The 71,875-nt window shown below is 41.0% G+C and overlaps 6 protein-coding genes across 9 annotated transcripts in view; all 6 read left to right on the top strand.

Moving 5' to 3' along the window:
- Positions 1-4,818, top strand: part of LOC139422183 (homeobox B7a) — a 5,313-nt gene extending 495 nt beyond the window's left edge. Inside the window, exon 2 of the mRNA XM_071173342.1 lies at positions 3,939-4,818. Coding sequence (XP_071029443.1) covers positions 3,939-4,198 — 260 coding nt within the window. The 3' untranslated portion in view covers positions 4,199-4,818. The remainder of the gene's footprint in view (positions 1-3,938) is intronic.
- An 8,508-nt stretch (positions 4,819-13,326) lies between these two features.
- LOC139421097 (homeobox B6a) lies at positions 13,327-15,593 on the top strand. The gene is made up of 2 exons (XM_071171635.1): positions 13,327-13,938; positions 15,306-15,593. The coding sequence occupies exons 1-2, from the start codon at positions 13,512-13,514 to the stop codon at positions 15,560-15,562; spliced, it is 684 nt and encodes a 227-aa protein (XP_071027736.1). The 5' UTR covers positions 13,327-13,511; the 3' UTR covers positions 15,563-15,593.
- Positions 15,594-18,147: 2,554 nt separating this feature from the next.
- On the top strand, positions 18,148-22,096 carry LOC139421096 (homeobox B5a). The gene is made up of 2 exons (XM_071171634.1): positions 18,148-18,910; positions 19,620-22,096. Exons 1-2 carry the CDS (start codon positions 18,328-18,330, stop codon positions 19,865-19,867), a joined length of 831 nt encoding a protein of 276 aa, XP_071027735.1. The 5' UTR covers positions 18,148-18,327; the 3' UTR covers positions 19,868-22,096.
- A 7,554-nt stretch (positions 22,097-29,650) lies between these two features.
- LOC139422182 (homeobox protein Hox-B4a-like) lies at positions 29,651-36,925 on the top strand. The gene is made up of 2 exons (XM_071173340.1): positions 29,651-34,180; positions 35,182-36,925. The coding sequence occupies exons 1-2, from the start codon at positions 33,757-33,759 to the stop codon at positions 35,508-35,510; spliced, it is 753 nt and encodes a 250-aa protein (XP_071029441.1). The 5' UTR covers positions 29,651-33,756; the 3' UTR covers positions 35,511-36,925.
- Positions 36,926-38,396: 1,471 nt separating this feature from the next.
- LOC139421095 (homeobox B3a) lies at positions 38,397-63,348 on the top strand. 4 transcript variants are annotated; one of them, XM_071171629.1, is made up of 4 exons: positions 38,397-38,595; positions 54,020-54,086; positions 59,751-60,351; positions 61,109-63,348. In XM_071171629.1, the coding sequence occupies exons 3-4, from the start codon at positions 59,859-59,861 to the stop codon at positions 61,870-61,872; spliced, it is 1,257 nt and encodes a 418-aa protein (XP_071027730.1). In that variant the 5' UTR covers positions 38,397-38,595; positions 54,020-54,086; positions 59,751-59,858; the 3' UTR covers positions 61,873-63,348. The 4 variants fall into 4 exon arrangements, with proteins under 4 accessions (XP_071027730.1, XP_071027732.1, XP_071027731.1 ...); XM_071171631.1 differs by having other exon boundaries at positions 38,460-38,595; positions 61,112-62,099; XM_071171630.1 differs by lacking the exon at positions 38,397-38,595 and adding an exon at positions 48,425-48,560 and having other exon boundaries at positions 61,109-62,099.
- A 2,900-nt stretch (positions 63,349-66,248) lies between these two features.
- LOC139422181 (homeobox B2a) lies at positions 66,249-68,782 on the top strand. Its single transcript, XM_071173339.1, has 2 exons — positions 66,249-66,669; positions 67,604-68,782. The coding sequence occupies exons 1-2, from the start codon at positions 66,249-66,251 to the stop codon at positions 68,326-68,328; spliced, it is 1,146 nt and encodes a 381-aa protein (XP_071029440.1). The 3' UTR covers positions 68,329-68,782.
- Positions 68,783-71,875: the final 3,093 nt, after the last annotated feature.

Here is a 71,875-nt window from a genome sequence, read left to right as displayed (position 1 = left end):
GTGAGCTTAAAATGTATGTTTTCAAAAGAAGAGGAAGGGAGAAAGGAATGGGGCTTTGCTCCCACCTAATAATTGCGCTAAACGGTCTTTAAACAGTGTCGTTGCGAAGTGGCCAGAGCGACTTCCTGAACTATGCTTTACACCGCTTTGCCTGCGCAGATCTTTTATTGCTATACGACCTCAATAAAACCATAATTTAAGACATCTGAATATTCATTAGGCGGTATTGTGTTAAAACAGAGAGAGGGGGCGTTGGATTATTTTACTCCGTCCTCGGGTAGAAAGAAATCACTTTCTGTTGTCACTTTCTGCATGATTTCCTGGTCCCTGCCCTGTGTTCACTGGCTTATATTAGTATCGCAGAAATGCCTCCGAATGTTGCAAACACCCTAAATAATACGATGCTAATAGTTGGTTAGCTCTTGGTTTGCGATGTTAGGTTGTGTTGTTTTGTTATAGAAACGCCATTGTCTAACATTCTGAACTGGCTTGTTGAATAGTTTCAGTGGGCCTTACAGCTGCCTACTGCCCACCCAGCAAACAAGTAAATCTAGTCTGAGAAAATGATGCTCACAAAATAGCAATTCATGTTACGCCACTGTTAGATTAAGTGTACTGTCAAATAATGTGTGTAAGTGGCTGTGTAGCTGTGGTATATGTCTGTGCGCGCGCCTGCCTGTGTTTGTGAGGTGTGCGTTTTACGCACTCAAGGAGGCTGAACAATTACACACCATCAAGGAACAACAACTTTCAGTGCGCGCGGCTCAAGTGAAAAAGTGTCTGACAACTTTTTGTCTAATGATTTTCAGTAACCTCTCAAGGCCTTGGCTACTGCTACCACAAACTTCCTATCAGTCAATTGTCAATTTAGTGCTCCCTTCTCTTGTTAGCCTCTGGCGTAAAACGTACAACATCATAAATCGTTTTGAAAATGATACGTCCTCATTAGCAGGGCTTTTGACATTTACTAGCAGGTATTCGTTGCCACACGTTTTCTCATAAATTTACAAGTTGGGTGTAAGCTATTTATGTCCTTGTGTGAAATATGCGTACTTGAAAAAAAATCCTCATGGAAGCGTGCTCATGCCTGGCATGTCTGACCCTCTTTGCCAGCCTACCGCTTGCTAATTTGGTTATAGGAGCCACCAAAACCTAATTTAGATTTTCAAGTGTCATTTAATGAGGCACCTGGTATAAAGAAATACGCTTCAATGGTGTTTGCAATAGCTAAGACTATTCATACACAAATAAATATAACAAATCAAGACATTGCTCAAGTTGACTAGTGACAGGCCGTCTCTCTCTCTCTCTCTCTCTCTCACACACACACACACACACACACACACACACACACACACACACACACACACACACACACACACACACACACACACACACACACACAGTCTTGTACAACTAACCTCGTGGGGGGACACAATTCACTCCCATTCAAAATCCTATTTTCCCTAATCCCTAGACCTAAACCTAACCCATACTCTTACCCTAACCCTAATCTTAACCTTAACCCTAACCTTAACCAAAAAAAACTCACCTTAACCCTCAACCTAACCCTAGCTTCTAACCCTAACCCTAAAACTAACCCTAGCTCCTAACCCGTAACATAATTCTAACTCTAACCCCAAACCCCCTAGAAATAGCATTTGACCTCGTGGGGACTAACAAAATGTCCCCAGTTAGTCAACTTTTTGTTTGTTTACTAATCTTGTGAGGACTTCTGGTCCTCAGACAGACAGACAGACAGACAGACAGACAGACAGACACACACACACACACACACACACACACACACACACACACACACACACACACACACACACACACACACACACACACACACACACACAAACAATCTTTCAGAGATGAGACTTGCTAAAAAAATATATTTTCCTGACATGTTCATCGGCGTGGCATGGCCTAACAATGAATTTATATAATTTAATTTAGATGAGTTGTTTAACTAGCCTATATGAGTGTGATGTTTCAGCCTAACAAAGCAAATATTTGGTCTGGAAATACACCCACTTCCCTATAACTTATCCTCAAGCAAATGTCACTTTATAAATAATACCCTTATCAAATATAGTTTATAGATAGTAACCCCCCCCCCCACACACACACACTTTCAATGTCTTATACACTGGGACGGGTGTGTAGTAGACTATGCGCGAGCGTACTAGAGGGCCTCTGAGAGCACAATGCTCGCCCTTGTTAAAACTCCTGACAAAACTGCGATTCACGGAGAAGAATTCCAACCAAGCCGTTTCTCTCTGCTGAAACACAAATCACTGAGGACACCATAGGAGAGAAAAATATAATCAATATGAACACCCCCCCCCCCCTCTCTCTCTCTCCCTCTCTCGCTCTCTCTCTTTCCCTCCCTCTCTCCTTCCTCGGCGGGCTCCCCAGACCTCCAAACCTCCTCCTGTCTCATTTCGAGCCAGTTTCACCCAGAATGTGACACGTCGCCAGAGAGGAAATGAGAACCACACCAGTGACCACGTCGTGCAATAAAACCCCACAGTGCAGCAGCTCAGCTCAGACTCCATTAGATGTCTGCCTTGAGCGGAAACGGGAGGAGACCCGTCCCATTCGCATCGTATGCGGAACTTTTGGAAGTAAAACCCCTTGTGTATGTCAACAGGGAGTGATCTTGTTTTGCTCCTCGCTCATATGCCATCGAGGTTTATTCGAGAAGGCCCTACGCCCCATTACGAGATAGGGGTTCTGTTGTGTGGTGGAGGTTATGTTGTTGAGCACATCAAAACACCCATTTCTGTTCCAAGGCAATGGAATGTTAGGTATTTTGTGCGAAAGGGAAATGCATGAATACACAGCTGAGCATTTTCAGCTGGATTTCATGGTTTTATAGCCTACTTGTATTTGAATGATACGGAATGATACTGTATATCAGTCCATATAGCATTACAGAGTTATATTAATTGCACCATGAATGTCAATGAAAAGTAAGTGGCGCTAAGTTCGTTTAGATACTTTACAAAATATAATGTATTATGCATATGATGGAATAGGAAACCTATAGATTACCTAAGATGGTAATACTAAGCATGTAAAGGCCTATAGTATCTCATTACAAATATTGCTTATAAATTACTTTTCTTTTCTTATTATTTTCATGAAACGTTGCTGGATTCCAGGGCAAAATGACACTAAGGATTTGTGGTAGGCCTATAGCTATACAGTCAACGCTATCTGACCAAGAATACTAATGGAAAAAAAACACATTTCTGATAAGTGATACTTTTTTACTAGAATTCCGTAACAAAATAACAGTTCAGGCATATACATCCGCTTCCCTCTCACTACCCCACGGTTATACCTGCGGGGATTGTAAAACTGTTTACTGTACACTCTTAAAATTAGTAGTGGGAACAGCTCGTTAAATGTAACTTTTAGGTGTTTATATTTGCTCTGCAACATAGGCCACTACTGAGGTAGCACAACAGATGCACTACATTTGGCTCAGCTAGATTCAGAAATGTAATTATTTCCAAACTATGACAAAGATTTTCCCAGTTGCCTTTTAACCTCTGAGAAGATAGTAAATAATAACAATATCCTCTCCACAACTAATCCTTCGAATCATATCATCTTCAGAAATATAACTCAATTGTTGCATTTATTCGGCAAATATCACAACATTTCCTTCCACTGCACTTATGCTTTCCATGCACGTTTATCAAAGCTTTGTTATTTAGTTTTAAAAAAAACTAACGACAAGCTATGGCCTATATGCCTACTCTTTCACAATAACAAAAAACAGATTCGATCTAGATAGAGCATTCGATTTCATTAAATTTTTTACTATTTCAGTTTGCTGAGGAAAAAATTAAATATGTTTCCGCTCAATTTCTGTCTGTTCGGTGTTCTCACGCAAGCTCTGCCTCTGTTATATACAGGTGCAGACAGGAAGCGAGGTCGACAGACGTACACGCGTTACCAGACGCTGGAGCTTGAGAAGGAGTTCCACTTCAATCGCTACCTGACCCGCCGAAGACGCATAGAGATCGCACACGCGCTGTGTCTGACGGAGAGGCAGATCAAAATCTGGTTCCAGAACCGGAGGATGAAGTGGAAGAAGGAGAACAAGACGCCTGGCCGGAGCTCCCCTGCAGCCGAACCGCCGGGGGGCGAGGAGGACGAGGATGAAGACCAGTAGCGACGGTGAATGGACGGTGAAAAGACTAATGAGCACTACATGAGACTGATATTATATTAAAACCGTAGGGGAAAACCGCGTCCCCCCTATTCTTACACTGAGTTAAACATACAATACTACCTATAAGATTAATGCTTAATGTAGCCTATAGCCACGTCTTGTGTTGTTAAAAGTACAGTGAAATTGTATAAAGAAAAAAAATACTATGATTTCTAAGCGATACTAAATAAGCTATTGTTGCTTAAATGTTGATTTAGGTAAATATTATCTAGTTCTTTGGCATAGACCGTAATATTGCAAAACTCTGGTTGGGAAAACTAGCCTGTATGCGAGAAAAGGGATCGGCTTTGTAGCAGTTTGGCAACTCTAAGGTCATCCTTGTTGTTATATTTTCATTCTCTGTCATCTTGTGATCTTCTGGATGTATATTTTATGACTTGTTGTAAGGGCTTTTACCCCTATGTCAAATGATTTTACGTATTTTCTTTTTATTCTTGAGATGTTGGCCTACAGTGGACCACGATATGTAGGAATTTGTATAATTTCGTGTTGTGAGGAACTATGTGTTATTCAATTGCACACGTGTTCTGTCAATAAAGCAAACAGTAATGAATTACAAATTATTTTAGTTTTTTATTTATCTTGGATTGGGTGTGTGCTACATTCCTAAATGCTTAGGCCCTATATGTTTGTAATACATAGGCATATGCGATGGGCGATGGCCTATCGAGGAGGCTTAGGCTATTTGTTGAATCAGAAATAATATTCTTATCGAAGATTAAAAAAGAAAAAGACAAACGTTAATATGTATGATGGTTCAATGACTAGGCCTAGGCTACATGTACAGCTGTAGGTGATATTTCTTAAATGAATTTCACCAAATGAGCCTACATTAAGCATTTTGTTTAACAAGACCTTTGAAAGCACAATCTTATCCGAATTTTGTCAACTTTTTGTTACGCCCATTATCACATTTTGTTGATAGTAGGCTAGCCTTCCACTGACAGGCTAGTCTGGTGAAATAAATAAATAGGCCTATTCATTTGTAGGCCTAATAGCAATGTGTTATCATTTTCATTTAATATTATTTTGAATCTATCTTTATAAAGACAAGGTAGCCTAACCTGTTTAATTTATAATGCAGCCCAATGTTTAATATTGATAATAATAGGGATACTGGCATTGCTATGAACAGCCTGTCAGTATCACGATTTCGATCCTGTTTAGTTTACTGATGCAAGCGTTTGAATTATTTTGAATATTTAGTTTAGTGGTATATATTTTAGGCTAACCTATGGATGTTAATTATACCCGTTTGCCCTGGAATTTTTGGCTATAGTCTCTGCCTTGGTTCTGTGCATACAACACTGACCAAGAGAAGACGTATATTGGGGGTTGTAACTAATGCGTTTATTGCATCAATGAAAGACCGGAAACCACCATAAAAGTAACCAAAAAATCAACAAAATGGGAAACAGGCGCTTACGAAAACGTCTGCTCATGTGCCAGGATTGCAGACCCTGCAACAATACCCGTCTTCAGAGTTTAGTCTTTCCATTTTCATATTAGTTAACAATCAACACATTTAATTTGCTTATAGGCAGCATCAATTTGCATCGTTTAGTTATTGTATACTAGACGAAAACGAAACCAGGATGCAAATGCGTTTCATTCTCTTTAGGACCTTCTTAGAAGATATCTTTATGATTTGGGCCTTGGCCACAATGCGGCGATTGTATGCCGCAGTGCGAAACATGTTACGCACGCCTTTTGTAGCAAAGATGTTCAGTTGAATGTTGACATTTGCACATTTCCATGGTTGTGTTGTTGCACAAGATTGTGTTGTGGCACAAGATGAAACCTTATTTATCAAAGTACCTCCTATTGGATATTTTGGCCGACTGGAATGCTTTGTTGTTTAGTTTACACGCCTTAAAGTCTGTTTTCAATGCTATATCGTAGCCGTGCAATATTTGTTGTTCTGAAAATGGTTTTGTTCTGAACATCCACCACCAATACACCGTCAATACATAAACTGGTCTCATATGCAAGCAATATTAATGCGACTAATAACCCTAACATCTGAACAAAGGCCTCGGGAATGCGTCGATAGCCTATAACTAAGGTAAATGGCTAACATTGATGTAATTTGAGGATGCAACTATTCAATGAGATATGCTGGTTCATCATTATCTCTTGTTGTAAGTAGTTCTTGTTTTTTATACAATTTAATTTTCTTTTACATTTCAACAATACAATGATAATATAACTAAACAGCTGGGAAAAGGTCAATATAAGCCTAGTCTTGTCCTCCAACGCATTGTGCGAATAGCACACAAAGATATCCTTTTTCAAATATCTTTGGAGAAAAGACTAGATATGAGCAATGTAGTTGTATTAATTGCTTATAAGAGCACAGAAACACCCTCACAAGAAACGTGTATGTCTCACCGATCGGCCTACAAAATCTTTCATGTGAAACACAAGAGAAATCCTCCCTATGCTTTTCCTATTTGAGAGAAAAAAGATGGCGATGGAGGAACCACTGCTGCTAAAGCAGTCATGAAGAAACGCAATAAATTCCTTGTTGTTTTATGAAAATTTACAACTTTGTGATAGAACTTTATGAGTGCCTGGGTCCTGGGATTGGCCGAGGATGGTCATGTGGATGGGTAACCGTGAACATGAACTTTTTATGATTTCCCAAGTGGTTATATTGCAGCAATCTTTTGGACACCGCGCCTTCTGCAGCAACACTGTGCTCCTTCAAGGTTCTAAGCGGTTTAATCGCATGTATGAAATAAAAAAAATTACCTTGTCCCCGCGCAGTGTTTACAGAGAAACTGGGAGACCTGCCTCCTCGCCCTGCGCTATGCTAATGTTGCCGACTGTGATTGGGATTTCCGCTGCGATGGAGAGAGTGACTGACTGTGAGAGATCTGGACACACCGGAGGGTCTCGTCTAATTTTTCATACCGGGATGCTTCATTCCTGTTGACTAATGTAAATGAAACGGTATGGAGGCGGCCTGCGACACTGTAAAGCCACAGTGGTGACTTCGCGCGCTAATGGCTGTACGGAGCTGGGGCAACGGGAATGCTGTACCGCGAGCTGTGCGAGACTCGCGGATGCTATCCAAGGACTTAGTGACGGATTATCAACAAAGGTAAACGCGTGCTTGTCTGTCATTACACTCACGCTGTCTCGTTTCACAGAAAGTTTGAAAACAATTATTCAAAACGCAATCATAACTGCTCTCTCCAATGAAAATATTCACATTTTAAGTGTGCATAAACCTTTAGTAAATATTACATTCTATTATGACGTTCTATGAGATGTCGTCACTCGAAAGTGCTCGGAGATGTTTACCTTCTTATGTGTGCATGACGAATTTGTATTTGGCTCGGAGGCATATTAGAGAAATACATATCGATTTCGATATGCTCATTTGTGGCTGCCTGAGGTTGTTTGTGGTATAAGGATACCCGTGTCCGGGCTGCGAGGGCGAGGTTTGATGTAGCGGCTCCTATGCAAATATAATTTCTGATGTACAGTCTTGGGTCACCTCTTAAGTGGAATCCTTAATCAAAAAACACGGAGCTATACAACATTCCTTCGCTCTCATACGCCTCCCTAAAGCGTGGAAACGAAAAAGACGAGGCACACAACTTGGCGTTTTGTAGAGATAGCAGATGATCGTTTGAGTTTAGCATTGAGACTGACCGTCTTTTTTCTAAATCCTCCATTACGCTTGGGCTTGACAAATAGTGGTGTAGCGAATCACTTCCAGATCACCGACACAACGCTTCCAGGTTACTGGACAGTTGGTACGTCTGTGCGGTGTAGAATGTTTTTGTATGTGTCTGCGGGGTGATCTCGCCCACTTTTATTGCTTTATTTCCCCTTTTATTCCCCCTTCTGTGCCATCATCCGGTATTGTTTTTACACGCTAGACCCTTTGGTGCCCATTTGTCGTATCCTCCTCATTAAAAGGTCCCCACACCCACCATAAAGGCTACTTCCACAGTGCACTTGTTATGATATCTGTTTCATTCCGTCTGTGCCTTAAACCAGACGTAGTCTACTATTTAGTTATTTCAATGTACCACCATACTACAACTACCACAAATAGCCTATACTTGCTTGCCAATCCTCATCCAAAGTAATAACATATTATTTTTCCAATGTATAATCAATGGCGGTATTATTATTATTAGTATGTAATGCTTAATTGTGTGTGATAATATTCGCTTCTAGCTGTGTATCAAGGGTCTGACAGTCTATCTGCTTATACATCGATCTGCAAGTATATCCATCTCTGTGTGTGTCTGTCTGTCTCTCTGTCTGTCTGTCTGTCTGTCTACAGCTTATCACAATATCTCTAATATCAAAATCAATTTTCTTTATCATCTCACTTCAGTATATGACATCCCAACAAACAACACAACAATTCCTTATTCAGTTTATTCAGTAGCACGCAAAATACAGACTAAAATCCAATAAGAAAAGTGACACGAACAAAACAAAGAACCACTGAATGAGATGGTATTTAATTGCAACATGTTGTAATATACATTTACTATGTCATAGCATAGTACATTTGTTATTGTATCACATATTGTCAGCAAAATACGCAGCCCACTATAGAAGTTCATCCATGCAGATACAATAACTATCAAAGAAATAAACGGTAGCAGCCTAGTGCATAAACATATATCCTATTCCACTTAACGATTATAGAGACTTTGTTTTGGATTTCATTTCCAAATGTGATAAGCTGACTTGGCAGTCTTGAAACTTGCAGTAATGCCAGTTGATTTGATCTTGCAGTGACGCAGGTCGCTGTTTGCTGCAGCTTCTGCTCCTTCCTAACTCTTTGGTGCCATCTAGCGTCCATTTTCCTTAATGGCCAACAGCCTCCAATAACATGGCCTTCTGTCTGGTGTGTGTGCGTGTGCATGTGCATTTATGTGTGTCTCTGTGTTCGAGTGTAATAGTGTACAGTTGAACCCTGCATATTGTGCTCCTATGATTGTGCAGAAATGTGTTTGTCGCTAAGTGCGTGAGCTGTTGACAAACAGCCCACATATGTGATATTTCCAGTGTTATTGGTCCCTCTTCTGAACTATATTGTGTAACAAAACGGTGAGGCCTGGCTGGGGCAGGAGATAACAGGAAATCTGTAATGGGCGGGTTGGGCTCGGTGGCAGTGAAACGTAAAAGAATGCAGAGGTTGTAAATTCTCGAGCTGCTGTTGCCGCGCTTTGATGTGTCTGCGTTTGGGGGAGATTTGTGGCACACATGCAGAAGCCCAAGCCTTAAGGCTCGATTTCGTGCATCCCCCCACTTCTCCCCTTCTAAAAAGCCCTTCACCAAGACGTAAGCGGATGACCGCTCCAAGGTTATTGCATTGTGCAGTGAGTGGAGCGTGTGTAGTGGCGGCCCCGTGTAGAGCCAACCTGGATTCATTCACTCACTCAGTGTAACTTTCACTGTTATTACCCGGCTGACTTTAGTTGGTCATTTGGTGTATTAAGTGATGTTGTGTGCTCTCTCCCCAAGAAAACAACCGTGCTATAAATGCAATCTGGCCTTATTATTTCTGAGGGTCGTGTTGAAGTGGAGACACAGTGAGATACAGGGGAGGTGTGTATGTGTGTTGGAACCACACAGGATTTGTCCTTGGTCACTGTTTTCATTTGGTTTAGTGCGGTCGCACACTCAAGGCAGTCATTTGTAAACACCTCGAGACATTTTTTCGTACCGTGTGTGTGTTACATTGAGATGGCTAATTGTTTAGTTTTAATGTCAAATTTAATTTTACAGCTCGGGGATTCGACCTTGCAACCTTTCGGTTACAAGTCCAACGCTCTAACCACTAGGCTACCTGCCGTCTAGCCTATGTTACAACAACATAATAATTTCCATTTGAAGTGTGTATTTTACAATATCAGAATACAGTAATGACTAAATATCTATATTTTGACTGACAACCGTGATTAAAAGTTTAAAAAAACATCAGAATATTAGCAATACAATGTGTTAGAAGTAACTAGGTCTACAGTAGGCCTATATGAAACTCTATGAGACTAACGCTATTAAATATTTAATGAGTAACCCGTGTCCAAAGCTTTTGGCTGAAGGCTGATCAGGTAACCGTCTAGTGACTTCACAAGAATTGAAAGTCCGTGAAGGACTAGTCACTTTCTGGAGAGCAATAACAAATATGTAAGAAACGGTCTGCCCTGTCTATCATTAACCAGTACAGTCATTCACTTGATAGAACACCGTTGTAACACCGCGACTTAAAACCACGCAATGCTGCATGGGCCTATATAGGCTACGGTAACACTATTTGCTAATATTGATACAATTAGTTTGCTACTATTTGATTATAGTTCTAAACGTTAAACTATGCATTTCCAAGCTAAACATGTGCGGAAAAGCATGGTTATAGTTACCTTTAATTCATGCATTATTCACTTAGGCTATCTACCTTCGTTTAATTCGATATTTCCACACACTGTCATGCATGTAAAGACTTGCAGAATGCTTTGTGCAGAACTGGAGTTTCTTCAGAGTTATCGAGTCGCTGTGTTTGCAATGAAAATGTATAAGACTGGTGAACCCTCGGTTTAATTGAATACAATTGACTAAAAAGTAGAATATTTCAATCACAATTATCACTTTCAATAATCAAAAAGGTTAAAAGTAGGATTACTGTTTATGACAACTGTAGCAGAATGGGGCGGAGAAGTGTCAAAAACAGAGGTTTCTTTTCGATACCGAATGAATTAGGCTACGCACGCGAGTGCGCACTAAACCTGCGAATAGAAGTCAAATGGCTCTAAATACTTCTGAATTGTTTATTGTGTTATGGTTAGGTAAGTTCACTTATATAATAAGCACTTAAAACAAATTTACAGTAAAGTAAGCGCTAAGCCAGGGGCATTTGTTATAACTTCTGCTGCCACCACTTGTTTTCAATTCCAATCGTGTCTGTGAATTTACAAGCCCCCATAAAGTCATAAAACACAAAAACCCTTTCCCCAGTGAAGTAAAACAGCAACTCCAAAACACAAGACACCACAACTCGTTTACAGTTTTCTTGTATTTTAATGAAAGGCCTACATTATCACCAAGATTACAGATAGGCCTATGAAAATCTACAATCGACAAAATTGGCCTTTTGACATTATACGCAGTTATTAACTTAGCAGAACAAACAATCGAGATGTTTAATCGTGCAAAATATACTTGTAAGACAATTATTTCCATCAAAATGCTGCGCGTAAAACCCCCTTTTATCCACAGTAGAAAATATAACATTTACAAGGAAATATAGGCCTATTACTACTTGACTTTGTTTCACACACATACTCATATACATACATGTATTAATATATTATATCTTAAACAAATATACAGGACAATGCAAGACCGTGAAAAGAGAACATACTTACATATGCATATGTCATGCGGAACTCGGGGGACTATGAGGTAGTTCCGGGAAATATGACAAAAAGTGACAGGCGAGTGTTTCCTCCCTGGTCTGTATAAACAAATCACAACTTGTTCTCCCTACAGTCAGACGCATCTTCACTTGGATTTCTGGTCATAGTCCATATATATTGTGTAATGTTCAACGAATTGGTATCCAGTGTGTTGCTTCTCATGCAATTTGTAGACAACTTTTCTGCAGTGCAGTTTTGTCCACAAAAGTTACCAAGTCAGAGTACTTCAGCTGGCTTTTACCTTGCTGTTCGTAAAGTTATAAGGAGACCTGCAACGAGACAAAAAGCAAAATGAGAATTGGTTCAGAGGAACAGACATTAAAGTTAGTTTTTTTACACAATAATAGCCCCATATCATCAGATCATTATGCTAAAATGTGCATTGTTAAGACTGAAAAAAAATGGCTGATGGTAGTTATTATTAATTAATTATTAACCGAGACTTAGACTGGCCCATTTCTCTGTGTACTTTAACAAATGGTCACACAATGGACGTTTTCCGTTCACACAAAACTAAGCCAAACCAAAGGAAGCTCTGTGTCCTGGTTTGAAAGGGAACCAAAATGAAAGTAAAAATACACAGACTGCCGGCGCTATTCTACAGACAACACTTGTATGAGGACCGGACTTATTTATGGGACTGGCTAATTTATGATTTTGTAAATGCCATTTGTAAATGAAAAACAGATCCAGACCTGACTTGACTCGTGGTAGAAAAGTCAGCGAAACATGTAAAGCTTTACAACGCGTAATGATCTTCCCAGTCAATAATTTTGAAATAAAAACCGGTGCATGAAATGTGGTCAGGGCAGCATGCATGTAAATACACACTCAGACTAGACACATGCGGTAATAAGGAACTTGTATGATACCGCAACGTAGGCCAGAGCCGTTCAACAAACAACCAATGGTAACATATCGACTAATGTACGGCAGCTAATTTGCTCTAAACGTTTATAAAAGCCAGGGCTCTCAAAATATTGTATCATATTCAACTAATATAGGAATATTGTTTAGTGAAGGCAACTGTTGCAAAACCCAAAGCAATTGTAATGCTGAATATTACAATAAATTCCAATAAATATAATAAGCACGTGCATGTTGAAATATACTTTAAGTATATTGTCAAATACCCGGATGGAAATCGCTATGGAAATAATGGTGATGATAATGTGATGTAAGAGGGGAGAGGACATATTTCATCACATATCTACTGTACTGAGCGAATAAATCAGACGACCAAAAATATAAACGCAAAATATTTCAAATGCAGAAGATAACTCAAACTCCCATTGGTGCGTCTCTATGTGATTTACGTTTTCAAGTCCTTTTTAATGTGGGGATTATTTGAAGGGTCATATTTGTTGTCTTGAGTGAGTAGGGCCTTTACCGTATATGGCTCACCAAAGACCAAAGAGAAGGGGGAGAAGTGTCTATGTATTCAATTTACCACTTTAAAATTCCAGTGTGATTCGTATTGTGCAATCTCATTGGAAGGAGAGAAAGGCGAAAGAGATGGAAGAGAAAAAATGCCTGCTCTCGGGTTTGCGCTGGGGTCCCCCGGCGCATGCAATCACAGCCCCCCCTCCTCCAGGGTGCTATTTTGCAGACACTAACGCACGCTATTGGTCAGCGCCTGGTCAGATGGTATGGTTTCCCTCTGTCCCGCACTGGCACATCGCCACCCAGCGCCCCCCCTCAACTAAAACCCAATCTCCGATAAACTACTAATAGCTAAACCAGTTGGACTATAAAACACAACAAATCATAAACCAAGGAAAAGAACCTGTACCCTCCCAATGAGTTCCTATTTTGTAAACTCAACTTTTCCAGTGACTCTGCCTGGAGGACAAGAGTCTTTCTTGGGACAGATACCGTTATACTCCTCCGGATACACTGATCCTTTAAGACACTATCCTGGTGCTGCCTATGGCGCTACCAGCGTTCAAGACAAGGCGTATCCATCCTCGTATTACCAGCAGGCGAACGGTGCCTATGGCCGGGCCAGCGCCGCCGGTGCATGCGACTACGCAGCAGCCAGCTTTTACAGGGAAAAGGACCCCGCCTGCACCCTCGCCAGCATAGAGGAACATTCGCTCGTCCTGAGCCAAGACCATCGCAAGACGGACTGCTCGGGGCAAAATAAAAGCATATTCGGGGACAGCGAGGACCAGAAGCCCTCGACGCCCGTTTATCCGTGGATGCAGAGGATGAACTCGTGTAACGGTGAGTCCACATTGTCATGTCATTTGTTTTTTCTTACGGTTTGTTTTGTTTTTTGCCTGTCTGGGCTGATACATAGAGCTTGCCTATTACATGTGACCTGCAGCAGCACTGTCGCCGGAAGAGCATACAGTGGGAAATATTGTCGCTCTGGTTGTGTCTTAACACCCAGGCTGAAAGTAAAGGAAGCAAAGCATGCTATACAAAATCAAATGTACACTTTTGATGAGTCCTCCATAAGTACAGTTTTTTTCTCCCCATAAACTGTTACGATTATGGTTCTTATCGCCTCAAGGCTGACATTATTCACGTTGTAGATTCAAATCGCACGGCACACGAGCATCCTTGACAACAATGGAGCAGCAGTTCCATCAAAGATGGGTTCTTATCACAAAATGGCTCGTATTGTTTTTTTGACAGAGTTCCAGCTATTAGTGCTTAGTTATTCACCACAAAAAGACTCTCACTATCACAAAGTTCAAAATGTATCACAAGGCAAATACACATAGTGACAGTGCTATGGGTTACAGTTATAAATTATGTCCGAGGCATGACATATGATAGGGAAGCACACTACACAACAATAGAGGAATAAATTAGCACCATAAATTACATTCGAGGAATTCCGTTTCGACACACACAAAACAAACTTAAACAACTCTTAATAGACAGTGAGCGAGAGCTACTCTTCCTTGACTGTTGGATATCCTAACATTTGAATTATGATCACTTTAAGTGCACCCTTCTGTATAGGCTTTTTATTGTTTTCTGTCTCTAAGCAGAAGCTGTGTGTGACTTGCCAGAAGCAGTGTGGGTAAATTAGTGAATGCTTAGAATTATGAAGATCAATAAAGAGCTCCTTGTTCTTTAATGTTAGGATGCGCCATGGTTTGCCCCTACTGCAGGCTAGAATGTGTTTATGAAGATAAAATACGTTGTTATTAAACTTGTCAAAACTAACACCCCTTCTCTAAATAACTTATCTTTTTGTATGTGTGGGAAAAAACAACAGGAAATAACATGATATTTCAGTTGCTTATATGTAATGTTCATTGTTTGGCGCAAAAATACACCCATGATTCAAATATCGTGCATATTATGTAAAAAATATGACATAACCCTGTGCAATATGATGTAAACAGCACTTTTACGAAATAATTTAAGGGCAGCTTCTAGGACTATGGAAATTATATCATTTTTTTGCTACTGTACACCACATGTCTACCAGTAAGGCGTAAATCTTCAGCAAAAGCTCACGAGTTCCAGTCATGGTATTCGCCACAAGCTCTTTCTCCTCGGACATAGCCTGTCTATATCAGTGGTATAAACACAAGTTAATGTTTGACTCTCTCTTCCCTTTCTTTTGACAGGGACCTTCGGTAACCCCGGTCGAAGGGGTCGTCAGACGTACACACGCTACCAGACGCTCGAGCTGGAGAAAGAGTTCCATTTTAACAGGTACCTTACCCGGAGGCGCCGTATCGAGATCGCGCACGCACTGTGCCTAACAGAACGCCAGATCAAAATTTGGTTCCAGAACAGAAGGATGAAGTGGAAAAAGGAGAATAAACTGATCAACTCCTCTCAGACCAGCGGAGAGGAGGAGGAAGAGAAGAGGTCAGAGTAAAGAAAAGAAGAAGACAAAAAAATGCATAAAATGGCTTATGGCATCATCTTCGGATATCCTACACATATGAAGATACTACCTTCATATGTCCAAAGCTCCCACCGGTAAAGTTGTGTTTGGTAAATTTGTTGTAGCATTCCAGAAGTTCACTTAACTGTCTATTTTTGTTATTGTTATTGTCATTTTATGATTCTTTTTAAAAAATCATGATTCTGGTAACTGAATGACAGTGTTTTTGTGCGCTTGCCTCTTGATTTCGGATGTGGCCCAAAAAATGATTGGTCATGTTTAACGAAACTATTTGAAATATATGTCATATTCGTGTTCATATTTAAACTGTATAGAAATAAAAGGAAATTCTCCTTGTATGGTGAATTAATGTATTTCTTTTGTAAGTTAAATACCCAGCCAGATCTAGTTGTTTTGTTGACTTGTTGTATAGTTTCATGGGGAGAACATACTTGATCTACTGATAATTCAAAAATACTAAAAGACTGGGTCAAAAGTTTATATTTTATGGATTTTATACGTGGTTTATGTTTGTGGTTTTGTCACAAATAGGTATATACTTACGAAATCATTCAATAAAATGTAATAATTATTCAACCTGTCTTGCACGGTCTGAGCGAGCATGCTTTACAGGTCTTTGAGATTTTGTCACTGCTTAGAACGCCATTTTCAGTAAGTAGACTAGAACACATTTGGCCCAGGAAGTGAAATAAGCCTAGGCCTATATAATTCAAAATTATGTCCAGAACAAAACTTGTGGATAAGGTTTTGAAACAGGAAATCATAGGAAAGCTAAATTCCTCTCTGGAAAACGTATTTTTAAAGAACTGTCTACCATTTGGCCCTGCATAAAAACAGCGAGCACCGTCCATCTGCTGCAGTTATAAAGGTATGCGCAAACACTGACTTGGTCATAAACCAAGGTTTGCTCTTTCACAGGTGTATGAAACACACGAATTTGAATTTAACCGATGGAAGTGAATACTTAAGGCTCAGTGACAGCAAACTGTGCGAGGCTGATTGAATTAATGGCTGGGAGAGAAAGTTGACCTGTCAGCCCAGACACTCACCCAAACACTCAAGTGTCCATTCCACGACCCCCATGTCTCTCAATGGTCACGTTCCCTTTCCAGGTACCATCAGTGTGACATTTCATATTCAATAGAACCCTCGGGCCTGGTATTCCCTCGTAGATAATTACACACAAATGATCTGGAAATTGTCGACCGACAACCTCCCCAGTGTACATGACACATAAAGTAGCCAAGACATCATAGTGTTGTCATTTGGAGTTTGAAGGAAAACAGCACAAATACATATGGGGGCTACTTGTGAACTACAGCAAAATCTATAGAAGTGGGCCTTGCTTGGAGTAGACTGGTATTCTCCAGGCTTCATGTTACAGAAGTAGCACACACACTTAAAATAGCCTCAAGTGTGATATGTGGATACGTAGAATGCATAAGTATCAATCTGTCTCCCCTTGGAGATAGTCTGGACTATTTCAACTATCCTTTTCCGGTCTATATGTAAGCATAAATGTGTGTTGTCTATAGAGGGGTTTTACATATCATGGTACTCATAGCCCATATGAAATAACTTGCGCCTTTCAATCAACAAACCATAAATCAATCATTACCGTATATCATGACTTTGCATTCCTCTCGTGAACAGCGACACGTTCCCAGTCAAAAACGTTGCATACGTGGTGCATTAGAAAAGAGCATAAAATACATAGACAAATGATGTGAAGTCGAAACAACACCTTTATTTCCTTTCACGGCTAGGTCTACTCACCGACGACATTTTACTTACAGGTAAGAAACATTACCAGGTGTGCCATTAGCTTAGACTGAAGGTTTACTCTTCGCTTTAGAGTCTAGACCTATTGTGTGTTATGTTCTAAACCTCAAATGAGTAACCTCAAATGAATAATACAAAAAGGGAATTATATGTTAATATGACTAATATCATAGTGTTCAATATCTATCAGATATTATTATTATTTTTTTTTAAATTTGTATTATTTTAATTATTATTATTATTATTATTATTATTATTATTATTATTATTATTATTATTATTATTATCTATGATGGAGAGCCAGTGCGACTAAACTCTTACGAGACACTTCCCCTGAGCATGGTAGAATGAACATGACTCTAAAATCGGCATCATAGCTATAAACGTTATTAGCTGTAGTGTGTGTTGGTCTACTGTATTAATATTCAGTTATTAATGGTGCATTTATTGCCACGAGCCCACTTTTTCTCCCATAGAAAAGGTTAGCAAAGACGCAAAATGATACTGCGATCACAACAACCGATAAAGAAAGTTATGGGGTAACAAATCATTTTTATTCTTTCCGAAAAGAGACCTAGATCATAACTAAAACTCCTTCTCTAAAGTCCTTCTTTACTGCATTAAATTAAATTCCCAGTAGGTGACGCTCTCTGCCAACCCGGAGCACAACCCTGCAATGGGGAGGCACACGTTGACTTGAGTCTAACGACTCCCATCTCGTCATCATTTGTAACCATAGAGCATGAATTACCTCTTGAAGTCATCAGTGAGAATTTACGACTGGTCAACAAAAGCACGTGATTCTCAAACGCACCCCCACCCCCATATTTGGCCGCATACATAGCAAAAACGAAGTACAGTGCATTGCTATAATTCATTAATACATCATAAATCGTGAAGCACAGCGTTATAACGACCAAGATCTACAAATCAAGCCCTCTAAAACAACCTAAATGAGCTCTTACTTTGTAAACTCGTTCTCAGGGCGCTACCCAAATGGCCCCGACTATCAGTTACTAAATTATGGAACTAGCAGCAGCGCTATGAACGCCTCGTACAGGGACTCCGGCACCATGCATTCGGGCTCGTACGGCTACAACTACAATGGGATGGACCTGACCGTCAATCGTTCATCCAATACGGGCCACTTTGGGGCTGTTGGGGATAACTCCCGGGGTTTCCAGTCTCCCGCTCCGGAGACGCGGTTCAGACAGCCGTCAAGCTGCTCGCTGGCGTCCCCGGAGCCGCTGCCGTGCTCCAACAGCGAGAGTCTGGGACCCAAATGCTCCTCGCCCCCTTCCGACCAGAGCGCCTGCACGACGGGCAGTAACCTCACCAACACCACACATTTCACTGAAATAGACGAGGTGAGCGCTTCCTCCGAGACCGAGGAGGGCACCCATAGAGCCAGCGCCAACCCCGCCGCCCGGACGCAGCAGAAGCAAGAGTCCACAGCAACCTCCACCACCACGGCGTCGAGCGATGGCCAAGCACCACAGATATTCCCTTGGATGCGGAAACTGCACATTAGCCATGGTATATAGCCTACGTGATGTCTATCTGTACTTGTTCTGATATCAGAAAGGTTGTGTTTTGTGTGTTCGTTTTATCCGTTAGCGTTTCCTCTTGTTGCTCTTGATGGTGCCTTTATTTGAGCAAATTCCACAAAAGCACCATAAATCTGTCAAGAGGGTAAGCCTCGCAAACCGAGGGCTAGAGAATGGAACGGGGTGAGAGAGAGAGGGCAAAACGGCAGGAAGACTTAAAAGTTGTTGTACCTTTGAAAAGTTAAGCTTTATTACGTGTGGGAACTTTATTACTGCAGGGTGGGAGTAAAACGGCAATAAAATGTGGAGAACGGAGAAAGCCAGTAGAGGGGAAAAAAGAGTGCAAGAAGTTGAGGGATGTATTATTAAGGACAGTGGCTATTCAGGAAAAGAAAATACTACTGTTGTAACCAAGCATGTTCTTTGTAATGGGGAATAAGATGCCCAGTGAAAGGAATTCATTGATAGCCTAAAAAAAACACACAAAAATAACCTAATACAGCCGGATGAGGCGTGTAAACACCATTTGGGGTAGTTTTATGTGCTGTGATAGCCGTTGCCTATATCGGTGGACTCGGTCGTGTGTTGTGTTTACAAACGTGTGCTGTTCAAAGTTATTGAGTATTTGCTTGTGTAATGCTTTTGGTGGTTCTTTCTCGTTAATGTTTATCCCCTTGCGTTTTATCCATGCTATTCAGATATGACTGGACCGGACGGCAAAAGGGCCCGAACAGCATACACTCGCTATCAGACGCTAGAGCTGGAAAAGGAGTTCCATTTCAATAGGTACCTTACCCGGAGGAGGAGAATAGAGATAGCCCACGCGCTGTGCCTCTCAGAACGGCAAATAAAGATCTGGTTCCAAAACCGAAGGATGAAATGGAAAAAGGACAATAAACTGAAGAGCATGAGTCTGGCTACTGCAGGTAACGCTTTCCAGCCATAGACGTCACGCAAGTAAATAATACACTACGAGGGGTGAAAAGAATACACACATTCAAAATAGTTTTTAAAAACACAATAACTGAGTACTGTACAGCGCGGCATCTTTTGGCATGTTGTTGATGTTTTAGGGCAACTTAACTTATACTGTGGTACTGCTTCTATAAAAACAGTTCATATTCATATTCATATGTTGTTGTCTTTTTAATACAACTGTGATTATTGTTTGGAGGGGGGGGGGGAGAAAAATAGCTATCAATGCCGCCCGTTGTTATTGTTATAAATATCGTTTATGTGTCAAGTGCTATGTTACTGCTTTCTTGAAAGTTGGCATGTGAGCTCTTAAATGTTATAACTTATTTACAAACTATAACGAACATACTTTACGAGTTTACATCTTTAGAGACTCCTCTGCCCAAACATGAAGTTAAGCTATTTTAGACAGGCCCCTGTATTGCTTTAGCAGGAGTCACGGTGTGTTATATATGATCACCTTCATGTTTTCATACCATTGTTTGAATCATTTCTTTGGATTATTGTGTCATGTGTTTAAATTACTCATTTATTTTTTGAAAAAAGGGAAACTTGTATATACAAAATCGTGACTAGAATTCCCGTATCCGTTCATACGTGTGTATAGTTATATTCCAAATGTAATTGTATATTATTGGATCATGCTTATGTTCCAGAAAGGATGTATATATTAGACATTTTTCATGTGACCAATTGGCTATTTGTATTGGGCAGAGTGAATGACAAGTGTGTGGGGGAAAATGACAATTGTCATGTCGGACTGCCTGTAAGCATTCTGCCAATAAGCTTTTTGTATTTGTTTGTAGCTTACCTTGGAGTACAAAATAAAGTTCCTCATACTCAGACCAAACCCCTCGAGCACACTGCTTGTAATTCTCTACCCCCTGCCTACCTCACAAACGACCCAGCTGGGGTCAAACACGCATCTCCCCTGTCTACCCACTGTCCAAACCTGGTGGACATGTATCCTGCTTTGTACGACATCAGCTGTCAATTCGTCTCCAAAACCTTATCAAAATACTTCGGGAATATGTCTTCCACAAATGCAGTCGGCCACATGATAGGCTGGAATTAAGTCATAAATGGAACAATCGCAGATACGCATTACGCACAAGGACATAGCCACTACTGCAGTCATTCCCATGTTTAAAATGCAACCTGAGGGACATGTGGCAATCCCAACGACAAAACAACTGAAACTCAACTAAAATACACACCGAGCACACACTCTTGGCCTATCTCTTGTTGACAAACGTTGACATCCAAAACATTAACGAATTGGGCACTTTTCTGTAATGATTTCCTCATTGTTAAACGGTGCCCCTCCTGTACAAATTAGTTTACGTCTCACTTTCAGTAAACAAGCACTGAACTTTCAAACTTACCGGTGGGTTCTCAACCGTTGTTTCTGGTCCTACGCTACTTTTTAGAGCCGAGTAAAGGTCCTGCCAAAAAGCCCCATCTGCCCGGCGCTGCCTGGCCAATTGCGTTTTGAAAATTTGCTTTCCCCTTTGGCCAAACTATACCAAAAGAAGCTATGACATTTACATGTCAAACGGATGAGGGTTTTATCTTGAAGTTAGATCGTAAAAATCGCCCAAGCCACCGACAGATACCCCTTACTGGCTCTCAAAAGTCACGTGGGGTCCATAAAGTTAGTTTTATGGTTTTGGGGAGTTGACAATATATATTTCACATTCTAGAATGCAAGTGACGGTTTAACTGCTTCCGAGGGATTCTAAAGGGTCAGTAGTTAGACAAGAGCTCTGTAGTAGGCCACTGCCATGCCCTTGTCTGGTACACACAATGTCAGCGCTCCGGTTCGAACCATTTCAATGCGGGAAATGTAGCCCGTGGACTGTATGAACGCACCAACTGCACAGTAAGTCCAGTTTTAAGGCTGATTTGGCTGGTGGTTAGGCCTAGGGACAAGGGGGGATGAAGAGGGGAGGCATCGTGTGTAATGACTGTAATTTATTTGACTCTCAACAGTGGTATTAATATGGTGCTGATTCTCTGGAACTTCATATATTTCAGGTATTTTAGTTAGGCCTATCTGCTATGTGTGGGGACATGTGATATAGGCGTCATAGATACATGTGTTTATGTGTGCTTGTGAATATGCTTTAGTTGTGTATTTGTGGATGTAACTATACAAACCTTGACCTCTGCCTCTGAGGGAATTCATGTAGACTCTACTGTTGAGGGAAGTTACTTAGACATATAGCCTGTCGTTTTTTATTGTCATTTTGCATCTATGAAATAAAATGTTGTTGTGGTATACACTTTGACATCCTGATTTGAAAGTATTGTTATTAGATATACAATTATTGAAATGTTCTTGTCAATAATCTCATAACGAATTAATTTAAAAAAAGCTAAGGCGTTAAAGTGCTTGGTAACCTGGAGTGGAGTTGCTTCAGCCACAAACAGATTACAGCATAGGCTACTCGACGGTCATGGCGATGGGTCCTTAGACAGTATAGAGCTGTGAACAGAAAATAAAAAAGTTCAAAGTGATTATTAATATGAATATGAGTGTAATATGCGTGATTATGGTTGTACATTGTTTCTACCTGTCTGACTTGAGGATCAGATATGCTATTGTGATTATCCAGTTGGCAATAGATTACTTTTACCCACACTTTTACCAACACTTTTACCCACACTTTTACCCACACTTTTACCCACACTTTTACGCACACTTTTACCCACACTTTTACGCACACTTTTACGCACACTGGTTTAGTGTGTGGAATGGATATCAATATCAGCAATCAGAAAATGTCACCAAGTCCACTATGCCCCCCCCCCCCCCCCCCTCGTACCCTGTTCGTACCCTGCCCAAGTATTTTCAAGCAGGGAGGGTGTGAATAACTGAACTGGATGCGAACATTCACATTCGAAACCTGTATCAAAATCTCCATGTAGGCAGGACTATTTCAAGGAACAAAGCCTTGAGTTAAAGTCCCTGAGATATATTCAATACCATGGAAATGGCACCTCTGTATGACGTATGATTAAATCATGTCAATTGTTTAATAGTTGTGTCAACGCGACACTTACATTTGAGACCAACTGTAGCTGAACTCATTTGTAAACTTTAAACTCTAAATCATTACATGTCCTTGTGTAAAGATCTTTATCGTGGAATCTCTGGCAGTTACTGTCGTTCAAAAAACAGAGGATACAGACGTCATTATTTTAACAATTAATAGCTATGTAGTCTACCCAAAGCAGGGGGCAACCGCAAAAGAGATAGGCTAGCGAATCAACGGCTGCTGATAGGGAGGGATTTTATTTCGGAAGTTCCTCAGAACTCGTCTACAGATCTCCAACTGTCATTAATTATTTTCTCTCAGATCTATCCCAATGTATTTTCAATCTGGGGACGATTGGCCCTCTTCCAGTATTTTCAACCGTCTGGACAGTTCTTGTTTGTAAGGACAGTTGTGCGTGCACATAATGCAAAATGTTAAGAAAAAAAACATCTTTACGCAGTGGAATATTTACCAGAAGAGTTATTCAGAATCAACAGTTTTGGTTAGCATTACTCATATTCATGACAGGCCAAAATTAATTCACAAGGATATTGGTTTTATATGTCTAATGGCAACTTTTGCATTTGATAATCGGAAAATGGAAAATCCACTATAGGCTTCTCTATGAGCCCTATTTAAACTTCTATTCATAGGACGAATAACAGCATATCGAACTATGAGCAGACCGATGTAAACACGTTATTAATGTTTAGTTTCACAAGAATACCTATATTACAATAACGATTGCCAATTAGGTTAATATCAGATTATTTTCACTGAGACTACATTTAATTGCACTTTCTCTTTTCACAAATATTGTCAAAATCAACAATCATATTTTCAGCTGTTGGGAAGCGTCCCATACGGTAGACAATTTGAGAATCCAATATTGTCCAGTGGGATCTTAGGCCTAGTTCATGTGTTTTTTAACTCTCAATCCTACAGCGTCCTATTTATATATAAAAAAATGAATATTGGGTTTCCGGTGTATTTTACTCTTGGCTCGTGGTGTGTGTGTGTATGTATATGTGTGTATGTATATGTGTGTGTATATGTGTGTGTGTGTGAGCGCGTAACAGACGGAGGAAGTTCCAGCCAGTAAACAGGAAGGCGAAACTCTGGTCGCGAGGAGAGGTTAGGGCTTCCATTTCATTTTTCATTGGCTTCCTTATTATAATGATAGCCAACAGTCGGGAGGGCTCTGGCCAGAGGCCTCAGCCGGTCACAGAAGTAGTGCGCGACTTATGCATTTTTTCCTCTTCAAAGTTGTCCAACGGGTTCACCGACCTAAACCCCCACGATGTCGACCACTTAGTTTTTTCATCATCCGTTTCCCGTTTAAGTAGGCTACATGTACTTTTTGAACAGTCAGAGGTTTAGCATGGGCATAAAAGTTTGTAGATGTGTGGGTGAGTAACTAGGCGACAGCTTTTTCATTGCAAGGTGTGTGTGCTTTTACGTGTGGGGTGTGTTTTGGTTATGTGTAGGCAGAACATGAGAGAGCAGAGAGAAGCGTATCGGTAAATGGGTATGACAAATTGTATTGTGGTTTTAACAGAAATTCTAAGATGTGTGTCACAAGCCTTGGACTTTTGCAGTGCTTTCAATTTGAGGCGTGTATATAGCCAATTTCATTTGAGTTTAAAGAGAACATGACTGACCTAAATAATCTTGAATTATGACTGAAACTTGTCTATGGAATTTGGAGAATTGCTGTTGCTTGTGAGCACGACTTTCCCTTTTGTCTGTGTCTCTACTGTTATTTGGTTTCACAAAAACCTCAAAATCATTCCGGTCTTTTCGATGGAGGACCTGGAACATTCGTGTGCCACAATTTCGAACGTTTAAATTGCCATTTGAAACCGCGTAATGTGTTTTGCATATTGATAGGGGTAATCTGGGCGCATATCTCATCCATAATACATAGGGTGTCACCGCGAGGTCAGCAGACGAGCGATGCAAAGCGAGCTCTGAGTGCGCAGGCGCAACCACATTACAGCAAGCTCATCAAGTACCATGTTTACCCACCGACAGGGGGAAAATAAATGAAGTAAGTTGTTCTTATTTACCTATTGTTTACCCGCTTCTGTATCCGCTTCTCAGGGTGTAATAGGTGTCGGGGGGGGGGGGACGAAAATATCCTAAATGTGTCTTGCACGTGGGCCATGTAGTCTCCACGTTTGAGAGAGGACTTCAACGGAAACGCGCTGAGTACTACTATAAATCTGTTTGCAATTGCAGGCTGAGCAAATCTGATATTCCTTGCGTTGAGATAAGAACTTGATAACGCCAAATCCTTGTTAATATTCGCTAAGATTTATGATAAGGGGATCACCCTCCTGCAAATATTTGAGGTTGTATATCACCTATATTGGATGTGTATTCCATGCATGTTGAAGTTTAGTGATAACTGGGGGAAAGGGAATCTGTACATCATTTCATTACTTCAACATATTCCCTTCAACGGGCTATTAATTCATCCAGAAACCGCAAGTTATATTTGTGCAACTTTTAAAATTCTTATGTAGGCCTATGTATGTGCTTTTTTTTGCATATTGCAGATGTGTAACATTTATTTCACTCCTAAACTAGTTGTTAATGGTTTGCGTCTTTCAATTCTATCTATACAATTATTATTATTATTGTTATAGTTTAACAATGAAAGTGGGCCATTATTGATCAAAATGTAATGTGTGAAAGACACGTACGATATACAGGACTGTTTCATGTGAATACATATCGAATCTCACACTTTTACCATTTGATGTCAGCATTACAAAGTATTTCCCAATAAAGTTTAGTTAACTTTGGTGATCTTATTCTTCCTCAAAAACCACTTCACCATAATCCAACCATCCACCAACAACCTCTTTTCAAAAATACTTACACAACTTAATGTGTTTCATATCTTTTTTTTATCTCAATTTTACGCATGGTGCATATCTTCATCAGGCTAAATATTTTCTGGAGTAGGCCTTAAACCACAAACACAAAAAGCTGGATGTCTTCCCCTTGTAGTTATTTTTACACAATTAGATCTGTGCCAAGGAATATTCACTTTAAATGCAACTCTCTCCCATCGCCAGCAGAGCCCGCTTTAGACCAAGTTCATAGCCACAAGAGAGAGTTGTGAGTCCGCTTATCTTCCACCCACCCAGCGCTTCGACCATTTGAAACATAACAGTCGATAACCTAAACACTGTTCTTTACTAAAATAGCCCTCTCAACTGCGTAAAATTAAACTTCGATTCTACAGTGGAGGCCACGAATCGAAACAGTCTTACTACAATACAAACAGCAATTCACGTCAGACTGTCTATCTCCCTGTTTTTCGTCGCTTTGTTAACTACACGAAGAGCTGGAAAGGCAACAAGAAAATAAACCAGCAGTGTCTGTTAAAAGCAGTTTTGACATAAGAGAGTAAGCATCGTAGTCTCCCGGTCTTTCTCTTCTCCCCTGAAGCTAATAAAGGAAGTTGAATCCAGTATTGGTAGAATGTCTGTATAGCTAGCTGCATGGGGTCAAACAGTTGAGGGGTCAAAAGTTTACGTCGTGCGTGACTCTGCAGTCGGCTGTCGACTCTGTATTATAGACCAATTGCTTGGTGTCAATGGCAAAGTGGGAGAGGAGAGGGAGGGATAGAGAGGAGGGGGCGCGAGGGAGGGGGCTATAGATTGTCTCATGCGCAAAGATGAGAGAAATGATAGAGAGAGGAGAGGGATAGGTGAAGGGCTGACCTTCGTGGTAACAAAGCAAGCCCCAGCGCGCGACGGAGAGAAAAATGGACGCTTAGATTGAGGGAAGAAACGGAAGGATTTGGTGACATTGGAGGTCCCTCACGCACAATGCAGGTGTTTGCTCTCCCCAAACGTCCTGTCACAGGGACAACGGGAAATATCCCGTTGTCCCTGTGCAAAAGTTACGTGCAATAAAATTGTATTTATTTTCAACAGAATCAAACAATATGTCTGTTGTTGTGGTGGTCTAGTTTACCTTTTGGCAAAGGATTACGTACAGAACGAGAGTAAACTACCCATACATAAAATGCATGATGAAATTTTTATAATTTTGTCTAAAATAGCTCACGTCTCTTCATCGTATTGCAATTAAATGATAGGCTAGCATGTGTGGTTCTATGTTAATTTGTGGGTGTTTTAAAAAACATCACCATATAGGCCTAGATCCAGAATTATATAGTTTCCCCCTTTCTAGCATTGGATAATCAAAATAATGATAGGCCTTTCAATTAAGCACACTTCATTGACACTAGCCTATATATTTCCGCTTGTTTTGCATTCTTTTAGTGTCAAACATTTAGCTAATTGGCCTGTATGAGGACACTTGTCAGTTGAAAAAATATGGGAAATTACAAAGTAAAATTAATTATTTGCTTTATTGTTATTAATTCTACTCTTCTAATACTACAACAACTGCAACTATTATACTTGTATTAGTCGTAGTTGTAGCAAGCAGCAGCTGGCAGTAGTGATGTGCAGTAAATCATTATGGTGTTAGTGTTACTGCCATGGTGGAGGTCAAATTATACAAGTAATAGGCTATAGTATAGGCCTAATAATACAATTTGTGTTAAACTTGAATGTAGTGAAATATCTGAAATATCTGTATACGATCTGCGGTTATGAACCCCAGAGCCCTCCCTTCCCCTCTCTGTGCTTATCAGCGTAACGCCGTCAACAAACATTTTTATCTTGCTTACCATCTTAAAAATCCCTCACCTTATCTGATTTTCCGCTCAAAAATAATGCGCACGGAGACAGAACCAACATCTTGAAAAATGAGTCTTTAGGCTGGAATCCTTATTGAGCAGGTTCATTATATTTCTAGACGCTACAATTGCATATGATGGTTTTCCCCTCACAAATGTGTTGGATTGTTTTTGTTTATGTCTATTTTAAGATAATGTATTTTGCAACCCCTGTAACAATTTAAACAAAACACAACAAAGTCTGTAGGCTACTAAAGACGTATTGCAATGTAGATGATTTCAATAATCAAAAGAAGGAAAACACCCTCTCTGTTGAAAATGTAAATGTGTCACTTCCACAAAGAACTGCAGTAAACAGTGAAAATACAAGGAAAACATCCCGTTCCCCCACCCCATTTCACTGCGAAAGCATGGGTAAAGGATAGTGGTTGGCAGAAAAGGGATGTTTAGACAACGTTTTGTCCACATGGTGACAACTTTCCCTAGTAATAATATCAAAGTTGAATACCTGGAATACGGCTATCATACAATCTGGTTGACCTTTGGAACCCTAAAACACCACCCTTCAGCAAATTCATCAACAAAAAGGCCTCCATTTTTCTTTACGTAAACCTCTTTATCTACGTCGAGAATTTGAATGGGTGACTTTGGACATATTGTTGAGGTATGCTTAATGTTGGGGGGAGAAAAGAGAGAAGGGATAAACGAGATAATTGATAATGCAGTAAGTAAATAATTACGTTATTGACAAACATTTGGCCTAATGGTAGAGTTTAGGATTATATAATTCTGGTTGGTCGGTATTTTGGCAAACAAATAAGTGCATAAGTGGTGAATAATTGTGTTAGAGAACATATCCCTATTGGAGTTCATCCGGAGTTCACTGAATTAATTTCAATTCCATTGTAGCTTGTGCGGTTGCCTAGCAGGGTATTGCCGTGAATTTTAATATCTGCAGTTTGCACACGGCTAGAGAAAGACAATAATAAATGTAGCTATCGTATCTTTACATTTTTCACTACGTCAAAATAATTAACATCGAATGATAGCAAAGATTATTTCATTTCTGGTGAGCTTAAACACGATGCGTGCTTCCCTAAAATGTCCAATGTAGGCCTATTATATATTTAGATGAAAATAAGACAAAGAGTGAGCACATATGTTAGATCCACAATACTCAATAAATCTAGTGTAAGGAAAGGGTATCGAATATCCTCAACTGCAATTACTTAATACTTTCAAGTGCATTTATGGTGAAATATAGGCTATCAACTAACAATCAATTCATAAATGTATAAAATGTTAAACAAAGCATATACATTTTAAACAAGATAGATTTCTAAATGTTAGTCTACATTAACCATATTGTATATCACGGTTTGTTAACTGCACATTTGGTTCATTGTGCACAGGAGATTTTATTTATGCAACAAAGAAAATGAAAATCACTATGCTTGAGTTGTTTTTCGGGCTTGGAAAGCCTTTTTGAATGAGCCCCCTTCCTAGTCCATTTTTCTTCAAAGTAATGACCTGGGCACAATTCTATATGACCGAGCAAGCTATGCATACATTACTATAGAAGTTGCGTGTGGGAGAGACCCAAAGAAGGGGTGAAACGCAGGTCAGCACGTCTAACAAATATTAAAATGTCCTCGGACTCTTGACACGCCTTGCTGTTTAACAAAGACTGCCAAACTGCGAGATTAATACGAAAACTTGAGTCCACAACAAAAATGCCTTAAAGCACCCGGTGGTTTGTCGCGTTCACAACAGTAGAGGGGTAATGTGCATTTTATTTTTTTAGATGTATTAGGTGGCATGCGGTGGTGTTGAGCAGGGGGAAAGACTAGCCCTCTTTAGTCGCCCACCGCAAGGTTAAAGCGACTATGTCGCATTCGTTCGACTGATGAAGTTGGTCTCCTGCTGTTTAATCGAATTATTTTCTTCCTCTTATAGTATGTCTACGCGTCGGAGATTGGCTTGCGCCCTTTGGATAGTGTAATGTCCGCCTGCCCATTGTCGCCCTATGCAACCGGAGTGAAGCTTAGGCGAACACCGCGGAAATGAGAGGGAGTTTCACGCAGAAAGGTATCACGGAGAGGTCACGGGCTAAACCTGTAGTGTTAGAGAAAGGAAAAGGGGGCTTCAGGGCTCACGGTACGGCGAAAGAGAAAGAACGACTTGGAGAATCGACAATAACCGGAGCAAGACCGCGTCCTGTGTGCAGCAAGAGAGATAGGGAAAGGAGGGAATCTAAGACGAGATGAAATGTGCCAAAGAGAGAAGTAAGTAAGAAATTGGCGCTTCATTTACATATCGCGGTGTTCTCCATAGAGCAGGTGCTTGCCTGGGCGGACCACGTGCTTTGCACTGCGGTGAGTGGCACTGTTCCCCCTCCTTTCATATTCCGAGTAGTTATGACTTTAATTCAACCCATTGAGGCGCAGGACCCTGAGCACCGTGTGGTGTTTTGGGGGTGAATATTTACCTTGGCTATAGTTTGTGGGTGCTCTCCTTGAATGCCTGTCGGTGTACACATTAACCCCCGAAGGGGCAGATGGCTCAGGGGTCCCAATGCCGTTCAGAGGGGATGGTTAAGGGGGTGAAGGCGAGGTCGTGGACTCCAGGGGGTGAAATGGCTAGAGTGGGCACAAGGGCTGGACATTCTCCCTTATGCTATGAAAACATATTGGTCCTATTTTTGTGCATTAGAATTTAGTCGCGTGACATAAGTATGATTAAGACTAGCTGGATTAATTTGTTCATATTGTCCACATTATATATGATTCATTCAGCCGCGATATAAAGAATTCCAGCTGTTTTGAAGAGTAAGAAATAATAGACTGAGACAATGCAAGAAAAGGACGATTTGAGTGTTCAGGACATTGTTAAGGCCTATTTGTGAATTAAGCAGCCCAACGAACATGTAAACGCTAGGGGTGCTAAAGATTTCGTAATCTAGATTTGGTTTGTTTTTTTCCCTCATTACAAAGTATGAAACGAACAAAGAGAATTTTGGTATAGAGAGGTTCACTTCGATTCCATCTACATTTTTTCGTTTTTCTGAATTTACGTTGGCTTTTGCGCAGTAATAGTTCCATAAGTTGAAATTGGTCCCAAATTCCATAACAAAGAGCCCTTGCGATTTCTAAACAAAGACCCATCCAAAGAATAACCTATACTCATTGATATATGAACACTTTGCGATATATATATAGACTAAAATGGACACATGGGATTATGAAATATCAATATGCCTACTTTTTTCTTGTTTTATCGCTCTAATTTATTAGTAGCCTATTAAATAATGGCACAATATAAGATATTTCAAATTATTTTAATTCTCCATCATATGAGTAGCCTACCACTGGTATCGTGTTAGATTATTAAATCATATCTCCTCATTAAATAAATAGCCTCAATAAATATATAAATATTCTCCTTAATAAATATTTGAATATGTAAAAAATATATTTTCTAAGTCAATATTGCAATTTATTTCAAAAAATGTGTATGTGAATCTAATTTGAAATGCCTCTTACAGAGGATGGTTTGAGAAACATGCTTGAGGTTGACTGGAGGTGAAGGTCTTTGTTTTAATGTGTATAAACATTATTTTATTTTTGGAAAGTAAAAGCTGTGCTCAGAGACTATTTCACATGTAGCCTGGGCCTATCATTCTCAGGGGTAGCCTATACACACATTTTATCCGAAATATTTCAACATCGTTTGATAAGCATTTTAATATAACTCTGTAAGTCATTTACAGATATAAAATGCCAACGCAACCTATTTCTATTAGGTATTGTTTACAACACATTTAACACACATTTAGCTCTCACAATGAAGTCGACATCAAATGGTATTCTCTAAATGCTGTCGTACACAGGTCTTACCTTGATAGTATTGATGATATTTTAGCCTTTTGTATATGGTCAATATGCTTGCTTCTTCGTAAGGTTTGAGTCTTGAGTAACCAGAATGAGTATATGTGTTTTTTTCCAGGACGTTTAAAATCGAAATGAGAGACTCTGAGCTTGTTGTGAGGGGGAAACTTGTTAAAAAGGTCGTAAATTCTGCTGTGCTGCTTTAAGGATGTGAGAGGAGTTGGCCACTTCTTCCTTCGTGCATATTTTATTGTTTTATATACCCTACATCCGGATATTGCCGTTTGAGTGGTGTTTGCCGGTGACTTGTAAACAAAAATGACCTGTCATAAAAAAACAAATGTTGTATTATAGCCTGGGCTCGAGCATCGGTTGACCTTTCTGAAGTTTGACTCACTTGAGCTTTCTTACTATGTGTATCGTTGCTTGTCAATATTGTGTACAGTAGTCGATAAGGAGCTGGCTATCTTATCATCCCGCACACCCTCAAGTTTATTCACTTGGCTTTTGTTCGCTCTGCATTGTCAAATAGATTACTGGCGGTTATAAACGAGCTACCCCTTCTCTTTTAATTGTAGAAGTGTGAGCTTCAGTCTCCCCTGAATATTAATATTTTTTAAACGCAATTACTTTCACTGATTTGCTCTTACTATTATTTTGTGGTTACTCAAAATCACAATGCCATTCACCTATTGTGCAATATATTTTGGTGAGTCATGATGTCTTTTTCAAAACATAAATGCATAGAAGAAACAAATGTGAATTTGTAAAGTTGGTCCCTGCACATCACGAGCTAGCTATGTTTGCGAGCAAAGCACCTTTCATTATGTAGTGCTGTAGCACATTGCTGACACACTTGAAGGAAGCCTGCTTTGGGCGTAGCACGTTGACATGACGCAGTCAAGGTGAGCAGCCCCTTTCAATACCTGTCCGGAGAATACCTGTCATCTATATATACCCTGTAGATCCGGATTTGTGTGAAAAGACTCACGGTCACAAATTCGTATCTAAGGGAGTATGTAGTTGATGTATACACTACAAGCCATCGATGGATACAGACGACTGCCAGTTGATGTTTATTTGAATTGTGTTGTACCATTAGGATATATTATCCCAATGTAGGCTAATGGGGTGAGATACTTTGTTATTGTTTTTCATTGTTGATCATTTCAGTGGAAAAGGTGAACCGAAAGTTATAATGGGTTTTATTTGCCATGTTAATCTGTCAAGTGCTGTGATTTGCTTGTCTTCCACTGAAAAGCGTATTCACGGTGCCACCATTTCGATTGAGAAACAGTCAATTTGGACAACAAAGGAGTTTTATCGCATGATCACTCACCATGCATGGAGCCTTATTCCATCGATAACATTGCATGGGTTAGGAGAATGGAGCCCTGATAAGGACCAAAACTATTATTCGGTTGGCAATGCAAGGGCGCGTGGTCTCAATTACTATGCAAGGTAGGTGTGTAAATTGGTGTGCAGGATAAACGTGGTGTTTAGGGGGGACTGGCGGTGAACTCGCTTTAATGCAAAGGTCTAGCTGTGATTTAGGAGGCTTTGTAACCTGAATTAGTTGATGAATTTTTTATCGATCTTAAACAAGCCTAGATTCATCTCTGACAGCCTTCTGCTGCACGCAGCGCACGCCAGGGCGTTCTCTCACCATTATTGGGGAGTGCATTTAAAAGCTTGGCAAGAACGAGCACACGGCATCACTTTTCCCAGCCCTTGTTTTCAAAAGCTCCAGCCAAAATAATAAAAAAATAGTGAGTGAATATGGCTTAACTATCAAGCTTGGGACGCAACTCGTTTCTTGTTTATGTACTGTATCACGAATTGGACAGGTGAGGGGGTTGGTTAGTTGATCTGCTCTGTAGACGTTTGGAAACTCCGGTGGTATGTATTTCTGGCGTGTCTGCTTCAGGTTGTTATTGTTTTGATTCGTGCTTTTCGCGAGCGTGCTAGTGTGCAAAAAAGTATGCAACATTCGGATGCCACAAACTATGCCCAGATGATATGCGGGTATGGCTAATCCTATTTCCTTATCCGGGAATCGTCAGGATCCACGCCATTGGCTCCTGCTGTCACATGGATTCTTAACTTTGTTCACTTGACAGAAAGTAGGAGGGTTCTACGAAACAGGAAAACGAGTAAAGCGATAGATATAAATTTTAGTATATTTGTGTGCAATTCAAAGAAATTAATGGCCATGAGTTCCTATTTGATCAACTCAAACTATGTGGACCCCAAGTTTCCACCCTGCGAGGAATATTCACAGAATGACTACCTACCCAGTCACTCTCCGGACTACTACAGCGCACAGAGGCGAGAGCCTGCTTTTCAGAATGAGTCGATCTACAACCAGCGGTCAGGCTGCACCGACCCGCCTTACACAACGTGCCAGGGTCCGGGGCAGCCCACGGTGGTGATATCTCCACGGGGTCACGTCCTCCCCCCAGCCGGACTCTCAACCCCTGTCCCGGAGCCTAGCCACCATTGCGACTCCGTAACTCCAAGCCCTCCACCCGCCTGTGGCCAGAATCCCCTCAACCAAAGCCCTTCCACTGCCAGCTCTCGCAAGGATCCCGTGGTTTACCCCTGGATGAAAAAAGTCCACGTAAACATCGGTAAGTGCTGCTAACTTCTCCCTAGTCTGCGTCTTTGTGAGCCTGAATCAGTTTACCTAAGGTGGGAAGCTTAGTGTTCGGTGCTAAATCTCTCTCCCCTCGTGAAGTAGCCCTTGGTCTAGATTTACGATCGGCTGTTTGCAGGGCAATATAATTACATCCACCATAAATTTTTATTGCACTTCTTCGCCAAGTACCTTTGAAGTCTATGCAACCTAGCCCTTCTAATTTCCTCCTAAAATTGGTTTTATGACGACTCGACTATCCCATAAGTTAAGTTTTATGCTTTGGTAATTTGATTTTAAGTGGTTGGATGTACAAACGTGTACTTTCCTCTGTTGCCTCTCTATTGTTCATGGAAAACTTTTATGGAAGCTAAAATATTCATATTTATGGAGACTTCAGTAAAACACTGATGGTAAAGGCAAATAGTTGAACTCTATTATGGACCCACACAACTATTCTGCAATAATTAGAGTGTGTGCTTTGAGAACTAGGGCATGCATTCAGACAACGACAAATGAGACTATTGTAAAGTCACTGTTTAAAGACTTTGCCCTGTGCATAATGCCAGCGCCATACTCCAGAAATTCAAAATTAAGGAGTTAGGGCCTTACTTTTAGATAGGTTATTAGGTTTGTATTTTATTAGGCTTTGTGTGGGTACAATCCACTGTGTTTTGTCTTGTTTTGAATTAGTTGAATCATTATCCAGCACCCATTCAGACTATAATAATACCCTCATGCGCCCCTCATTCACAGTAAACGTAAAGAAAATACAATGAGCATCCATGGACGTAGGCTTACTTGTAGAATTTTGCATAACATAATCCAGCAAGGTTATGTCTATATAGGCCTACCCTGTTGACACGTTCTGAGGCCGATTTAATATAATATAAAAAAACATTTGAGCTGTGATTTAATAATATTTGTTTCGGCCTACAAATGCGATACATGTGTGTTTTGGGGATGGACTGTAATATATAGCTCTCTGTCCCACAGTGAATCCAAATTACACAGGGGTGGGTGAGCCCAAGCGCTCGCGGACAGCCTACACGCGACAGCAAGTCCTGGAGCTGGAGAAGGAGTTCCACTACAATCGCTATCTGACCCGGAGACGCAGAGTGGAGATCGCCCACACCCTGGTTCTGTCCGAGCGCCAGATCAAAATCTGGTTCCAGAACCGGCGGATGAAATGGAAGAAAGACCACAAGCTGCCCAACACAAAGATCCGCTCCAACAATAACTCCAACAACACAAACTCGCAAAGCAGCGGGCTCGCGTTGGGGAGTTCTCAGAACCGAACCAGCGGGCCTCCACCGAGCCTATAGCCTCCACCCTCCCCTAACCATCCACCACCCACCCACCATGCACTTTGAAACCTCCGTTTCTGGAGTGGGATACATGGATTCCACCATGTTTTTACCTCCCCTCTTTAATTCAATTACAGGGATAGAACATGTGGGGGGAAAGAGAAGGGGGAGTAAAAAACGAAGAAGAGTAAATGTGTATCTCAAAAAATGTAGAAGGGGAGACGATTCAAACACAAACACTTCCAATGATGTGTTCACAACCCGATCCAGTTCCCTTTTTTATCCCGTGCCCCTCTCCTACTCTCTCTATCTCTCTCTCTCTCTCTCTCTCTCTTTCTCTCTCCCCCTCCATTAGAACAGAAGGCGGCAGATACTTTTCAGATTTGGTGAAGATGGATCCGTATTTCATCTTTAATCATGCCAAACTCGGCCCCATTTGTCATGTTTACTCTGCAGTACAAAGGATGAACCGTGGGCCTGCCCATTACCTCGACGTCCAACGTTGTGTTTAATAAATGAGCCCTCTTGTTTCGTCAAGAGCCGTTTTCTTACTCCTTTTTCTCTCCTCAATACTAAAAAATACACCGAATATGTTCTCCGAACATGAAGTTTTTTGTAAGAGAAAATATAGCTGAATCTCAGTTATATTCTATGTTTATATATTAAGACTGACAACGATTGTGAGGTCCGTTGCTAGTTCATTTTTACAGGGACTCGTTTTTCCTTCTTTGTTTCTAGCAAAGACAGGGTGCATTTGAACAAAAGATGGTAAATCACGGTATTAACAAAGGACAGTCGTCGCAGTGGAATGATGGACCTGGACTTATAGAATACTTACATATATGAACCAAAATCTGGTACAAGCCTACCTAAGCATTATAAACACAGCACTACAATGTACTACCTAGCTATTATAATTACCTCAGTTGTACTTATGTTCATTATTTTCTTGCCTTGTGTTATGAAGTGACAGGTTGAGCTCATTTGAATTTTGTGGCAAGTATCTGCAATACGAACATATTCATTTCTTGTAAGTGAAATGTAATTTAAGCAATTTTGTTGGCCAGGGTTGTAAAGAGAAAAAGGTGCGTATATTGCATGACTGAATACACATTTATTTGATATTTTATATTTTTCTGTCTGGTATCTTTTCTTGGCACAAACATGCGCACACACTCCCTCTTTCTTTCGCCCTCTCTCTCACTCTCTCTCTCTCTCTCGCTTTCTTCTCACCATGTGCCATTTTGGGTATTTTATTTGTATGTGTTCCTTTTATTTACATTCCAAAGATCAGTCCTGTCGCTGATAATGTCGAAATTTTAGTTTTTTCTTCCTCCATATTTGAATGTTGCTCTTTTTCTGCTCTTTCTCCTCCTCAGTGTCTACCTATTATTTGTAAATAGCTATAGAAATGTAATAAATGGCTGAAAAAGCATCCATCTATCCTCTTTGTGTCCTCCTTTCCCTCTGCCGCTGTTTCCCCAATGCTATGGGTCCAAAAGATAGTGAGATAAGTCGCTCTCTTCAGACCAGCTCCTTTAATAGCAAGGGATGTGTAAAAAAAAAAAAAAAATCAATTTAATTTCGTCCTCCCATGGTGGGTTTTCGTTTGCCTTTCTTTGTAGCCTGTCTTTAAAAAAAATCACTGAACATCTCCGTGGTGATTTATATCTTATGGTCATGAGTGATCCTGGTACATTATGCCTTGTAATCTCGTTTTAAATCACAAACCCCTTCGTTTCACTCTCTTCTCTCGTTAATTTAACGGTGCTCACTGGTGCTGAAAACAGCCTGAAAATATGGATCCTCGTTCTGAAAAAAATGCTAAATAGGTTCTCGGCTCGTGGGCTTTTAATGCTTTAATGAGTCTAATTTTTGCACAACAGTTTCTCGGTGTTTGCTGGCTCGCTGTGTATTTTTTTAAATTACAAAGGAGCGGGTCGGTGCCATAGCTCAAACCCTGACAACCAAATAGATAATCAAGAAGACAAATGGCTTCTTTTGTAAGGCGCGGCTCTTGTATTAATTTTCATTTTCTTCTCTTAGAGCAGGTATCGAAAATATAGAGCAGAAGAAAATAACATTCAGTTTGGGTGTTGAACTTTTAAACAAAAGTGTGGCCTCAAATTGGTCTGCTCGCATTCTGTGGAACAGAGAAGATTTTCTATTACTTGCTGGTAGATGTAAGCCCTTGTGCCATATAGCCTCCTCCAATCCCTTGATGTGATTATATTTCTCACCATATATTTATGAAATGCCTTTTCAAAACCCCCAGCGTCCTACAGGCCTATGCTATGCCTCAAGACATTGAAGCAAGTCCAGACAAAGATACACACATGGTACCATTGAAATACATTCAATGTGATAGGCCTACTATCGAATTCGTTCGTAGTATATTTGAATGCGCTCTTTTTTTAAGTTCTAAAATGTGTTTTCGCGTGAAACTGATGGTAGGCATTACAGCTCACACACATAGATGCACACCATTGATTTTCATGTGGGGCCTTAGGCAATGTCTCTATACTTCTCAGATGGCATGTGATATTATGTCCAAATGTTGTTATATTCACAACAGTTCAAACGTCGTTTATTTGAATAGATACATTGGTCCCCACGCACATGTGTCTTCACACATAAATCCCCCAAGCACTTGCATAGTGAAATAAATGAATTTGCGTGTGACATCACATACAATATGCACCTTAGAATTCTATTCTTATCGTTTATTTTTATTTCTTAACTTCTGCTTTCGGAGGGTGAATAGGAGCGAACAGATTTCTAAGGGGCCCCAAAAGTTCACCACCATTATTTGCGGACAGAGCCAAGAAAAATGTGAAAATTATACAGAAAAATCATTAATCACCTCTTCTCTTTAAACACTTCTTTTCCTCTATTGTCATTCAGCAGCACAACTGCACGGACCTTCTGCTAGGAGGGGAGAGGAGTCTTGGAAGACACTTGAAGATACCCCCCCCCCCTTCTCAACCCACCACCTTCTTTTTGACCAAGTCTTGCCACAAGAAAACTTTTTTCTTGAAGAAAATCCCCATAGAATCCCAACGCATTGAGAATCTTCGCATTACCGAGGATGGCAGCGACGAAGGTAATGACTTTTGTTTCGTTGGTATGCATTGGTTGGAGTTTTATTGCTTTATAGCCCTTGCTTTCACAGCCGGGTAACAGGCGCGCATTTGTTGTGGTCGGGGGGAAGGCTAGGTAGGTTTTATGGTCGCTTTGATATAGTGTGGGGGCTTTTGGAGCCATGCTGTTGTGTATCCATGATCGGTGTGGAGGGTAGAAATGAAGTTGCGTTTTCCTTAGAATTTGTGCAACTGTTTACTTCTCTTGGGCTCCAAGCATCACCTCTGAAATGGTATTAACATGTCAGACGTCTCTCTCGCTCACCCTCTTCCTCTCTTGCTCTCTCTATTTGTTTCTTATCTCATTAGGCCTATGGTTTTAGTACATTATATATATGGATATGGGTGCGTAGGCTTTGTAATAGGCCTACACCCTCATGCAAAATGTTGGCCTTTTGGAATGGACAGCATCCATGTCTTCAAAGCTTGACACTGCATTCTTCCAGGGTTAGGATATTTACATTATTAGAATACTGTCCTATAATTGGCCTATTTATACATTTTCGAATTGAATATACTTTTTTAGTGTTACCTGCAGTTAGATTTGAATTTGAATATTAAGGCTAAGTCCTATCGTTTGTATACAGGTGCGTAAATGCAACAGAGGCCTGGCTATGAGTAATTAGAGGATCAATTGGTCAAACCAAAAGAACGATTCATGGGGGGATACCGAGTGCTAAAAAAATTATAATTTACTTCAAAATAAACGACTTGTAGCACATCTCTGCAGCGCTATTGCATTTAGTAGTTTGCTTAGATGAGCACGAATGCCTCAGAAGTGCATTCACTGCTGGTTGACTCATTCAAATCAGTCTCTGTGGATATATATAAAAAAGTCCATAGGTTTTGCTATGGCTTCTGCTCCCTCTGCGGGCCTGTGTGTCATGATGCGTGTTAAAGTAACCGAACACACATTGTAAAAATATAGGGACCGGTATCGAATAGAGAGGCAGAGAGAAAAAAATCGATGGGTGGAATTGACAACAGAATGGCCTGGCCGAGCGCGAGTTCAACCAGGGGACAGTCACAGACTGACCCTTGGTACCCCTTGACCCCTCGCAGACTGGACACCGCTCCATGTTACATTTCCAACAAAGACCCCGGGCGAGTTAGTCATAACACCGCGGCCAGGTCACTGTAACCTCGGGGCACGGTGCTATCTCGTCTCAGACACCCACGTAAACCAAACAGGGCCTTAAGAAAACAGACAGCGGTGCCCTTTACCAGAGCTATCTAGCTGCATGGATCATTTTTTTCTTTCTCGTTCCCCTCAGATTCACAAATATATAGGCTAAGCCTCTGGTTGCTTTCGGAGACGTTTGAGTTGTGTCTCACATCTCCTTGATAGGCCTCGCTATGAGTGAGACTGTACATTTCAGCAGCTTCAGCTTTACACAGGAAGTCATGGGGCTTTATACCCCCCCTCCCTCTTCCCCCAGATACGACTACTATATGGTATGCCAACGCCTTGCATTGTATCATGCTCCCTCAGTCCCTCTCCAGCCCCGCTCCCTCTCTCCTTGGCCCTAAAACCCCTCCAAGATTTGTTGGAAGCCTCTGCCGCTTGGCCCGGAGAGCTGCGGTGGTGTGGTGCCTGTTTCAGATCACACCGCTAATTGCGAAACAAATAGCCTCCGCGCATTGCTGAATTATTATTGTGGACAGCCATGGAGCGGAGGTCAGCGCCATGTAGTCACATAGATATATAGCTAACACACGCGCACTTTGTGTGCAAAAGCTGGAAGCGTTTTTTTTAAAGGAGACATTAAGTAAAGCAAAGCACCATTGTTACTGCTGCCAGCAACGACGCCCCTTCTAACCCACTGTCCACTAATACATAGTACAGTATAACGTTTTACTGTATTATATGTGTAGGGTGTTGTTTTCTGAACACTAATGCCTCAGCTTACATTCATTGTGCACAAATGTTAACTAGCACAAGCTACCTAGAATAGTGGTTGTTCTCTTTGGAGTCTTTTCCCTTTTCATTGTGGAACCATGGGCTATTACTGAATGTGTGGCTCAATATGATGCTGTTTCATCATATAATCACCAAATGCGGAATGTGAAAATAAAAGTAAAGTTCCATGTTACTATATTAGCGAATAAGTTTTGGTTTCAAGGGTAGTAATGCATGACAATAATGGATAATGCAATGAATAATATCACTGCTCCTATCTATAGCATACTTCTAGCTGGCCTCTTTACTACTCTATTACTTAGCCTACTACTACTATTATTATTAGAGCCTGCTACTGTTACTACTAGCTGCTACTACTACTAGCTACCACTACTACTACTAGCTGTTACTACTTTAAGAATACTGATATTATTACAGCCTACTACTGCTACTACTAGCTACTACTACTACTACTAGCTGCTACTACTTTAAGAATACTGATATTATTATAGCCTACTACTGCTACTTTAATTATCCTGCTAATGTTAATAGCACAAATAATGACAGACAGACAGACAGACAGACAGACAGACAGACAGTAAATACATACAAAGGCTACAGTACATACTAACAACATCCATAATTCATCTTTATAATTATGATCGCAACGCCAATATCTTGATACCGTTCATCATGTAGGCCTACCTTCATGTTTTATCATATTTCAGACTGGCTTCCATAGATTTAGAATAGTTTTCAGAAGCATACCGTATTGATTGAAACATACCTAAAATAACTCTAGTATAATACCAGGTTATGTTACATACTGGCTGGATGCTGTCCTATGGAGTCCATGTCCTTCTCAGAATATATTTGAAAAAAGATTGTGTGTGTCCTGCCGGCTCTGACAGATTTACGATCCCCAATAAAGGCCGGGATGTTGGGCTTCGTAAATCAATCTCTGCTTCCCCATATAAACCTAGCCTTTAGCAAAACGTTGTGTTTACATAGCCAAACTTCAGCTTTGATTTTCATGGACTGCTGTTTGATATTTTTGTAGATTTATTTTGATTGACTATTTATTACTATGATGATGATGATGATGATTATTATTATGATGTCTTCTGAAAGCAATAGTAACCCACATATATGCAATTCTTTATTTACACAGTATTTCAATTGCTTTTTTTATGGACACTTCAGTTTTTATATGCAGTTTTATTCAATTCCAGAGTGATTAGGTTAATCATTTACAAGGATAAGGCTTTTGGGTGTTCCCATCGATCACGGACTTTTCTTAGACCTTTTCTTGCAATGTATCCCCCCCCCCCCCCCTATTATTAGGCTATTATTAGGCCTATATAATCATCACTATTATTCTCATTAAGCTATTGGTGTTGTTGTTGATATCAATATTATTATAACAATTAGGCTACACAATATGGTGCCATTTTTTGTTAGTAGTATTCGTTTGTTGTTCTTATTGTGGTAATCTTGGTTGCGATTGTATGGGCCTACTGTGATCAGTATAATTTATAGCCATCATTAATAGTGCTATCACCCCTGCAAATATTTGATTTAAATTATGTGTGAAATCTTTTGGAACTCCTTGAAATGTGTTGTCAGTTTTGGATTTCTATGTTTCCCAGTCGTACCGTTGTGTCTCCCCTATTCTTTTATCGAAGAGAGCAAATCTACAATAATGATATAATAACGATTGATCTGATATGCACAATTGTATTGTTCTACTCTGCCATCCGCATGTAGGCCTATATTGCGTGCATTGTTCACATTTCCCCCGACCGCAAATATTTCAAAGAACCTGCTGGGCAAAGTTATAGCTGCAAAATAGCTTATCTACACAGCGTTGATTTCTTTCCTAAATAGTTCTGGGTAATTACATTTGATATCAAACCCGTTTGTGCCGTTTTCCCTTCAAGCTGTTTAATTTCTTGTTTACGATATTCCCGGGGAAAAGGGAAGCAGCTTCAGTGTTGTGTTGTTCTCTGCTACTCGTAGGCACAGCACCAAGTCCTGCTATTGTTTGACCTTCAGGATTCTCCTTTAGACATAGCTGCATGGGTTTGTTGGACACAGCCCCAGGTCTATTGTTCTGAGTGAGTGCAATGGCAGAGCACACCAAAGGATTGGTACCATTGTTGCTAAGTGCTTGTCTCTCCCCATACAACTCTCTCCTTTCTGCCGCGTGCTACCTGTCTTTTATTCGCTCCATAATGGTCCCTGTAAAAATGAATCACCCTCGTGCCACGGGCTTCCACCAAACTTGTTAATAATTAGATGCCTGCTATTTAGAGATCTCGTTGGCGCAGCTATGTGTGCCATCACTTCACAACTCCTATCGAAGTCATTCGAAAATAAGGATACCACAAAAAGGTAGTTGTTTTCTTTGATCTTTTAGCAATTTTGCGGTATTGAATCACCATCAGTAACGATAGTGCTATTATGAAATTGACTGTGGGTGAAAGAGCGTATTCATCGATTTCATTTCTTCCAGAATGGCCAAAGATGTATTTAATTATTGTGTAAACAAAAGATTTGTGCAAACCAACAAGGGCTTCAACGAATAACATGACATCAATAAAATCAACAATAGACCAAGCAAACAAGTTATTACAACATTGGCTTTTAGTGTACGCCTTCTGTGCATACATCTATATCTAAATAAGGATGGCTTGTTTTTAATCGAAATAAAAACACCCTTATCTCGAAATACATAAACAGAGGTAAGGAATAAAGACCAAACGAACGCACCCAAGAGTTTCACTATCCCCCTCTATTCGTATCATGTCATCCCTCTCATATGGCCACTTACCACAACTTCTTTCAGTAGCCTACATAGCACACACATAGCATAAGACGTATTTCTCCCTTTTACAAAGAGCTGTAGAGTAAACGGTGCAGGCCTATAGGCTAGTCTTTATTGTATATTTCTGTAAAAGATTTAAGTTAGAACGTGGGCTCTGGAGTGTTGGGTCAGAGTGGTCCGGGGAGCGTACAAGGAGAGGTACCCCATCCCCTCCTGGTCACGTGATTCATTAAATAATTAATGCAGAGGTTGCAGAATAGATATGTATTCGTCAGGAATATCGCAGACATGGTCTCCTTGTGTCTGACGTGAAATTCAACTGTCCTTTTAAAAACAAGCCCTATAGCGGAGGAAAAAAAAGAGAGGGGAGAGACACACAGAGGCTGCAATAAAACAAATTTGGACGGGAGTCTCTCGTCGTGTGGACATTGTGAGTATAGCGGAAACGGGGACGCCACTTCCACGCAAGTGCATTGCTGCGCCGTTGGCTTACCCGAGTCAATGAATTATATGCTGTTTGTAATATTGTGGTAAATATGTCAAAAATACTAATCTTGCCGTACTTTGACATCATGCATGTGGTTGCACCCATCATCCCATCGTTTGACTTCAGCCTTGGTTACATGAACAATAGTAGCCTTTACATGTCATGGTACTGCACTGTGTTGCAATGCAATGATAGCGATGTATATATTTTAAAAGCAGCCGTATTACTATTCTCATCCGTCCCCCATCCCATCTCGGTCTTCCTCATGTCTGCATGTCTCTCTCTCCCTCTCTCTTCTTTTCAGCCAGCTACTTCGCTTGATTTATAGTGATATGTGTGTCAGCGGCAGCGGGCTGCCATTGTGTGTTTGTAAGGCAGTTGTGTTGTTTATGGCCGTCTCCACGATAAATCATTTCTCGGGGAAAATGATTGGCGAGTGATGATAAACGGGAATGAGGAAGAGATTCCTGGATCTTCGTTTCTCACTCTGGCTTTTTCGGTGCTTCTTGTCTCTCGCCGGTCGAGAAAAGCGTTTGCCTTTTTCACACTCCTCTCTCCCCCCCGCAGTTGATTATCGCGGGCGATTTACGGCAATGGATCAGCGACTAATATGAAGGCTAAGTAGCTGGAGGTCTTGAGTTACTGCATATGCGATTACCAATTAAGGGAAGATTTGTTTAAATTTGGCAAAACGGGAACGCCTCGTCGCCATGTGAATCTCATAAAAGCGCCGGAGCTCGCCAGCATAGGCCTAGTCATAGCCAGGGGTGTAATACCTGAGCTCCAGACGTTTTTCTGGACAAGATAGATAGACAACTTAATTGGAATTCAAACTTAGTAGGAGAAGAGTAGGGCTATAATTCAGCTAGATGGGATGTGTTGTATAGAGGGGTGGCATGACGAGCATAGCTAAAGGGACTGAAGGATTCATTTTTAGAATATTTTCTGACATTTTTTCGATACATTTTCTGTGGATTTTGTTCGACCATGAAATGATGCAACATTCGATAACTTATGTCAGTCAGTATGGTGGTGTTTAGCAAACAGAAGATAGTATTTTATTATTATTTAGTGTACTATTGTGTCCATTATGCCATCGAATGTCTGCAGGTTGTGAGAATAGCACAGGCATTATTTTTATTGGTTGTGGTGGCATTTTTTGGGGGGGGGGGGGGGGGGGGGGCATATGTTATTTTCTGGGCTAACAGTAGTCAATGTCGTATATGACGCGTTAACGTTATTTTGGTGTGGATATAAAATATGTGTATGCTGCATTGATGCTACTGAAAGAGAAAACTACAAAGACAGACAAAGACTGCAACAGTTTTCCATTTGAAAATGCTTTACTCACATTTTGGTTTGAAAAATGATGACATTACATATAATGACATCAGTATGTTGTCGGATAATGATAATAGGCCTGATAATAACAATCATGAAAAGAATACATATTTATAATAGAGTGCTTCCTTGTATTCATGAATACAAAAGCAGCTTATAAATGTCATTACCATGGCTGGTCTCCTTCCACAATCCTCCCCTTCGCCTCGCTAGTGTAAACCTTTGTGTAACAAAATTAGAACAACTCTGTGGCTCCCATCAAATATTAATGGGCATAGCAGCGAGGGGCAGCACTTTTCAAAATGTCTATTCCAGCGGCGCTACTTGTTGTCGGGCGCTGTGTCAAAAACAATATTCCAGCTCATTTCGGTGGATGCTCAGGGGGCGATGAGAAGGGGACATTGTGCGTGTAAGAGAAAACGGTTGCTCACTGAAACCGCCTCATGTCTGATTTAAATGACAGCCCAGCGTTGGAAAAAATTATTCCAAATGCCAGTCAGATGGGTAGCTAGGCTGGGTGCTCAGATTCTGGGTGGAAACAATTGTGCATCATCATCATCATAGTAAAAAACGAACTATTAACATTACGCACAGCTCTAATACACGTAAATAGGCTACAAATAGATTAGCAGTAACACTTGTAAGTAACATGTAATGGTAGCAACAGTGGGTTATGAGGCTTCTATAATAGCATCAGTATAATACTATTGCAAATGTTCTATATGACTCTCCCTGCCTTAACTAGAGGTTGAAAGCTGAAATTGGGCCCTTTGTTTGAATGGCTCTTCGGTTCGATTCTATAGGATAGGCTACTGCACTTCAAAACCTTTCAACAACCTGCAACTGATTCACGGCGTCCAGATTGTATATGTTTATCTTTATAGGGCTCTATGTGTGTATACAGTAAGAGTGTCGGATTATTGTTTATCATTTGTGTCCCAGACAAGGTCGTTAGAATCCAAACCCATAAGAGACGAGGCAGCAAGAGCGCATCTTCCCGCTCAACAGCGTTGGGAACAATACAAATATATGGCAGCCATATTGAGCCCTTCTCTCACAAAAATGCGCGACCCTCCAAGAATACACCATTCATAAGCATAGCATAGCATAGTTTTTATGTTTACATACTAGTGTTTTGGAGGTAGCTTAAATTCGATTGTTGCACTTTGTTTTAACAATTATAAATGGACTACCACACTGCTTACTACACTCATTGTACTATAAAAACAATAATGGAACCTGTATGTAAAATAGCATGCATGGTACATAACACTGCAGGCGATAAAAGATTCACTAGAACACGATACTTTTCCTGTGGACAAAGAACAAAAGACGTACTATTAATAATTAATTCACGCGTAAATAAGTAACACATGTATCCACCAAATAAAAGCCTGTACAAGAGGGTCCACAAAACGCCATGGGATTGTTTTAATATATCCAAACAAGAGATAATTGTTCCATCTAAAGCCTGTCCTTACCTCGATCTAACGTAGCTCTACATTTGCGATATTTTTCATTGTAAACACATATCGAAAGCATTAGGTTAACTTTTACGCAATGGAAATCTAACCATCTAACATATCTTGCTTGCACTTATCCAAATGCCTGTAAAACATAAGCGTAATATGTATCCTCTTGATTTCAGTCACATTGACCACCCTTAGCCATAATAATGAGCAGAAATGTAACATAATAGCTTACGAGTAGCCTAATACAATTTCGATATAATCTTACTGAATGACTTGCCCAAAAAGCTACACAATAATTTAGCTCCCCAAACCATCTATTAAAAACAGGTGAAAATACAGATAAAATATAAATCTAGTGGTCAGATTAGTCTTAAACTTGAGTCTTAAACTTGAAAAGAATAGCTGTTATTTCCCCCAAGTTATATTACTTCTACTATTATTATTATTATCCTTGTGAGTAGTCTATTTCAAACTCTTAATTCTGTTCAGAGGGCCAGGTATTGGTTGGCCAGGTAGGTATTTCCCCGGCCTTCAGTAAGGCAGGAATGATTACCCCTTCGGAAATAAATCAATATGAAGCCCCGCGCTAATTTATAATGATCTGCAAGAGTAGCAATTCAAAGGCGCATGAAAAATGACCGGTGAAACCGTATCCAGAGGCTGCAAGGAGAATATTCACCCGGCTGAAGAGGTTGCAGGAGAGCGATAAGAGTACTAAGCCGGAAATGTTCAGAAGAAAGGCAAGGTTTTTCATGCAGGACTAAAAATAACTCGGATACTATCGTGGCACATTTGCATCAGCATAATTGAATTTCCCACTATTCGTGTGGGTATCTCTCCCTCCCTCTCCCTACATTCTATCTCCTTCTCTCTCCCCCTTTCTTTCTATCTATTCCTCTCTCTCTCTATTTATTTCTCTCTCTCACTGTGTGCGTGTGTGTGTTTGTGTGTGTTTGTCTGTGTGTGTTTCTTTGTGTTGTCTGAGCGTAGGCAGATAACACTCAGACGCACAAAAGGATCGGCCAAGAAACAAAGCCAAGTGCATCCGACTTAGTCACAAATTCTAAAACGTAATAATCTACATTTACAAACGTTAGTGCAATAAAAACAATCACAGGGTGAGAGCTTTTAAACACATCAAGATAGAGGTAATTTATTTTCATATCCCCTTACTAGCCCTCTGCTATGATGCAAGCCTATTTCATTCGTGAATAACATACTATCCGCTATCCGCCAACCATCCCCAGCCTAAAAATGAATTTAACTCTGACAAGAAAATGGCAGTATCGGAATGAGGTTGACCACGTTCACCCCTGCAGAAGCCCGCAGGTTGTAATCGCCATATGGCCCGCGTGTCGGCCTCGCAGCCGTGCAGTCAGATCCCTATTGGACAGAAGAACCCCTTTGCCTTCTCCACCCTGTGTGTCCTGTCAGTCCACTGGTTCAGTAGTTCACCTTGTCAATCCACCCCGCTCCATGCAAGCAGCTATAGGCGGAAAAAAGAGGCAGAGGGTAGAGGTGGAATCTATCGCCTGCTGCTGACTGCTAAACCCGAAGGAATCGCATGCAGGGTTCGAAGAGTTCGGAAGTGCAAAGGGGGGCTCCGTGTTCGGGAGTGCTCGGGCTCGGAAGACCCGCTCGTGTTGATGGGTGCGCGCGCGCATGTGTTGTGAGCAGTCCGTCCTGCTCGCTGTTGAGGATATATAGCATTCTAAAGCCGCCATGTAGATTCTCTTTTTTGTTTTGTTTAGTGGAGAGATATCATTACCAAATTACGCACAACGCATCCAAGGTCACCAAAAAGCAAAAAAACGATATATTCCAAGCGCGTCTACAATAGATAATCCCTCAAACGCTGGCCAAGCTTGACTCGTGAGACCCAGAGAAGTGCTGGAAGTCAGGTAAGGTTTTCAGGCATCTACTGACGCCGGATGCTTGGGCTCTTCCCAGTGTCCTATGCTCCTCTGTAGACAAGTCATTAATTATCCGTTGTGTGACCCATCTTTGGGTGTGCCTGAGCTCGCAAACTTTTGTGTTTTCGAACAGCCGAAGACAGATGCCTTCGAATAGGTAACCGAGGAGGGCTAAAGGGTGACTCTCTGCCCTCACTCTCTTTTCCCTCACCCTCTCTCCATTTTCTCCCTCTCAGTGCATTTCTTTACCTCTCCCTGACTGTCCCCCTTCTTCTTCGTTCTACTTCTCTGTCAAGCATTAATATCTGGGCTCCCACACCCCTATTTAAAAGTTTACTCATTGCGTAAAGTGCGGTGCATCGAATGTTAAGAGAGGGGAGTGGGGGACTCGCGGTGTGGGGTGAGCCGTGAATGGATGTGATGGCTAGGTGTAAAAAGAAGATGCATGTGCTCCTGATTTATGACCGTGTGAAAGGATTGCTTACTCTAGCTGCTCCCAATTTACCCTCCGATTTTTCTCTCTCCCCAGGAATCCCAATATACTATCAAGCCCATCACTACGGGCTCTCTTTGTTATTATTTTCAATATTGCTGTTTGTGGAACAACTGGTGCGCCACACAAACCAACAAATGGCGTTTTAGGCTATGTCAATTAATGTAGATTAGCGCTATTAATTCTAACACGACCTGGAGGTTCACGGGATATTGAAAGATATTGTATTTCATACTATAACTGTTAACCTCTAGGCGTGTAAAATAGAAGATGTTCTAGTAAAATAGAAAATGTTGACTTCAGAGGACCTCGAGAGCTCACTGATAATAGTAAGATAGTCATTCATAGGCCCTCAGTGAGCCTACACCCACATTGCTAATTATACTTCTCCCATGCATCTCGGTCTGTACATCTGCAAACACCAAATACTTTTTGAGTCTATTAAATATATTGTTTCTATTCTAAATGACCCATCCGTGAAATGTTGAGATATAGATAAAGGCATATGGTCACACAACCTCACTAACAACATGTTCAAACGTTACAAGAACATGAAAATAAACGGTGTAAGAGGACTTTGTACAGCAGGAGATGCAGTAAACGAAGCCATACTATGACATGCAGATGTCAACTTTGCACAACGTTAAACCGTTGTAAACCGATTATCTGCAACTGCCATTTTACAAGTACACATTGTAAACACATTATCTATGCAAACATGATCTAGACTACCCTCGAGATAAACACGAGCAAGACGTCAGTGAAAAAGACATCTTCAAGGCACGTGGACTTGCAACTATATAGGAACCAATGATGCTACACGAACATCGTGCCAACTATAGCTTCTTTAGCCCACAATAAGTAGCTAAGCGCAAAGGGAAACCTAACAAGACACCCACATATGTGGGACACCTATGTTGTTCTTGTTGTTCTTTCTGTTTTAAAAATATATATATATATATTTCATTATTTGTGAACCTGTTTGACATTTTACTGCATTGTTAGGAGCTAATACGCATTTCGCTGCACCCGCTATAACATCTAAACGGTGTACGCGACCAATACACGTTGATTTGATTTGAACATGGTCCATGGGTCATCTCACTACATGACGACCATTGTTTTACAATACCATTATACTTCCATAAAATACATTTACCTCTATAGACTAAGTTTGTCTATAGGCTATAGTCTGTACTGCATATCAATAGGTAGTTGGATAGCTCGGTGGAAATCATGACCTGGCAGTTTGTGCGTCATGGTGGTGGAAAACTGAATGAAACCACAAAAGTCTAAGTGGCCATGATTTAATTGATTTTATCATACATCACTGACAATATAGGCAAGCTCCAATGGAAAAAGGGAAAGTAAAACTACTGTGTGTCAGTATATAATATCTGACAGCTTTGGACAGCATCCATGTGACCTTTATGCAAGTTATTTGCAATAATAGCATCTGCTTAAGACGCCTTGGATCACGTTGCAACACAGCAATCATTAGCATCATCTCTAAAGAACAAAAGGTGTAATTGAAATCTAAACTTTCAATTTAAGTCGTGTTTATATTGAAAATAGGTCCAGGTTCCAGTAAAGCCGACTATATTCAACCATTAATTACCTAACGCTTGGTCACGTCCCCCCCCTACCCCATCCTCACATGTCACATTGGTGAGGTTAGCACTTTTTAGTTCCCTGGAGCAGAAAGGGTACTGTGACCTATAAGGCCCCCAACCAACGGTCTCCAAGTCAGTGTCCTCTTTTGAATTCTCGGTTAAAGATTACCACCTAGAGCCCTTCTCTCATAAAGATTAACCCTGATCGCTCAATGAAACTAGCTGATGGAAGGGATTCCTTGTTGAGCATTTAGAAGATGTTCTATGTTCTGCAACCAAAAGCCAATATGCTGAAGTCCCTCATATGCAGAGAGGTCAGTGGCACTGATGCCATAGCAAGGCATCCATTTCTTCCCTCCCCATTGGCACCTTTCTCTCTCCATTCGCACCTTCAACAAAGGAGGTGAACAAATTAAATAAACACTTAGTAAAATTAGCTAGAACGCCAGCATAAGAACTTAATCTAATGACATTCACTCTAAAAGCACAAAGAGCTAATCTGGCATAGACATATTTGGCCATATGTCTTATTCAAACACTAGCACACCACTTCGGAACTTGCGTAGGTCCTTTTTCACAATGACAACTAGCTCCACGGGGATCGATACAGACATAACGCTCAGGTCACCGGGCCTCAAATGGGAGTTTAATTGTAATCTGGAGATCTTTAGTAGAGGGCTATCTGCGTGGGTGTAAAACCAAGCCCACTTGCTCCACCAGTCGCCCAGTGAGCAGTGCAGAAACCCCTTTTATCACCCAAATATTGGAGGCAGAGGCCTCGCATCCACACAGGTCTCGCTCACAAGTCGGTGGTGTTGAAAATCTCATGTCATCCGGCAGAATGGGAGAGAAAATAAGATGTGTCATGACTCTCCTCGTTTAGAACAATTTGTCGCTTGCCATTTGGGATGCCAGTCGTTAGATCTCATTGCATTTCAAAGTGGCGGAATTCGGCGAATGGACTCAATAAAAACGACACCCTCCCAGAGATTGGGAGAAAAATATATTTTTTGGGGTGGGGGGTGCCATGCAACATGGGGCAAAAGTCAGAGAAGCAACCAATCCGGAAAAGGTGAAGGAAAATATATTTCTCCGTCGTTTTGGAGGCATCAAACAAGGGGGGGAAGAGTAGCCACAATTCTATCAAAACCAGAGTATGTTGACGTACGCGCATCACGTGAGCGCATGATACCCGGGCATTATTTTGGATTTGGAAAGGACCTTATTGTTGCTTGCTGGCTGTGTTTTCGCCCAGTCACTAACTCTGCTGTTAACAACTGCCTGGTAATTACACAACAAATGGGATTTCGGCGTTTCGCTGATTTCCAGAAGCCCATGCGGCCTCTTTGAAAGCCTTGGACAGCAAGGCCCGGATTAATACATAAATATAATACATTAAGAGAGGACTGCAAAGTAGACTTCTTCCGTTGATTGATCATTAATCTGGTGAGTTATTGCTCTTCAACGCAAAGGTCACTTGGAAAACCGAACGCTAATCCGTCACATCGAGATGTTGCCCCGCTGCATGCTTGTTAATTTCGCGTGTTTTGCACCCAGCTCGTGTTCATAAACATGTTGAAGTTGTGATGGTGGAGAACCGTTTGTCGGTAAACGAATGGCTACGGGGGGAGTGAGGGAACCATGGCCAGACGCGGGCTGGTGAACGGACAGCTAACGGAGTGTTGAGGGGGGAGGGAGGGGGGTAATAAAGTTGGACAGAAACTGTTTGTGTACCAGGGCTCTAGTGTGGAGCTACAGGGCTGTGGGATTTGATCATTGGCATAGATTTCATAGAAATGTTCCAAGCAGGCAGCATTCCCCATTCCCCCTAATGCCCGTGCATCCACTTAATATGCATTTTGATAAATTATTCAGGAGCCCTTTGTTGCAACCCGTGCAGAAACGAACCAGCCAAATCCCTATGTTGTTTATCTCCGTTATTCCAATAGCCCTTTGCACATGCCAGGCTTTTTGGATGATGTTCGTTGAATTAGTGCTTGGTTAGTCGTCATTTCTTCTGAATTTCCTCGCTCCCTGGCTTCTTTCAACATTTTTCCACAAAAAAAAATTTGGCTCATCAGCTCTTCTGCTTGTAGCTGCCTCCTCCCTTTGTTCTGAGCGTGCAGCGTTGCTAGCTGCGGGGGCTGTAGCACCCTGCACTTTGTAGGTAACTTTACGTTAGTCCAGTAGGGCTCCGGGTCGAGTGAGCTATCGGTGCTGAAAATCTTCAAAACTACCAGGGTAGCAGTGGAGTAAAAACCGGGGCAACAGGGATGGAAGCGAGCCAATGCTGTGCGTGAGTGCGGGGATGCAATAAATAACTTTATATCGCTATAGGCCGCAAAGTCGGGGAGGTCGGGGAATCCTCGTTTTGATTTATGTGTTTGGGGTAGCTGTCAGGAGCCGGCGAACGAGAGCGTCCAACGTTTTTATTCCACTTTTAATAAGAGCTACTATGCAGACCATCATGGCCATTTGATTTCCTTTCTGCTCCGGCCCTGTCTCTGGATAAAGCCCTTTCTGTCTACTTTTACTCTGAAACTGGATATAGTGCTACATTTACCTAGACTTTGGGATTATTTTCCCAGAATGGTGGGGCTTTTATTTACGGTGTTTCTCAGTGGGCGCTACACTTTCGTTTATTTTCGATTTCATTCGTTGAGCTGTTCCGTTTATTGGGACTTTGTAAGATATTTATCACCTTAATAGCTATCTATATTATAATAAGGATATTTTTTCCCTTATTATTGTGTTTATTATTTTCCTTATTATTAGCCTGTGGATATTATTGTTGTTGTTCTTATTAGGCTATTAGAATATGATTGTCATTAGAACATATGTTCATCCCCACTGCCTTGATTGCTAAATTAATAATAATGAGTCAATGTCAACATAGCAACAACTAGCCTACTATTATGGATGATTATAATATGATTACATCAATATCCACACAATTGCTTTTAGATGTATTAACATTGCGGGAACATTTTTGTTTATTTATTCAACATGAACCTCACTGTCGTGTGGATTGATTGACTTGCTCCAGATGTAGGCCTACCACGCGAGATTACGGAATCTCAAAAATAAATAATGAGAAATATGATATGAAATATGAAATCAATACAATGGGCTCATGAGAACACACTGGATTCTATCCTTTGGCTTTGCATTTATTCCGCGATTCCACGGGAATAATTTAAGGTTAACGATATCTGTCACCTTAGGTAAACTCTCAGGTTGCCTGTGTGTTCGATTTGTAGACAAGAGGTCATATGCACTGTATTGGATTTTTTTATGACCTCCTTTGATTGCATCTTTCTATTTTTTTCCCTCCTCTGCAGTTCCCTCAAGCCTTCAGGAAGCTGTATTCTTGCATAAAATCCAGTGATAAGAAGCAACATAATCTCGGTAAGTCACCCTATGACAAGTATATACACATTGCAAATGATTATTTGCTTCTTATTATGAATATGAATGAAAAACGGATGTGCGATTGAATGCAATCTCTTCGATGAATATTTTCATTATCCCATTGAAATGATATTTTTGAACATAAGAAAACATACTTTTACATATTTGAAAGTAAATATGTTTTTATTGGAATGAAGTATGCATACATTGCATACATTCAACAATGATGATTTAGTCTGCATATGACATTCACATAATCGGTAAACATTTCCTATGCCAAGAGTGTTCATTCTAATCTTCTCTAGTGTGGCATGCATGTAGCCTGTGAGAATGGCTTGTGATATATTTTTTGAGGCGTTGGAATATAAGTATGAGCTTTTAAATTGAGGTTTAAAAAAAAAAAAAAAAACAGCTCATGCATAAAGCACCACAGATGAATCAAAATCATTGTCAAAATGGTGGTGCATGTGTGTGTCCTTGTGTGTGCTTGCGCTCTCTTCTTTCGATGAGCCAATGAATGCCATAGTGTAATATCTGGAGAAAAAACAAACATTGTGGATGATGAAAGTATGGGCGTGTAGCGTTATGTAGATTAGCCATGCAATAAAATCGTAGGGTAACTCACATAGGCACAGAGGTGGCAATGTCCTATTGTCCAAAATAGAAAACGAGCACTTTCAATATATATAATAAACAGATTGGCTATGTCTTTCAATGTAAGGGCTCTGTCATATGAATACAGTAGTCAATACAGTAGACAATTGCTCAATCCATTTCCAATGAAATATATTCATACTCAATGGCGTATTCACAAGCATTTACAATTGAAAAAAAACAATACACAACATTCAAAACACTTTCCACCTAAAAAGCTTTCCTTCTCATTAACAAAATAGGAAATCCACAACGAAATTTCTCATTGGAGTTTGTAGTCTCTTTATGTAATATGTTGGTTGCAATGCAGGAAAAATGAAAACCTTGGATCCCCAAATCTGTCCATATATTCCACCGTTGAAATAGTATATCCATGACTCAGTCAACTCCAATATATTAGGAAGACTGATGCATCTCTTGTCATCCTATGAAAATAACGAAAATACTCTTCCTCAATCTTCTAACAAGCACTGGCATGTTGTAATCCCAAAAATCAAGTTGGTATAGACTCTTCTCTTCTCGGTATGTGCTTAGTCGTGAAAAAAATACCAGTTTTAGATTTAAAAAAAATACTGGAGTGTTTGGGTTTTTAGTTCATTAGTCATATTTTAAGTGGGTTGCATTTGTCCATTTAGCAGTAGTTGCAAATCGAGAACAATGTCAGCCAGATAAAGTTGCAGACACCTACATTTTTGTCTCCTACCTTCTTCCTACACGGTTGGTGATCCTCTCTATTCAAGTTCCCACACGAAATGCATCTTTTTAAAGTAGCTGTTTACAGCTAGTCCTGTGTGGTAGAAGTCATAAATCTTACGTAGCCATAAACGAAGGGGGTAGTGTCCTGAATAATAAAAAATAGAGAGAGGGAGGGAGGGAGAGCTAGTGAAGAGAGAATATAAAACCTGTAAAACACCTTCGCCTTCGTGTTTTCATTTCTCCTCGTTTCCATCTCAGTTTTTCTTCTTGTTGATTTACTTTTCTTTTTCCGTTGGGTGTTAAAGTACAACATAGCCTACAGTAAAAACACAGGAAGCCCTTTCTTCTATTTTTAACATGGACTCGCTATCGACGTTTTTCTAAGAAGTTTGTGTGGCACCGGCTCGTCCTAGCTGTTAAATACCACAGATTCTCTCTTCTTTTTCCCCTTTTACTGATTTGTTTTTACACCCCTCCCTTGTTTTTCACGTGCGCCTGTTGTCTGTTCCCTGAGCCCCCCACCAGCCTCCCTTTTTCATTTTGTCCATTTGTTATTACACTAGTTGTGTGTGTTGGGAGAGATGTGTTGAAACATTAACAATACAGGGAGAATTCGGTTTCTGCCGCGAGCCAAGCGGGAGCCGGCTGTGGAAACCCACTTCCTGGTAATTTAATATAGGCTACACCAGTGGAGGGAAAAAAACAGAGGCTCCTCTCAAATACTTAACAATATTACCATGGCTTGACACCTAACCAGGAAACACGTGAATCATCAAAAAGTACAAGCGCTGTCTTTCCGCTTGTAAGGCCCCTGTCCTGTCCAGCACGTCTGCAATTAGCATAATTTTTCACTGGTGACGTTGTTTGATGGGGATTAACAGCCGCGACTGGCGCTCCAAATCAACCCCGCTATATCCGAATAGCTGCACCAAGGCCTTGTGTTGACAATACAATAACCCACCGAAAGAGCTACGAGGAGCGAGAATAACCACGGAGAGAAACACACGCATGGGGGAAATGCATTGGGGTTATTTCGCGGCGAGCCGCGGCTCTGCTCGGATTATGATGTTAAGGTTTGCGCTGTGAGAGAAAGGGAAATCTGAGGCCATTGTTATCAGCGAGCAGGGCGTACCAGTCGACAGGGCAGCCAGGCACTTGCTGCCTGTCCATTCGCAGCCCCCTAGCATTCCTCAGATCTTTCATGCCAGACCGTCTCCCCCCTTCCCAAGCCGAGGGGATCCGTGCAGGAGCGCCCGGACTCAGGCTCGGGGCAGCAGTCCTCGAGATACCGGTGGATTTACATTCGCTGCGAGTTTTTGAAGGGAAGCGGAGAGCTCTCGTTTTATTGATTGCATCGAGGCCGAATGTGAAAAATATATGATGCCTGCCCGTGCTTCCTTCGTCAGAGGCTAAGGTAAGCTGGTCTGAAATAGGCTATCAGTTTGTGAATGGCGGAGAGTGTGTCCCGGTGATTTATGACCATATGACTCCAATCGCGGTTCAAGAAGAGTTCACAATGCTTTAAGCTTCCTTCCACGCCGTACCCCCCCCACCCCCCTTTTTCCCTTTAGAATTTCTCTCCAACAGATTCATTTTCCCCTCTTATATTTATTTAAAAAGCAACGGGGAAATAATTTTTGGGCTATCTGTTTTCGTGGGCTTTGATGTTCAGACATGGGTACGCGTTTATTTTCAGCTAGTACCGAGGCATGGATCCCCATGTTATTGGACTGCCGTGCTAAACTAATCTCCATTTTTATTATATCTGGCCATCTTTCTAAATGTTTTGATAAGGTGTTTTTCGTTTGACGTGCCATTCAGACGTCCAAGGCCTATTGTTTTTAATTGAACGAAGGCAAGGAGCGAATGAAGACGGCTCGACATGAGAGACCATTGCACTACTCATTTGTTGTTTTGATGCAATAATTGCCATTTCTCAATCTGTAAATGGGCTAACACATGTCTCGATACATAATGTCTTTATGTGTGTGTATTACAGGCGCCATTTGTAATTTTATCCATGCTAAACTACAAATTGGACATCCAAACTGGTGTCTAGCTCGTCTCCATGTTGTTGTTGACGTCCTTGTATGGGATCGCTTTTTATCCAGCCCCCATTCGCTCTGGACCCCATAATTGTATTAGAGCGAATCTATAGGAAAGTTTGTTATTGTGTTAGTGTTACAAGCAGGCCAGGACATTACGTGTTCCATTTAATGGCATTGCGATATGATTTAATATATATTATTCCCGTAGCCATTTTTTCCCCCCTTCTTTCTCTCGGTCTCTCCCTCGAACAATTCCTTAGAGAAAATAATTAGGATTCCAGCCGTCTACTGGAAAGATAAATGAGCGACATTTGTGACGTGGTGAGAGTTGGTGTCCTAAAGCTGTAGCCCAGGATCCCCTTCCTTCTCTCAGACATAGCACTGCTCTCATCTCATTTAGCCTATTCCTTACCTCTTACACATATTTTTTATTCAAATTGGAGAATGTCTCCATATTCCATTTTGTTCGTCGTTTTAGTGGGTAGGTCTATATTATTAGGATGAGCTATACGTCTCACAAAGGATATACATAAAATAAGATTCATTATTTATTTATGAACACAAGCTTTGTATTTTCTTGGAATAACATGTGTAAGAATTATCTTGTTTTTATGGATCGTTGATTTTAGCCTTAAAAACGTGTATAATGGTTATTCTTTGGATTATTCAGATTGTCTTTTTTTATTTTTAGGCAATAGTATTGTTTATTGTTGTCCAGGGATTTTCTAGTGATTTAATCATTTCAATTTCCGTCTACCATTTATGTAATTGTAGGCTATTGGGTCATTTATAATAGATACTAATAGGCAATAACATAAAATATGTCAATATTATTATGCAAAAAGCCTAATAATAGAACAATTTCATTGATATAACTATATTCACTGATTATTTGGTGGAATTTGCCATCATAGTACCGAGTGTAACCACAAACACAAAGCATGTGTTTTTGTTTTGACTTATATGTAAGTTAACCTGCTAGTTGGCTTTCCAACTGAAGGCTGCCTACTACAAAAAATAATATTCCTCAAAGCGTCCATGGTCTTTTCAAATCTATTTTTCCAACGTTTTATCTCGGTTGTCAAGCGTCCAAACGAAATTAATCCCAGGTGCGTTATGGTGCTTGGCAGGGGACACGCACACTGCCCTCTTGGCCACCCCAGCAGTTAGCACATATAAGGTCTCGAGCTTTTTTTTTAGGGCTATAGTCCTCTTTGGCCGAGCGACCGTTATGAATCAAACTCGCCTGAAGCTTCCGGGACGCTCTCTTATTCTCCTTCTATGGGGACCTGCAACAACGTTCACAACGGAGTCTCAAGTGCCGTTTTTTCTGGGTTTTAATGTTGCCCAAATACAATGTTGTGTAACCTGAGAAAACCTGGCAGGAAATGGAGCTAAGAGCGACATATGCACTGATTTCCCCCCAACAAAATTGCAAAGGCCCATTCCTAGCTTTCTGTACAGGCTAGATAGCATTTTACAGACAGCATTTTAAGACAATTTTTTTTTCAAACATCCCTAATTGTATATTGCTCGTTTTCATTCATGAAGACAAACGAGAATACAAGCCACTATATAGCCTAGCTTGTTTTTAACACCGAAATGCACCTTCTTTACTTACGTTTCTGTCTTTATCTTTCAATTGTGCAAATAAACAAGACTTTTCTATTACAACCATAACACAAGACATGTTAGGATAGTATTTTAATACAAACAACCTTCCGTATGAAAACGAACACATCGCTCTATCGCAATTCAAACGACTTTTAATGTATGAAAAAAGAACGATAACAAAAACACGTTTTATTATCTTAGAAATAACAAAGGCCAACGCTGAAACATTATTCAGAATGTTAGATTGTGAAAATCCGGACAATATGCACAAGTAATGGGATATACCTACCCAAATAATGCAATCACCACATATTTGTAAGGTTATATTCGTTATTTATTCATGGACAACATCTTGAAGACAATCGTGTCCGTGCTCCCATGTGCGAGTGCAGAGTGACTGCCTGGATGTTGTTTGTGTTCAGTTGTGTGTATGTGTGTGTTTGAGAGAAGGAGAAAGATAGAGAGAGAGAGAGTTGGGAGAGGGGGAGTGCTGCTCATAGTGAGAGAGTAGGCCCAGTGCACTGTGGCCTGACATGGCATCTGCAAGCCGTGTTGTGGGAAAGCGCTATTCATGTCATGGCGCCTTTCAGCGGCAGAAGATGGATTTATTTTGCGCCTCTCTTATTATGTGCTTCTTATAACCTTTCAGGTCAGCTTCCAAGAGGCCTTTGGAAAGAGACCGTCACGTGACATCTGGTGCCAATGTTCTTCCAGAAGGTCATCAGGACCCTGGTAGCCGGTAACTCCACTTTTGGAAATGCAGAAAACGACCTACTACGACAACTCGACGCTTTTCGGAGGTTACTCGTACCAAGGGGCCAACGGCTTTGGCTATGATGCTCCTCAACCGGCCTTCCAGTCCGCGGCTCACCTCGAAGGCGACTACCAGAGGTCCGCCTGCTCGCTGCAGTCCCTCGGTGGCAACAGCGCTCCTCCCCAGCAGCATGCCAAGACGAAAGAGCTGAATGGCAGCTGCATGCGGCCCAGTCTGCCACCTGAACACCAACCACCACCCCAGGTGTCCCCTCCGGTCAACCCCGCCAACGCCACCAGCAGCAGTGCCACCGCCACCAGCAGCAGTGCCACCGCGCAGCAGCCGGGAGGCAGCGGTGGGGCCGCCAAATCAGCGCCCAAGACGTACACTCTGTCCACCAACCCCACCCTCAACAAGCAGATATTCCCCTGGATGAAAGAGTCGAGGCAGAATACTAAGCAAAAAAACAGCTCTCCAAGCGCAAGTTCAGCTAACGGTGTGTGCCCCGCTCCCCCCTCCCCAATGTCCGTTACCCGTTATATACACATTCAAAGCTGGATAGCTTAACTACAACACAGTTACAATACATAATCATGGATTTGTATCTAATGACCTAACTTATTATTTATATATTTAAAGGCTGTTTTTTTTTTCCAGAGTTAGGTCGTTAGGAAAAGCCCTCTAGTTATAATCACATTCATTTGATAACTGAGACCTCTGTTAATTGGACTCACAGAAAATAGAAGCAGTCATTCTCTTTATTGATGAGCATTTGAAACAATTGCATTAGAACATGGCAGTGTTTGGCATATACTGTGTATCTTTCATGAGACAGATATGATACGTTTGGAATCCGAATGTTCTTGTTTATTTGTAGATAAGAGGAATGCTTAATCTAAACTGTAGGTGGTCAAAGATGATTGATATGAAGATATTGACACACAAACACACACACCAATTTATGTACATTCACTGAACCTCAGAAATGTGTGACACAATTCAAGTGAAAACAGTTAACGTGCAGCTCCTTCAAATATAGTAGGCTACAGTTCTGGCTGTGGGCTTTGCCCATGATGCAATTTACGTACATGGTCAATGTAGGGTCTCGAATCTCTTAATAAATGACAAAGTTAGGAAGTGTTGACAACTCATATCTAGGGGATACATTTTGTTTCCTGGCCTCTGCTTTATTAGGAAATGATGCATTCAATTTCCGTGTGTAGTAATTATGTTTTATTTCATTCCCACCCCAGCAGAGAGCAGCGGAGGTGAAAAAAGCCCCCCGGGTTCCGCAGCCTCCAAGAGAGCGCGCACCGCATACACGAGCGCGCAGCTGGTGGAGCTAGAAAAGGAGTTCCATTTCAACCGTTACCTGTGTAGGCCTCGCCGCGTGGAAATGGCCAACTTGCTCAACCTCAGCGAGCGCCAGATCAAGATTTGGTTCCAGAACCGGCGTATGAAGTACAAAAAGGATCAGAAATGTAAAGGGCTGGGCTCTTCATCAGGGGGCCCCTCTCCAACCGGAAGCCCACCCCTACCCATGCAGTCCTCAGCTGGCTTCATGAACTCCATGCATTCAATGGCAAGCAACTACGACGCCCCCTCCCCGCCATCTTTTAACAAGTCCCATCAAAACGCATATGCCATGTCCTCAGCCTACCAAAACCCCATGAAAAACTGCCCCTCCCAACAGAAGTATGCCAACACAGCACCAGAATACGACCCGCACGGGCTACAGGGTAACAGTGGCAATTATGGGACTCCCAACATGCAGGGCAGCCCCGTGTATGTGGGAGGAAACTACGTGGAGACGATGCCCACCTCTGGGCCGTCCATGTACGGCCTCAATCATCTACCACACCACCAGGCTGGGAACATGGACTACAACGGTGCCACGCAGATGTCAGCAAGCCAACACCACGGACCGTGCGACCCCCACCCGACATACACGGAGTTGGCAGCGCACCATCCTTCTCAGGGTAGAATCCAGGAAGCTCCCAAGTTAACTCATCTGTAGTAGCAGGTTTGGGAGAAAAAACTAAATTACAACTACAAATAACTAACCCATGGGACGCTGCAATGGGGTTGAACAAAAAATATGATCCAGTGGTTTCTTGCCATGGCCAAAAAAGTATTGTCTGTCGTCTTTATCATTGTGCGTATTAGTAACATTCCTTGAATATGGAGCCCTCCCTCGAATAAAAGTAATTAAAGAGTAATAGTTGGGCTTAATGGACAGCTAACAAGGTGGGAAATGTATTACTGTCAGACCTTTTTGACTGGATGGAACACATGTTGTGTCAACGAGGAATAATGCTTAGCCTGATTCCCTGCAGTCAGCATAAATGGCTAAGCTTGACTGACATCAATATGCATTCTTCAATTGGTGCAAGCAAACCACTGGATTGTTTTAGATTACTTCCCTTATTCATATTACCTCTCTTTGGAAATGTCTCACTAACCCACTGTCCAGTGACATTTTTTTTTACATGTCCGCGCCAAACATTGTGGCTTCAAGGGAAGAGCCCCTTCAGCATCCCACAGATGCATAGTAGGCCTACACCCCCACTGGGTTTATGGTGTTTGGGTTCACATTGCTATGCTATGCTAGCTAACATCCATAAACAAACAAACACACACACAAGGACATAAAGTAGATATTTGTTATGTTGTTATATCATCGTCACAGGGTAAAAAGGAGTTGAGAACTCTTTTGAAAACTATGATAGGCTCATTGCCCCCTCCTCCCCCTCTCTCCCTTCCTTCCTACTCTCTCGCTCTCTTTTCTATCACTCCCTACTCTCGCTCTCCCTACTCTCTCTCACTCTCTCTCTTTCAATCGATAGGGTTCGCTTACATTAGCCAAGACTAATGCGAAAGGCTCACATTTTCTCATGTCTTGACTTAACGTGGAAACAGGGTATATTTGAACAAAATGCATGTCCGGGAACCAAGCTGAAGTGTAGGTTTACACTAAAGCTTTCTCGTCTGGGCATCATTGTTGCACTTAGAGTTTACATTTTGATGGTTAAGGAAAAAATACATCTTATTTCGGAAACGGAAGACCTCCAATCAGCGTCTTTCTCAATGTATGTTCAAGTGAACATTCATAAATATATATTTATTTGTTATAGCCAGATTAAATACTTTCTTTTTGTATTATTTATCCCCCATGTATTTATATCAAGAAAAAAATGTAATTTTTTAGTATTTACCTGTTATAAAGACGTTGTGTTCTTGTCATTGTAAGGAATTAATTTTTAGTTATTGTATTTTAGAAATAAATAGTTTAATGTTACCCTTGTACATAAATAATGTCTTGACTTGTACAGGGGACGCGAGGACGGAATCAGACCGTTCCTGCATAGTCGAGAATTAGACGAAATATAGCTAAACACTTTTGGAGAACTTCCTTTGTCCTTTGTAGCTCCTTTTATTTCATTGTTAAGAGTTGTCTGTTGAACAATTCTTTAATAAAATGTTATGTTATTCAGTTCTATCTGGTCATTTCAAGTTTTCACCTGAGGCAAAACGAGGGCCATACTTTTAAAGTTGTTAAAAAACGCAGAGGTATTCATTTGTATAGTAGACATGTGCACAAACTCTATTGCTCCCTCGCTGGCTCTATTCCCCTCTCTCTCTTTCAGCGGCACACACGCACGCACACACACACACACACACGTACGTACGCATTCACGCACACAGCTTCTTGGGAGCATCTTTCCTCGTGCTATAGTGCCAGACCACTGAAAGAGCCCTCGGGTATGCGCTTGGGTTGGTCACGTGGTCCAAGGCAACACAATCTTTGCCAAAAAAGTTTAGTACACAATTTACACATAGATCGCCTCACATACCGAAACCTATTTTAACGAGAGTAGGCCTACTGTATGAAGATAATCAAAGTATGGAAAATAACATTTATTTTAATAGAAATCAACATTTATTGGCAAATAAGCAGATCACAGATGTTGGAATATGCCTATACCTAAATCTAAGAAAATATAGTTTAATAGCTTTGCTACCGAAAATACTCATTATCGTTGAAAATGCAATTAAGTTCCCTTTCAGATGCTGTTAAATATTGAAAGGCAACCATCAAGACTAATACTCTTGCTAAAACTAACTGCAACTGAGGAAGTTGATTAATATAGCAGTACTAACACAAATAACACTAACAGAATAGTAATAATAAGTCATAAAATACACGGTTTATGCTACGCTTCTACATCGACACATTTGCCTTGTCTTAAAATGATCAAATCAACTTACACCTCATTGTTAATGTGTGAAAACACTCATCACCCAACATGAATAATAAAAGACAACATATAGCATAGCTAATAGTCTGTTAAACAGTAGTTAAAAGAGAAGAATCGTTTTTCGAATTGTTTGCTTAGCTGTAAAAAAAATATATTAAAAAAACAGTAAAAAGAGCCCACCACACTCCAAATATGAAAGAGCAGATTCCCAATAAATAAATATAGAAATAAACAAATAACGTTGCAAGTCCATGTTCTGTCAAGCATCAAGATTTTTGTGGCACAAACAAACCACATGTAAAAACGCAGAGCTTCTCAAACACATAAAAAGTCCAAACAAATAGTCATAAAAAATAGGAATACACTTCCTGATGGAGAGAAATACTCCCCAGTTGTCCCAGTTGTTGCACAGTCAGCTCCAATATAAGCAAAGAGAGCCCGTGCTTCTGACCTCCTTTCCATATTCTACAGCCTGCATGTATGGGAGAAACGCGGCCTACTCACTGCCTTGTAATTTAGCTTTAAATGGGCCAAACACCCACGCACATTTCTCTCGTCGTTGTTTTTAAAAGTCAAATGGATTTGAATAGTGCACTGCAATCTTGGCCCTTTTCGTCTATTTTGAGATAGTGCTGAAGCTTATTTCAGCAACAGGGTTTTATGCGCAATGGAAAACAATTATTAGGCCTGCGTTTGGGTTGTTAGACTATTGGCTTTTGCGTTAAAATCAGTAGGCCTAGATTCTGTGGGATAGAAAGAGAGTTTCTTTGTTGCGATCTTGAAGGAAAGAGAAGAATTCTTGAGGCTGGTTGCTGTCAAGCGCTTTGCCTGGGAAAAGATTGATCACCGCAGTTCTTTTTTCCCCCACTAATTCTTCGTTTCCAAAAATATCCTAGCAGCAAGGCTACTATCCGTGTTAAACTTCTACAATATCCTTCAAATCAATACATGTAACCTAGCCCTATAGGCAATACACTACGTCCTTGCTTATCGATAACAACGAATTCGTAGTGTAAACACAGAACAAGTTTTTCGTTTTTAAGAAGCTAGGATTCCCAGTTGTACACTCGACCTCGCTGTGAACTTTAGTCAGTCGGCTCAGTAAACAAGCCGTCCATTTTTTACACTGTGAGAGAAAACTCCAAGCTAGCAGTCAGTGGAAGGCCTTGATGGGCTGCATATTTTTAGGACCATTTCACACACACACACACACACACACACACACACACACACACACACACACACACACACACACACACACACACACACACACACACACACACACACACTACATAATTTAGTAGCATATCTCCCTGCAAGGTGATAAAGAGCTAGGCTAGCAGTTATAGAAAGATAACATAATATAATTATACACTTACACACACTGACCTGGCTCGTCACTCTGTAGCTTCCATTTATGAAAACAAAAATATAGCAGTCTCCCATTACAACATGCAGGCTGCTAACCTGCACCATGCTAGGCTCTAGGAAACCGTTTTTCAGTATTTTGCCAAGCGAATCTCAGCCTCTTGTTGAGACATCTCCCATCTAGGTCGGGTGGAGTTATTTTTTTACCTTAAGTCTGCTCCTCTTGTCAAACTTTTAAGATTAATGGGCTTCTTTTGTATAAACACGCCGTTTGCCATATTGTATATGTGCTCTTAACAACAACCAAATTTTACTGGATTACATCACCAGGGTCCAGGCAGAATCTCTGCATGCAAATCTCCATTGTTTGACATGAAGGCCCTCACATAACCTCCCACTCGAAACAACGAGGTGAGACAGTTGGCAACCGAACACTTTTTTTTTCTTCTCGAAAAGAATACCCCCCTGCTAACACAAACCAATATCTTATGGTATTTTTGAGCATTTGTTGAAAATAATGCTTTCTTTAGCCACCAGGCCCCGGCTTTCCATTGGTTGAATCTTGTCATGTGACCAGGAATTGGCTGCAATTTCGCCCATAGTCTTCAGTTTAGTAGACCAAGGTCCCCATACGCTAGTAATATCACCAATATACACAATTATTAAAGCCCGCAAATACGGGATAGCGGGGAGCTAATAATCACGCGTTTTTCTTTTTATTTTACTCGTTTTCATCTCGCCGTCCGTCTGTGGACCAAGATAAGCTATGAATTTTGAATTTGAGAGGGAGATTGGGTTCATAAACAGCCAGCCTTCCCTTGCAGAGTGCCTGACGTCTTTTCCCGCTGTCCTGGAGTCATTTCAAACTTCATCAATCAAGGACTCGACAGTAATTCCTCCTCCTTTCGAGCACACCATCCCCAGCCTGAGTCCCTGCACAAGCAGCCAGGCGCGACCGAGGAACCAAAAGCGAACCACCAATGGCCTCCAGCTTCGGACGCCACAGCCGCAACAGGGCCCAGCCCCGCCGGCGAGCGCGGCTGGCCCGCTGGCACACGAGTTCCCCTGGATGAAAGAGAAGAAATCCTCGAAAAAGGGACCCAAATCTGGGAATGCCACGGTAGCCTCCTCTTCTCCCTCTCCTGCATCCTCCGGGTACGCCACTGCAGGACTTGAATCACCTACAGGTCGGTACATGATGTAAAAGACAAGGCTATACATTTGTTCTGCATTTTCTTTTCCATTTTCTTTATTTGCATGGTTCCATTGCATGTTGGTCTATACTGCTGCACCTCATAGAAACAGATATGGAAGCCTAATCTTTCTCAAATTATTGTTGCAGGGCATTTTTCTCATGTTGACGTTAATAAAAGGACAAGAACCATGCATTTATTTCTGAAATATGTGTGCCATTCTGCTCTGTGTCGTGTGTATGGAGGAGTCACAGAGACCTGCATTATGCTGCAGTGTTGCTTTGCATGAGCTATTTCCCGTCATAATCCTTATTACTAATCTATTACACAACTTTCGATTGTATTTCACTGTAACATATCCATATCTTGCATTGCGTGATTTGATGTCAGGCATATAAACATTGATATAGCCTACATATAATCGGTATATGTTAGCTATATTGCAAAGTCTTTGTTATGCCTGTATGTGTCAGATATTCTATGCATAATGCGGATGTGTGTGTGTGTGTGTGTGTGTGTATTCTTACTGATAAAGTTGCATTTCTCAAGATACAGATTGCAAATCTTGTCCTAGAATAACGATTTAATCGCAGTCAGTGTCAGTGCTGTCTTAATGATATATATTCATAACCATGTCTAGAGGTTTGGGGTAGCCATGTTGGATGTCAGTACATAACGTGGAGGCAATGGGACAAAACAAAATATGGGGCTTAGATGAATAACGCGTGTTCTCTGCAAACCTGATACACTGACATCAGAGAAGCACTGCAGTCATTTGAAAACAATGCACGTGTGGTAGGCCTATTGGGATTTTGATACGCCTCGTTCATTTTTATGGTTTTCAGTAGCTGCGTGCCAAATGTCTAGGCTCAACCCTATTAGCTTGCTATTTTGGACTTATTTATGTTCTATGTCTGGGTTATTGCAGAGGCGCAGGGTGGATTGGACAGCGGAAGCGGATCCCGGAGGCTGAGGACTGCCTACACCAACACGCAGCTACTGGAGCTGGAGAAGGAGTTCCACTTCAACAAATATCTCTGTCGGCCCCGACGGGTGGAGATAGCTGCCCTTCTGGATCTAACCGAGAGACAGGTCAAAGTGTGGTTCCAGAACCGGAGGATGAAGCACAAGCGGCAAACGACACACCACAGGGAAGGCCAAGAGGGCGACCCCGGCGGGTTCGAGCCCCTGGAAGGTGCCGATGCTTCCTCGCCTTACTCGAGCCAGCCACTGGAAGCCTCGGGCTCGGCTGCGTCCGAGGAAGAGACGTGTAACTCGGCAGCCTCCTACACGAACAGCAGTGACAATAACCAGCCCACGCCTGAGGAGGGCCAGCTGAGCTGCCAGGAGCCCGCATCAGTCTCTGACACAACAGTGCGGTCGACTCCGTTCCCAACGCCCACTGCAGATAACCCCGCAACAATGGGCAACGGTGGCGCATCTGGCCCGGATCATTCTTTTTCAGAGCAGCAGGACGCCTCCTCCCTGCCCGATTTGAATTTCTTTTCTGCTGATTCCTGCCTCCAGATTTCTGACGCTTTATCGCCCAGCTTGCAGAGCTCACTCGACAGCCCGGTAGATTTCTCCGAGGCAGACTTTGACTTATTTACGAGCACACTTTGTACTATAGATTTACAACATTTACAGTTCTAACAACAAGAATAGTGCAGAGCAATCGAATTAAGGAGAATGTCCCACCGTCTTACAATGGTATGAATGCTTCTCGGCAACAGTCCTGAAACACACTTATGAAAAAGATTCCTGGGTTTATTTTGAAGATAACATAGAACCTGAGATAGCAAAGGAGCTATTATGTTCTTTCCTGGCATTATAATTTTGGTTTACTCCATCGAAATCACATACGGATTTCCCCTTGTTCAAATTTCAGGTATTTATTGCCTTCTTGTTTTCTGACAGTATTAATTGGCAGTTACAGTAATAGACTATACTGTCTCCTTAATGTTTCAAAACTGTTCAGTGCAGCTCAATCTTTTAATTCTCAGGAAATGTAGGCCTATCAGATATATAAGCCTAAAGGATAGTTGAACTGCTTTTAGAAATTATCTCGAGACGGGCGTTGAACCTGTTGATGAGGTTTAGAACTAGTTTATTTATTGAGATTCTTTAATAGTAAATTTCAAATTATTTATTGTACATTATTTTCATAGTTGAAATAAAAACAAACTTTTATAATGTGGCCTAAGTGTTTTTGATTATGTAGTTACTAGTAAATGGAAAGTGCAATTATTTCTTTCAGATAAGAAACATATAGAAATATTGCAAATAGAGACTGTTTGAGATGTATTGGTCTACCAAATATCTGTTACTGGTCTTGGCAAATGCATAATTTGCTATTGCATAGTTGATATAATAATTCTAATAATATTAATAATAATAATAAGTAATATTATTATTGTCGTTAATATTATTTCCACACAATTATGTTGTGATGGTTTCATCTATTATATGGCAACACATGGAATCTCCAAAGGTTGTATAGCCCGTTGGTTTCAGATTTTGGGGTATTAAAGAAACACAAACGAATAATTTGCTATTTTAAATATTATTTAAATATTTTAATTATTATCTTCCAATAAGATATTTCTGGGGGAAATGCATTCTTATTGTGAATTAATTCTGTGCAAAAATAAACACGACACATATGATAAAACTGTTTGGGTAAAGACGTTAGCCAAGAGAAATCCTCATAATCAAGAGCTGATACAGAACACAATGTGTTGGCCAAGTTATTGTTTTTGTCTAGCCTAGCCTGGTGGGAATTTGGTGCATGGTAGGCAAGCCGACCTAGCTTAGCTTACTTTAGATAGCATTGTAGCATGAGGGAATGACTGAGCTAACGGCGCTCATGGCTGCTGTCATGCTGATGCAAAATGGCGCTGAGAACACAATGGGCGATATGAACAATAATGCGGCAGCCATTATAGGACATTTGGGGTATGTGGCTTCACAGCCCAGCATCCTGCAACACTTTCAATGATAATTGGGTAATACATAGGCCTATAGCCAAATAGATAAAAAAAACAGTTATGTAATTGAACCGTACCTTATGTTAATTAATGAGATAGGCCTGGAATATTTAGCACTACTGACTATTTATACCTTTGTTTGGTTTATACCTAAATTATTGACATGGTCAGAAGTAAAAGAATAACATAATAATAATAATAATATGAATAATAATTATTATTATAATACAAATGATAATAATAATAATTATGTGCAGTATTGCATTGTTTATGTAGGACTAATATGCCTAATAATCAGGCATTATAGTAGGCCTAAAATTCACAATGAATAATGTGTATTCCTAAGACATAAATGAAGCTCTTCTCTGACTCAGCCTGTCTACTGTACCTATTTAAAATGCATCTCCTGGATCTGTGTTCCAATAAGCACTCTCCTCCATGTCAACTTTACCACTGACTGTCTTACCCGCCTCTCCATAATCACATAGTCTACACACATACATGTTATCTTATAAAGCAGTATTACTATGCCATCACTACATAACTCACTAGCTAGTCCAATATTCCCTTTTATGATGGTACTTAGAGGGAGTTATTTTATTAAAGACATTGATATTAAGTTCCTATATCAAACATGAATACTATCATTATTTCATACTGCAATTACTTAGCCTACTGTGTCTCTGCCAAAGTAATGGCCCTTACATTGTACTCCTGGTGGGGAAACCAAATGTATAGTGTGCACCAGCTAGACCCAGAATGGCTTCCTAGTGTGCATGGAATCAAGTTTAAGGAGAGGAAACTGAGAACTAGAACTAGGTCACAGACCTTTGGAGTCATCAGACTCAGGGGGCCTTCAGGAAAAACAGTGGAGTGGTCCAGACAGGGTTCAGCTAAGACTAGTGTGTGTGGCAGGAATCCCCCCCCCCCCCCCCCCTTCCATGAAAGACAAAGACACCTGATCGATCCCAACTTCAGAGGTCCCCATCTGCCTCGTCAATGGCAGAGCACACTCACAACCCTGGGACCCTAGCAGTGACAGGTATGAATCAATTGAACGTTCAAATAACCACCGGAATGAATGGGGTCAGTTCAGTTCACTGGTGTACCTTGGTGTGTGTGTTTGTGTAGGTGTGTACGTGGCGGAGATAGAGGAGTGGGATTGAGGTGGTGTGTGTTCATATTTGACACGGGTGTGTATCACTTGATCCTTTCAGGATATATCAGCTGATCAACATACATCGCGAAGGCTATGGAAACATGGGTTGTGACACAGTGAGATGTTAACAAAATTAGCATTAGTAAACTTAACATTAGCATTAGTGGACGGTGAAGAATTACGATTAATGTCAAGTTTAAGGTTGAAAAGGGCAACTGGGGTGTCTTATCGACCAAAAGAAAGCCCATCTAAACTGTCGAAACATGTATCCTCAGTGCTGCATCTCAGCAGAGAGTCACTTCTTGGCTTAACTTCAGCTAGCTTAAGCTAACACTTCCCACCCTCCTGAAGTGAGTCGCTATGAGAATGGACATGTTCATTCAGCTTCTCATGTGAAACATCTAGTCCACTCTACCTGGGACCAGACCAAAACCTGGACATAAGCACAAGGAAGACCCCGGCCATTGTTTAGACAACAGAAGTCACGCCCCGAAGCCCTTACTAGATCAGTAAACACAGGAGCAGGAGGTAATGGCCGACTGATATGGTTTAGGTGCTTGATAATTGGAGGTGTGGTGCCTGTGTCTATGCTTCTCCTTCTATATTTGTTTTCTTTGGACTCCTGCCACTACTAAGAGAGAGAGTTCATCAGCCGGGTCCCCTCACAATCGGCGAAAATCAAGACGTTTGTTTATTTCCCTCTTAGAGAGCGGCCATTGCTGTGAAGTTCTTGCGAGGTGTTTCTCTTGGACGGCACAGGCTAGTAAGGTGGAGCAAGGCAGAGATTTGTTGCATAAAGAGGAATGTCACTGCCCCAGATTTTTCAATATGATGTTTACATAGTTATGTTTACACATAAATGTGGGATGGGTAAGTGTTCGCAATAGCCAATCACATTTGAATGAGCCTACTGAGTGTTGGCTATAACTCATCTGATTGGCTATGAGGGCTCACATGAGGAGGAAGTAGGAGGTAGGCCAGGAAAAGCAGCAGCTGCATGCACAAACTGTCTTCACATTGGAAACCTGACTAGGTTGACCTGTATGTACGGTGC

The sequence above is a fragment of the Oncorhynchus clarkii genome, chromosome 12 (genome assembly GCF_045791955.1).
Source record: "Oncorhynchus clarkii lewisi isolate Uvic-CL-2024 chromosome 12, UVic_Ocla_1.0, whole genome shotgun sequence".
Classification (NCBI taxonomy): Eukaryota; Metazoa; Chordata; class Actinopteri; order Salmoniformes; family Salmonidae; genus Oncorhynchus; species Oncorhynchus clarkii.
Note: the sequence above shows the minus strand (reverse complement) of the source record. Positions and strands in the feature narration are given on the sequence as shown.

Excerpts from the sequence above, each read along its gene's own strand:
- LOC139421095 (XM_071171629.1), top strand. The coding sequence starts at position 59,859 with ATGCAGAAAACGACCTACTACGACAACTCGACGCTTTTCGGAGGTTAC. Across the intron at positions 60,352-61,108 it reads AAGCGCAAGTTCAGCTAACG|CAGAGAGCAGCGGAGGTGAA; the intron begins GTGTGTGCCCCG and ends TTCCCACCCCAG.
- LOC139422181 (XM_071173339.1), top strand. The coding sequence starts at position 66,249 with ATGAATTTTGAATTTGAGAGGGAGATTGGGTTCATAAACAGCCAGCCT. Across the intron at positions 66,670-67,603 it reads AGGACTTGAATCACCTACAG|AGGCGCAGGGTGGATTGGAC; the intron begins GTCGGTACATGA and ends GGGTTATTGCAG.
- LOC139422182 (XM_071173340.1), top strand. The coding sequence starts at position 33,757 with ATGGCCATGAGTTCCTATTTGATCAACTCAAACTATGTGGACCCCAAG. Across the intron at positions 34,181-35,181 it reads AAAAGTCCACGTAAACATCG|TGAATCCAAATTACACAGGG; the intron begins GTAAGTGCTGCT and ends TCTGTCCCACAG.
- LOC139421097 (XM_071171635.1), top strand. The coding sequence starts at position 13,512 with ATGAGTTCCTATTTTGTAAACTCAACTTTTCCAGTGACTCTGCCTGGA. Across the intron at positions 13,939-15,305 it reads GAGGATGAACTCGTGTAACG|GGACCTTCGGTAACCCCGGT; the intron begins GTGAGTCCACAT and ends TTCTTTTGACAG.
- LOC139421096 (XM_071171634.1), top strand. The coding sequence starts at position 18,328 with ATGAGCTCTTACTTTGTAAACTCGTTCTCAGGGCGCTACCCAAATGGC. Across the intron at positions 18,911-19,619 it reads GAAACTGCACATTAGCCATG|ATATGACTGGACCGGACGGC; the intron begins GTATATAGCCTA and ends CATGCTATTCAG.